The sequence below is a fragment of the Epinephelus lanceolatus genome, chromosome 4 (genome assembly GCF_041903045.1).
Source record: "Epinephelus lanceolatus isolate andai-2023 chromosome 4, ASM4190304v1, whole genome shotgun sequence".
Lineage (NCBI taxonomy): Eukaryota > Metazoa > Chordata > Actinopteri > Perciformes > Serranidae > Epinephelus > Epinephelus lanceolatus.
Window position 1 is genome coordinate 29,593,478 of NC_135737.1, and position 72,089 is coordinate 29,665,566.

General features: G+C 40.9%; 1 protein-coding gene across 1 annotated transcript; it reads right to left on the bottom strand.

The window, feature by feature from the left end:
* Positions 1–1,287: 1,287 nt before the first annotated feature.
* abhd15a (abhydrolase domain containing 15a) lies at positions 1,288–25,658 on the bottom strand. The gene is made up of 3 exons (XM_033630385.2): positions 24,569–25,658; positions 5,216–5,568; positions 1,288–2,591 (listed from the first exon to the last, which is right to left on the bottom strand). Exons 1-3 carry the CDS (start codon positions 25,115–25,117, stop codon positions 1,931–1,933), a joined length of 1,563 nt encoding a protein of 520 aa, XP_033486276.2. The 5' UTR covers positions 25,118–25,658; the 3' UTR covers positions 1,288–1,930.
* Between the last annotated feature and the right edge of the window lie 46,431 nt (positions 25,659–72,089).

The window sequence follows — 72,089 nt, forward strand, 5'->3', positions numbered from 1 at the left end:
TCACTGCTCCATCCAGCACTCACTGCTGCATCTGCGCCTTGTTTATTGTCCACACAACGAGGTAGCACGCCGACATTTTCAGGACAAAATACGACAGACTTGAGTGAGAGTCTCTCTCCATGGAATATTTAGAAATAGCGGGTTTGTGCCCCTAGTCCTTTTAAGGCAAGTGCAGCTGGCCTGAGCTCACAGGAACGACACTCAATGATGCTTTTTTTTTTTCTTCAAGTGAGGACTAGAATATATGCAGTCCACAGAATCTGGTCAAATGAATATATTTAAAATTTGAAGAGCCACTCATTACTAAAAGTCTGTGTCATCCAAGAGAGACAATAAAAACTAAAGTAATGGTCAAAGTTGTCGTATTGAAATTCGCGTCGTCGACTCATGCACTGAATAATATTACAAGTAAATGTTCTACCTTAAATGTTGCTGGTGAATTGAGTTTTTTTTATCTCAGCCTCCAGCTGCTAAAAGAGGCAGCAAAGCATCCTTTACTATAGTTTACTAATGTATGTAAGACTTGCCACGGTATGAACAGTGATTGCAAATACTGCCACAACTCAGCCCTGAGCAGAGTGACCATCTGCTATTGACCAATGAATGGGCTGCAGTGTTCACAGCTCCACCTTTTAGTACCAGATCTGTGTGCTAGGTACCCCAACAGAGGGGGGACGGAAAAAGAACGGAAAAGGTTCAATTGGTACCATCCACAGTTTTTCACATTGGAAACGGAAAAAAGCATACCAAACTTAACTGTAAGTTACCATACTACTTGGTGGAAACAGGGCTTTAGAAACTCCTCAGCTCTGATTGGTTGTTTTTGATGTGCCGGGGGAGATTTTTACAAATAGAGGCAGAGGGAGGAGGAGGAGGATTTTTTTCACAGACTGTATCGTGTATTTGTTTTTTTTTTGGAATATAGTGACAGTTTAAGCAAATACAATACAGTCGCTTTCATAAAAGTTACCAACACTAGCTTTATTGTACAAGAATAAATCCAAATAACACAATTTCAAGGGACCTGAGAAAAAAATTCACTCAACATTACGCTGCTAAGTCTTGAACGCTCCACCTTCGTGCGAAACCAGCCACCCTCACAGCTTCACCACTTTCATATCCTGAGCGGCCAGGGGAAACCTTGGAGCGCAGCGTTTAAATGACGAGATAGGAAAACTCACAAAGTGCTTCCAGTCCCCCAGCTCGTTAAAATATCATGACACAGATTTTCCTCAATTACACAAAAATTCCATCACAGAACACTTCCCAATACAGAAGACGAAAGTTTAATGATATACACAGTAAACTCTCTTTAATGTGTACAGTAACCCTGGATGAGTTCATTAAACTCATTTGACATGTAGTTCAGAGTAATTTCAGATTATCGCAGGATTTTTTTCCCCTTTCTACTTTATGCACAAGACTGTCAAGATTTTTGCTCCGCAATAAATATCCTTTCAGTGATAATAGGAGAACAGTAAGTCACTACAGTAAGTGTCAACATTACAAATATCTTGTGTAAACTGTGTAAGGTGAGGCAGATGGATTGATGGATCAACGAATGTACTATGTGTGACAGAATCTTTTAGTTTTAACAGCTGGCAGTGAAGAGATTTGCATCAGTCTGTAGAAAAATAAAAAAGCCACCCGCCTTGTTTAGTGTCAACTGATCAGCAGTTAAGCAGAACAACTGCATGCAAGCTTTTGGCCTGTCGTGATCCCTTTTCTGTCCGAGTGTTTTCTGGCTCACGTTAAGAATGTGAGAACAACACACACTTAAGCGTACTCCATGAGCTCAGTCCTTGCACTCTGCTAGTTGTGGATATCTTAACATTTCCAAACTGAGTGTGGCACAGACGGAGAACGACCTCCAAAATCTAAACAATATCAGAAAGCATCCGTGTAGTCCATTAACTTCCATTAAGCTTCCTCATCGTGTATAGGACCTCTGCCAGTTATAAATGGCGTGGATATTATGGGAACACACTGGCACTCGTTTACATGTACTGACACTGCGGTGGCGGAAAACCCTCCCTCCCGCGCCTCCTCCCAGCCCCCTCCTCCTTGCAGCGAGCTGCTTCGCCCTCTCCTCTGCAGCGAAGAAGTCTGTGGTCGCCCTGAAGAATTCCAGCAGAGCTCTGTGGCTCCAGTTGGTCCGACGGCTCTCCATCCCACTGTTTGGTGCAGCTGCAGAACCGACTGCACCGACTGCACCACCAGCACTGCCCTCGAACTGGGTGGAGAAACCACAGTGACTTCCACGTTCAGTTAGGAGGAGGAAAAAATGTGGGTTTGTCTCAAAGAGTTCCAAGGGCACCGTGGATTGGGCGTCACCACGGACTGGGTCATCCTGAGCACACACGCTCAAGACAGGAATAGCAACTTCATCCACATCTCTCAAGGGTTCGTTGCGTTCCCAGTAAGCATCCCAGGTGCCTGAAGTATTGCAGCTAATGCTGGTCCCTGCTGGTGCTGCTGGTGTGGAGCCCACTTGTCCAGTCTGACAAAATAATGCCTCTTCCAGGCCCCGCAAGGAACAGCTAGAAAACAGGGTGTCTGTCTGTATGGTCTCACCCAGCACCGTCTTGTACCTACACACACACACACACACACACACACACACACAACGAACACAAATAAACAGACAAGAGAAAACCAGTAAATCAATTTTGGAGAGCATGGGTCTCATATTCCCTCAGTGGCATTGATTTGAGAAACCTTACCTGGGTCACGATGTCTCTCAGAATCAATGACTTGACACTGAGCAGGCCATCTGTTGCTACAGTAACTTCATTGTCTCCTTAATTGTCCGTGCCTTTCCAGTAAATAGTTACTGAGTACTTGCATCTGTTTTTATTGCAATCCCTTTGTATCTCCCTGTTGGCTGGCTGGAAATTCATATTTCTTCCTTGTCTGAGTGTATTCTGTCTGAGATTTTAATGCAGTGTACTTCATGCGGCAGCCTTATGAAGCTGTGTCTTTTTTCCCTTTAATTTCTTGATGCTGTGTGAATTATTCCCTGCTGTAAACTGGAAGGAGGAGCTGCTGATCTTGCTCTGTATACCAAAACTCATTATGTTCACAATTGCTCCATGCTGCAAAAGGATATTGCAGATCTTCACCCAGAAATCTGTTGTAGACCTTTCAAAATATAGCCTCATCAAATACACTGCTCAAAAAAATAAAGGGAACACCAAAATAACACATCCCAGATCTGAATGAATGAAAAATTCTTATTAAATACTTTGTTCTTTACATAGTTGAATGTGCTGACAACAAAATCACACAAAAATTATCAATGGAAATCAAATTTATTAACCCATGGAGGTCTGGATTTGGAGTCACACTCAAAATTAAAGTGGAAAAACACACTACAGGCTGATCCAACTTTGATGTAATGTCCTTAAAACAAGTCAAAATGAGGCTCAGTAGTGTGTGTGGCCTCCACGTGCCTGTATGACCTCCCTACAACGCCTGGGCATGCTCCTGATGAGGTGGCGGATGGTCTCCTGAGGGATCTCCTCCCAGACCTGGACTAAAGCATCCGCCAACTCCTGGACAGTCTGTGGTGCAACGTGGCGTTGGTGGATGGAGCAAGACATGATGTCCCAGATGTGCTCAATTGGATTCAGGTCTGGGGAACGGGCGGGCCAGTCCATAGCATCAATGCCTTCGTCTTGCAGGAACTGCTGACACACTCCAGCCACATGAGGTCTAGCATTGTCTTGCATTAGGAGGAACCCAGGGCCAACTGCGCCAGCATATGGTCTCACAATGGGTCTGAGGATCTCATCTCAGTACCTAATGGCAGTCAGGCTACCTCTGGCGAGCACATGGAGGGCTGTGCGGCCCCCCAAAGAAATGCCACTCCACACCATTACTGACCCACTGCCAAATCGGTCATGCTGGAGGATGTTGCAGGCAGCAGAACGTTCTCCGCGGCGTCTCCAGACTCTGTCACGTCTGTCACATGTGCTCAGTGTGAACCTGCTTTCATCTGTGAAGAGCACAGGACGCCAGTGGCGAATTTGCCAATCTTGGTGTTCTCTGGCAAATGCCAAACATCCTGCACGGTGTTGGGCTGTAAGCACAACCCCCACCTGTGGATGTCGGGCCCTCATACCACCCTCATGGAGTCTGTTTCTGACCGTTTGAGCAGATGCATGCACATTTGTGGCCTGCTGGAGGTCATTTTGCAGGGCTCTGGCAGTGCTCCTCCTGTTCCTCCTTGCACAAAGGCGGGGGTAGTGGTCCTGCTGCTGGGTTGTTGCCCTCCTACGGCCTCCTCCACGTCTCCTGATGTACTGGCCTGTCTCCTGGTAGCGCCTCCATGCTCTGGACACTACGCTGACAGACACAGCAAACCTTCTTGCCACAGCTCGCATTGATGTGCCATCCTGGATGAGCTGCACTACCTGAGCCACTTGTGTGGGTTGTAGACTCCGTCTCATGCTACCGCTAGAGTGAAAGCACCGCCAGCATTCAAAAGTGACCAAAACATCAGCCAGAAAGCATAGGAACTGAGAAGTGGTCTGTGGTCACCACCTGCAGAACCACTTCTTTATTGGGGGTGTCTTGCTAATTGCCTATAATTTCCACCTGTTGTCTATTCCATTTGCACAACAGCATGTGAAATTGATTGTCAATCAGTGTTGCTTCTTAAGTGGACAGTTTGATTTCACAGAAGTGTGATTGACTTGGAGTTACATTGTGTTGTTTAAGTGTTCCCTTTATTTTTTTGAGCAGTGTATTACCAGTCGCCATTTAAGGAAAATTCTAGCTTCATGCAATGTTATTTTCACAGTTCTGTAAGCCATTGTTCTTATTGGTAAGTGCTCAAGTTAACTGCTGACACCTGGGAATGCAGCAACGTCACTGAAAAGAAAAAGATCAACTTCAAAAACCATCAGGTTAGCTAAACATATTTCTGGTTCAACTTTGACCTACCCTACTTGCTGTAGGTGTGCATGCACATATTTTCCTTGTGTAAGGAGGGAATGTTGCTGACTTCTCAGGCGTACCCATATTCGCTTTTGCCTTGATCTGCTCTCTGGCTCTCTTTTGTTTGAAATGAAGTTTTTAATGAAGAGTCTTCATTTGAAAGCCTAGAGAGTTGTGTTTATTTGAGTCTTTCTTGATATTTTGTTCTCAGGCATCATCGCCATTTTGCCCACCCATCCCTCTCTACCAAACCTATGCCAGCACGTTTCCATACCTGCTGAGACATATCTTCTGGTAGAGCACCAGCGCCCACTGCAGGGGCCAGTACAGCCCGTTCTCAAACCAGCTCTGACAGCGGAACACGGGCGACAGGCAGACGGCTGCCGTCACATAGCTGGATGATCCACACTCCCCCAGGTAAGAGAGGAGAAGGCCCGACCCGGTGCTCTCGCTCACTGCATACAGTCTTCCTGCAGGCTGTCGATGGCGGATGTAGCGCACAGCCTCGCGCAGGTCCGCAGGGTCACCGAACTGCTGCAGCTTGAGGGTGGTGAGCGGGGTGCCGTTGTGGCTGCGGCGGTTGAAAACTGCCGGAAGGTAGCCATGGGACAGTGCCGTTTCACATAACTGTAGAGACGGAGGGAGGAGAAAATAAATGAAATGCTAGCCATGTGTCTTTCAAAATGTGCGGGTGTTACAGATTGTGAGCATTACGGAAGGTTTGCTGGGGAGTTTTGTATTTAGTTTGTTGTCACCTTTAAATGAAATACAGAACCTTCACTCGTAAGATAAAATGGTAAAGGCATTCATCCATTTATGTAACATTAGAGAGCAAGGCCATGAAATGGTTGATATATGATGTACTTTACATACAGCATGCCTACATAAAGAAATCCTCTTTTTTCTCCTTCTGAATAGGCCACATGGTCGATTTAATTCAAGGACTCATTTATGTTAGATTTGTCTGCAGAGCACAGATGTAGCCTTCTGTCTGTGCTCTGCTTTCATTACATTTTTATGTGTGCATGTTTCCTGCAAGCTTCCAATACAGACAAGCAAGGCACGCCTATAGGACATATCCATCCATCCATCCATCCATCCATCCATCCATCCATCCATCTTAATCTGCTTATCCAGCACCGGGTCCCCAAGCAAAGCACCCCACATGTCCCTCTCCACAGTAATGCTTTTCAGCTCCTCCCGGGTGGACCCCAAGGTGTTCCCAGGCCAGATTAGATATGCAATCCCTCCAGTGTGTTCTGGGTCTACCCTGGGGCCACCTACAAGTGGGACAAACCTGGAACACCTCTAACAGGAGGCGCCCAGGAGGATCCTGATCAGACGCCCGAACAACCTCAACTGACCCCTTCTGATGCGAAGAAGCAGCGGCTCTACTCCGAGCTCCCTCTGGATGTCCGAGCTCCTCACCCTATCTCTAAGGCTGAGCCCAGCCACCCTTCTGAGGAAACTCATTTCGGCCACTTGTATCCACCATCTCATTCTTTTGGTCACTACCCAGAGCTCATGACCATAGGTGAGGGTTGGGACGTAGATGGAATAGTAAATCGAAAGTTTCGCCTTTCGGCTCAGCTCCCTCTTCACCACGACCATCTGGCGCGGCGCTTGCACCATCTCAGAAGTTGCACCAAACTGCTGATCCATTTTACGCTCCATACTACCCTCACTCGTTAACAAGACCCTGAGATACTTGAACTCCCTCGCTTGAGGCAGTAACTCACTGCCAACCTGGAGGGGGCAATCCAAGAACCATAACCTCTGATATGAAGGTGCTGACACTCATCCCGACTGCTTAGCACTTGGCTGCAAACCGCCCCAGTGCACGCTGGAGGTCACAGTGTGATGAAGCCAACAGAACCACATCATCTGCAAAAAGCAGAGACATAATTCTGAGGTTCCCAACCCAGACCCCTTCCTCCCCCCGCCTGCACCTTGAGATCCTGTCCATGAATATCACAACGTATATTTAATGGCCTCACAGACCACTGTCAACACCTCTGCCTCCATTAAAAGGGACAATATTACAACCTTCTCCACCGTCGCCTTGTTTGTTGTTGTCAGAAACTTTTCAGTCTGCCCTCTAGTGCTATCTAGTGGATGTATCTCTGCCAACATAAAGAAAAGCATGGAAGTATGTGGGCAGTGATGGTTGAGACGTTTGAAATGAACGATCTATTTTCGTGCCTAAAGGGAGTAAAATGAGCCTTAATGCCACAGATTGAAACAATGCCTCCTTTTATAAATCAGTTTCCGTTTTGTTCCACTAAATGTCTTTGCAGCTGTAACACGTGAAAATTGCATGGTGCTACTTTTTATTGTATGGAAAAAGAAATAAACTGTTGCTGGAGGAAGTGAGAACATAGTAAAACTACAGGATTAAATGTTGCCCCCTTTTACTGTGCGGATCAACCACTATATTCTGTACACTACAGAATAGGTTTAGCTGTCATCACTCCACTGAAAAGGAACATAGTTAAAGTCATACCATTAAACCGTATGCTGTTTTCACTTACAAGTTTACCAATTTATGTTTTGAAACAGTCCAGGAACTACCTCTTGTGAGACAGGTAGACAGTAGTAGGCTTCTTAGTAATACAGGTTTGAATTGTCAGCAAACAAGAGCTATGCATCCCAAGATACTTCCTTCACAAAGCAGTCCAAATAAGCAAACATCAGTAGCAAAACAAAGAAGCCTTCCCCTGATGATTGTTAATATCAGCTTGTCAACACTGAGGCAGTTGTCAGACAGTGTAGAGGCCAACATCATGCATAATTTTATTATCCGCGATGATGTCCATGCAGCACACAGATGCTAAGCTCAGACAATATGCAGCTCCCTGTGAACTGGGCTCTGAGCAAACTTGGCACACGAGGACAGGCTCGACTATGGAAACCTGTGATCTCATGACTCTGGCAGGTAGTCTTCCCTTTCAGTCAGCTGCAGTGTGGAGAGAATTATCACGACTCATTGTTTCTTCTCAAATGAGATATCATAATTATGTTGTTTTTGAAACAAATGTGACAGTATGAGACATCTGGCCTGAGTGAGTGAATGTAAGAAGATGCTATACAAGTGAATGAGAAGTAACGTCCTTGTCATGTTTAACAGAAATTCAAATGTGTAATCTTTTAATCAGTATTGCAAACTTGGCAACACTTAATATTGTTTTGCAGCACGTAAAAACACTCTTTTAAAGGTTTTATTAATTTTATTAAACATTTTTATGTGACTTTTATGTAGAAAATTGCGGAATAAAAGTATTGATTTCCTCAAAAAAAGGAAAGAAAAGGAAAATCTATACTTTTACTCTGTACTTATATATATAAGTAAGTACTTTTACTCTGTACTTATGTATATAAGTACAGAGTAAAAGTATAGATTTTCCTTTTCTTTTCTTTTCTTAGTAGTAACCAAATCTCTCTCTCTCTCTCTATATATATATACAGTACAGGCCAAAAGTTTGGACACACCTTCTCATTCAATGCGTTTTCTTTATTTTCATGACTATTTACATTGTAGATTCTCACTGAAGGCATCAAAACTATGAATGAACACATGTGGAGTTATGTACTTAACAAAAAAAGGTGAAATAACTGAAAACATGTTTTATATTCTAGTTTCTTCAAAATAGCCACCCTTTGCTCTGATTACTGCTTTGCACACTCTTGGCATTCTCTCCATGAGCTTCAAGAGGTAGTCACCTGAAATGGTTTTCCAACAGTCTTGAAGGAGTTCCCAGAGGTGTTTAGCACTTGTTGGCCCCTTTGCCTTCACTCTGCGGTCCAGCTCACCCCAAACCAACTCGATTGGGTTCAGGTCCGGTGACTGTGGAGGCCAGGTCATCTGCCGCAGCACTCCATCACTCTCCTTCTTGGTCAAATAGCCCTTACACAGCCTGGAGGTGTGTTTGGGGTCATTGTCCTGTTGAAAAATAAATGATCGTCCAACTAAACGCAAACCGGATGGGATGGCATGTCGCTGCAGGATGCTGTGGTAGCCATGCTGGTTCAGTGTGCCTTCAATTTTGAATAAATCCCCAACAGTGTCACCAGCAAAACACCCCCACACCATCACACCTCCTCCTCCATGCTTCACAGTGGGAACCAGGCATGTGGAATCCATCCGTTCACCTTTTCTGCGTCTCACAAAGACACAGCGGTTGGAACCAAAGATCTCAAATTTGGACTCATCAGACCAAAGCACAGATTTCCACTGGTCTAATGTCCATTCCTTGTGTTTCTTGGCCCAAACAAATCTCTTCTGCTTGTTGCCTCTCCTTAGCAGTGGTTTCCTAGCAGCTATTTGACCATGAAGGCCTGATTGGCGCAGTCTCCTCTTAACAGTTGTTCTAGAGATGGGTCTGCTGCTAGAACTCTGTGTGGCATTCATCTGGTCTCTGATCTGAGCTGCTGTTAACTTGCCATTTCTGAGGCTGGTGACTCGGATGAACTTATCCTCAGAAGCAGAGGTGACTCTTGGTCTTCCTTTCCTGGGTCGGTCCTCATGTGTGCCAGTTTCGTTGTAGCGCTTGATGGTTTTTGCGACTCCACTTGGGGACACATTTAAAGTTTTTGCAATTTTCCGGACTGACTGATCTTCATTTCTTAAAGTAATGATGACCACTCGTTTTTCTTTAGTTAGCTGATTGGTTCTTGCCATAATATGAATTTTAACAGTTGTCCAATAGGGCTGTCGGCTGTGTATTAACCTGACTTCTGCACAACACAACTGATGGTCCCAACCCCATTGATAAAGCAAGAAATTCCACTAATTAACCCTGATAAGGCACACCTGTGAAGTGGAAACCATTTCAGGTGACTACCTCTTGAAGCTCATGGAGAGAATGCCAAGAGTGTGCAAAGCAGTAATCAGAGCAAAGGGTGGCTATTTTGAAGAAACTAGAATATAAAACATGTTTTCAGTTATTTCACCTTTTTTTGTTAAGTACATAACTCCACATGTGTTCATTCATAGTTTTGATGCCTTCAGTGAGAATCTACAATGTAAATAGTCATGAAAATAAAGAAAACGCATTGAATGAGAAGGTGTGTCCAAACTTTTGGCCTGTACTGTATATATAGAGAGAGAGATTTGGTTACTGCTTCTAACAAGGCCAAACAGCATTGGTATCACGTATCTCGTTGTATCTCTGTGTTGTCAGCGAGTCTTCATATTTCCCAGTTGGGATCATCAGTTCAACATCTGCTACCAACACAGCAGCAGCAGCTAACATCCTACACCAAGCCGTTTTAACAGTCACAGTAAAACCTACGCCAACACCGAAAAGGTTTGACTCAACAGTTTAAACCCGCTAATAACTGTTAGGTAACCTTAGCCACGTTATGCTAACAATTACTTCTGTCATTGTGTGTGCGGGTGGAGACTGTCCCTGGTGTGGAGCTCACACTCCTGCAGCTGCAGTCTCCTAGCGGAGGCCGAGGCAGATGTACCGGTGACGTAAATGCAATAGAAGGGGGGAGGAGGAGTGCGACATCTAGTGGCTAATGATATCAATCACACCTTTAACAGATGTGGGAAATGCAGGAGACTGATAAGTCCTCAAAGTTTACAAACTACAGTGCATAAAACAGCAGATTTTAGTGCATTGCTCCATGAAGCATACTGTAAAACGGATGAGAATTAAAAATTACAATCACTAAATATGTATGTTTCAAATCTGTAAATTCTGCTCACCCAACAGTCTTTTCATCTTCAAAGCAAGGCTCAGACACAAGTGTTTAGCAGCATTTTCTTTAGCTTGTAAGGCTCTCAAGTATCGGCCCTCTAAATCTAATGGTTCTGCTGTTTGTTTCTCTGCATGTTTACAGTAAACTGTTGTTTAGTAGAAAACATTATAAGCCTGTAAAGGTGTTAGGGTAGGAAAGCAGAGTAAACATATGATGTCTTGTACACAGATTAGCTTATTGTCAACATCTCTTAATTTGCTAAAGCCTAAATCATTAATGATATGGTGGTTAGTGTGGGTAACATAATAGCACAGATTCTCATATGACATAATTATGTTATGTCCAAAAAGTTGAGCAGAAAAACAGAAATTCTTAAAAAGTAAAATTAGATTTAAGTAAGTCTATACCTGAGCTTTTAACTCCATAAAGTGAGAAATATAAATCTTGAAAGACTGGAAAGTCTTGATTCAGAGCAGAGGAGAAATGACAATTAAATATATGAATTACACTAAAAAGCTCCTCCTGCAGAGAAGGCCTGAAACTGAGAGACTGTTCCAGTCAAAGCTCTGAATATTACCTTTAGAATAAATTATTCAATCCAATAACATGTCTGGAAACACTGCCTTCCCTCTTCCCCTCAACATAGGAGGAGTAGAGGAGTAGAGTTCAGTTTTCTGTTTGTCATACAGAAGCCTGGGGTCAGAAACAATGGTGGTAGCCTGTGCAAATAAACTGTCAGATTTGAAATGAGCTACAGTCTGCTTATATCTGCAGTAATCCCAATGGGAGTGCAAGGAGAGCTGCAGAATCACTGCATTAAATATTTACCAGCTGAGAAAGACTGCGGTAGGATTTTTGCCACTTTCTGGATGTCTATATGAAAATGGGGTCTCCTCAGCCAGATACAATGCCCGGCAGTGTCAGTAAGCTCTGAGCAGAACTAATACACTGGAACATCATTCATTCACTCATTTATTAGCGACTTGCCTAACTCATTCTATAAATAATATTCTGCATTATAAGAGGAGTAGAGGAGCCATTTCAAATGGTTATGAATCACTTGAGTTCAGTTTAATTCCCAAAGATACTGAGAGACATGATTAGATATTTCACAATTTAAACTGCATACGAGGGGCCGGGGCTGAGAGATGAATGTTGCTGAGATTAAATTAGGTGAACTGAGTGTGAATAGATTTCGTCCTGCTCACGCTTGCCTGCTCAGGTATTAACACAGCGACACTGTGGTGATGCACTGTGTGAATCACCCACTATAACAGGCACAATGAGTGATGAGTAACAACTGCTCGGTGTTAGGAACCACACACCTTGAGGATGGCAAATAAAATTAAGGGAATAATTCACAAAATGCAAAGATATTGCAAAGCCTGTATCTGTTATATCATTTGTCACCAAAACCTAAAAACCTACTTTCTGCAGGCGAGGCAGTGAGTCATGACGAAGGAACGATATATTATGAATCCGATAAATTCACCAGCTTAGAGGGAACACATGCTGAATGCTTCCTTACTGTTTCCTAGCTTTAATTAGTAGCTACAAGCTTGACCTTTACATCTAAATCATATTTGGGAACATTAAGTCTCTGGCACTACTTTTCCTAAAATGGTATCTTGACAGTGTGAATTTAGAGATATCGGCGTCATCGCAGGAACAGTAAAAAAAAAAAAAAAAAAACGAACAGCAGCTGCTCCAGCAGTTTTTCTGCCAGAGATGATAAACTCTCAGCTCAGTGACAAATTCCTTCAGCGGGGAGTCCAGACACTGGACAGCATGCCAGCTCTCATACAAACGGTCCCTCTTATACACACACACAAGAGGCAGCATTTATTCTCCTCGCCCGCTGTCCTAAAACAATTTGCAACATCAAAAACATAAACACAAGAGAGCCTCATACTTTGGATGTTATCAGCCCATTGAATGGCTCTTATGAGCTGTCATCAGGAGCATGACTTGAAGTAGTACGGCCCAACGCTAACCTAACAATATTCTATGTATCATTTGTGTTTATTGCAAGGCAATGACCTTGATTGACTTCAGTAATTATGAAAGACAGGGGAAAGGAGGAAGCCAGGAAGTATAAACACCGACAAAGTCTGCATAGGGCACGGTGGATGGATGTGTCCAACAAACACAGGACTGCTCACGTCCAGTGTGGAACAGTTTGACCTAAAATACATCAGCTAACTTAGCATACTTAGTACATAATTTAACAACGTCCTGATTTTAACCTTTGTTCAGAGTCTTTTGGGAGTTTATAAACTATACGTATTTTGAAAGTTTAGAGTGTGACAAATCCCCAAAACCAATGTTTCCACTTTTCCATTTTTTTTCCGTCTCTGTGGCAGCCATTTTGGACTTTTAAAGTGCTCTCACCCATAACCTATTTTTAGCTGGATCCCTCATGATAAATCAAATTAGTTCTGAGTTTAGTAGTTAATTGCATAATTTGTTTCAAGCCAAGGAAACACATGAGACCATTTCTGATGCATTAAAAATACATTTTTGATGCTGCACCTGCCTAACACCTGTGTTGTATTAGGGAAATAATTGCTGGCTAACTTGTTAATGTATCTGTTATTACTACATTTGGCAACTAACTAAGTAGCGTTAGCAGATGGCCTCAGGAAAACAACAGGAAAGATTACCTGAGTGGCTAGTGGTAACCACTTAGCAGTTGTCAGTTGAGAACTCGCTTGACAGCTAAGACATAGGCATGGACAGACAGCGTCATTCAGCAAGGTGACTCTTTCTATTGTTCTGACAGAGCAGAAGACTCTGGCAAGAGAAAGGGAGGAGGTGTGTGTTTAATGATAAGTAAGGACTGGTGTGACAATATTAATGTGAGGTGCTGTCCTGTTCCTGCTCGCCCTGCGCCACAAGGAGAATAAAAACCCTGGATCACTGCCATACGCCATTCAGGGGTGGTTGCAGAGCAGCACTGCCATACGGGAGGAGCGACCATGTGGCTGTCTTGTTGGGGTTGAGATATGTAAACATACATACGCATCCCCCAGTGACGTGAGAGATGGAGCCAATGCAGAGGATAGAGCATGTTCCAGGACACCGCTGTCTATGACATCAATGAATTTATTGAGTCTGTGGTGGATTTAACTGGTGGAACAACAGAAGCAACTGCACCCAAATCTACTGTTAAATCATTCTACAACCAGAAACCATGGATTAACAGAGCCATCAAGGATGCTATAAACAAACATGCTGCAGCCAGTCTGTACACATGGATGATTATAAACCTAACCGAGTGGTTTTGGCGCCTATACCCTGACGCAACTGAGAGCTGAAGTAGCTGAAGCCTAACACAACTAAAACCAGCCATTTCACAAAGTTGGATATCCACCTTCTGGCCCACTGGTAGCTGCAGTCTGCCCCATCTGAAGCATTATAATGGTTGTAATAACAACTGATAACATCCATTTAATGGGCAGATATCATTTGAAAGCAGTGTTTCAACAACATTCCCTTCAAAACATATTGAATCGGGGGATTTACCTCTGTGAGACCACCTCTAATAAACCTCAGCAGCTCCATTGCGACATGTTGCCACAAATCAAGTTAAATTAAGGATGTTATTCGATTAGAAGCCTTTTAGAGGCAACAAAGCATCTCGCTACAACGCTCTGCCCTCTATCCAGGTCAATAGTTTCCCTAAATACTCTTCAACAGGCCTGTGGTACATGTCCAGGGAATGGATTTGCTCATGTGAGTTGGATATGTGCAGTAGTGAAACCAGCTTTTAAGAAATAAGAGAGAATTTTGTGGGATAATTTGATGTTTAAATGCATGTGGCAACATTATACTGCTGTATGCTACACTATAGGCTCACCCAGCTTCATATAGATCTCTAATAATTTTACTGCTCTGCAAATAAACTGTACAGGAAAGTTAGTGATGGTTCAAACTAATGATAAAAATCCAAAATGTTACTGTACTTGTTATACAATGAAAACCATCTTTATAGTTAATTGGTTGGCAGTTTTTCAGACCAACTAATTGTATGAGCCGTAAAAGGACAAAGCAGAATCTGTTTGTGTTTTGATCTTTTGCATCACAGCAGACAAACAGCAGGGATTAAAAAAAAATCTTTCATACATCATAGCCACACTGCTGGAGACGAGTGTTAAATTAAAAAAAAATAATCCTGACATCCTAAATATAGAGTGTTTTAAAGTCTTACAAAAATGATGGATTTTTTGCAGTTGAACAATAGTTTATTCCTCTGGCTCAGTTTCAAAGTGATAAACATTACAGGTGTACATTCAAAGGGCAGAGTAGTTATTAATAATTGAGGATACAAGCCACAGCGAAAATATCAAAAACTGAAGTCTCGACCTTTTTTCAGCTGACGGCCGCTGCTGTTCCATAATTATGGAGGCTTTGTCATGGAGGCTTTGTTGGTCTAATTGTTACATTATATTTAATTATATATAATTTTTATTGAGAATTGCAGTAGTTATAGGGCATTAAGAACATTAATAGCCCCACCCAGCCCCTCTCACAACCTGTAACTACAGGAGAGACGGTGGTAAAAGCCTAAAAGAAAGAAAATAAAAATATATATATATTTTTTTGTGACCAAATTTTTATTGTTTGTTTCTTTTTGTTTTCATCATGAAGGAAACACCACAACTGAAAAATACAGTATTGACAATACATGCCATATCCACATCTGTACTTGAAGGTATCCACAAATACATTAAGCATATAGTGTATTTACGTAAATTAGATGACTAGAAATACAAAAATAAATTTGAGCGATACTCAAAATGTTTATATACCTTCACTTATCCTCCTATAATCCAAACAATCCGAACCATCTTTGAAAACTAAAGGGGACAGAGCATTGGCTGTCGGGGCCCCGAGGCTCTGGAACAATTTGTCCGAGGAAATCAGGTCGGCCGAGTCAGTGATCTCTTTTAAGTCTCTTCTTAAAACACACTTTTATCTGAGTGCATTTCCTGATTTTATTTGAGCTTCAAGTTCACTTAACTGTCTTTTATTTCCTCAATTTTTATACACCAAAGTGTTTTTTATCAGTTCTTTAAAGGGGATAGATATAGGATTCATACTTCCCGGCCAGTAGGTGCCGCACTCACACTCGCCCGCTCTCGTTCCACTCTTCAATTCTACAGTTTGCCACATAACCAAATCAAAATATTGACATATTTTGTGCCCATAAACATTTCTAAAACAATTATTTCTCTACTGTAATTTTTTTAATTTTTTATTTTTTTTCAGAAAAATATAGACTTTAATTCTACACCTTTCTAGACGTTCTGTGGATGTATTATTTTTGAAAAAATATTTGTTCTGATGAAACAGCTATACATATGACCTTTAAGAGATTGATAAATTTGATTTAATTTAATTTAATTTTTTTTTAGTTTATATTATTTAACAGGGACAGTGTACAGCTACTTAGCTTAGTCCCTGGACAGGAAGCATTGAATAATTTCTCTGCTGAAGACACTATTATATAAAAAACACAATTACAAAATAGAACATATTCATAACACAAAGGCTTCAGCAATAACAACAGCAAGACAACACAACATCAAGTCACCGCAATAGCACCAACAGCAACAACAATACAACTACAAGACTTAGACACCACACAGCAACAATTCATTATTACTATTATCTTGTTGTAAATTTTAAAATGAGCACCTGCTACTTTGCTGGCAGGTAAAAAAAAATTGATACCTTGCCATTAAAGCAAAGGCAAAACCAGCGTCTCCCATGAGTCACAGACGGAAGTGCTGCCAAATACTGATGCATGGGTTGAATATCCCAGGTAGGGCAAGGCACTGATATTGGAAAAAGTGTGGGGACATATTTGCATATTGCTGAACGTCTGGGGGGAAATTTCCTCTGAATTTCTGTGTGTCGACTACACACACTCCCTACACTTTTTGAATGGTGCAGCAGGACAATTATGGGATACAAAACCTGTGCTCTTCACCCAATATATACATAAAGTCTCTGTCTACAGACTGGCCCAGTGTGTTGACACCAAACTGGAAAATTCCCTGTAAAGAGTTGACATCATTGCAAGTTTTTGATCAACAGCAAACTTAGCAGCTGTATTTTGGTATTAAAGTGGGAAGGATTCACCAAATAATTGATTATTTGTCCGCTATTAAATTAATTGCCCACTAATTTTGATAATTGGAAAGTCAAAATTCTCAGATTCCAACTTGTTAAATGTGATTTTTTTCTGGTTTCTTTACTGCGTCATGACACTAAACTGAATATATTTGTGTTGTGGACAAACATTTGAAGACGACAGTTTATAGACCAAACAACTGATTGATCAATCAAGAAAATAACTGACAATGAAAATAACCATGAGTTGCAGCCTGAGTTGGTAAGTCTATGTCCTGTATCCGTATTGGGCCTTGTGCTTTGTACTGCTGGTAATATTTCTGTGATTAAGAAATTTACAGCACCAGGACTCATTAAGTATTACCGCTACTATTACCTCGCTCACTGATCTAATCGTGACTGTTAATGGTAAAACTTTCCAACTTTCACTGCATGAGTGCAAAGCTATAAGCTATTATCCCATCCCGCAAGGAATCTGGAAAATCCTAAAGCTGCTCTCCCTGCGGCCGTCAGAAAGTGAAAACGAATGCTCTGAAAAACAATTATTGAAGTGTTGAACGGTAAATTACACATAATGACCGGATTACATAATGCCTCACACAGTATCTATAAGGAATGAAACTTGCCCAAAGCATACTGAATATAACGTTTAACTAGGTCACAGAATTATGGTACAACTGCTCACGAATTTATCTGCCCTGTCAGGAAAGTGTGACGTGTTTAAATCATACGAAGCAGGGCGGCTGTAACAGCTGGACGTCTGCCTCCGGGAACATTTATAGCTTTTCAACACACTGCTCCTAACAGTCAAACGGGCCGCTGCATATGGGGCTCATTCCCACATGTCTTTACACATCTTCGGTATATTAAACCGACCTCTTTGTGTGACCTCTTTGTGAAGTTTAGGATAAATATGGGTTAAAACTGAGTTTGTTGATGGTTGAGATCATACGATTTAATTATTTCACGATGGTGGAGCCTTTGTTGTCTACGTAAACTTGCCTGGACTCGAGAGTTAAGATGAATGCAGTGATAGTTTCAAGGAATACTTTGTTATTAAGGGAAATGTGACCTTTATTCCAATACTTTTTTAATGACAATGCATGTGTTTGGGTAGCACTGAGCATACCACTGGAGGAATTGGACTTGGATTACAATGCATGAGTTGTGAAAAAATTTGTAAATGTATGTTTTCAGATAGTTTTGCTGTTGTTGAACGTGGTCCCCTGTCAATCAGTAATTTGATATGTTTGCCATTTTCCGCACAGGCATGTGAGAAAAACAGCTTTCTTCATAAATTGAACATGGTCTGACTAAATGACATGGATGGACTGTAATGGAGTATGTTTATTTCAGTATTGTAGGCCTACTTGTGTATTTTTTTTTGAGTATCTGCACTTATTTGGGCATAAGTTTTTTGGAAAACTTATGACTTTTACTCTTTTTTTTAAGACAAATATTGTACTGTTGACTCCTCCGCAGTTCTATGAAAGTAAATGGAGGAATTTTCTTTTCTTTTCTGTAATGCAATAGGCCATACTTTGTGTTTGTCACAGAAAAAAACACCAGTCTGTAATGTACTGTCAGTCTGTCAATCTTGCCTGTCAGTCGAGTTAAAAGGGCTTGCTGCTGGGTGTTAAATCAAAATACAAATGAAAACAGCTGTCCTTTTGTCGATTCAGTTGTGTTTCAATAGGCTTTGGACATGTTCGACAAGCTTTTTATCCTGCAGGTTCTACAAGTAAGTCAGTGCATCCAGGAGGTATTTTCAGAGCAGTGCTGTTCTGTAAATGCATTGTGGCAACAATGCAGTGATGCTGACATTAAAAAGAAAATGTTCTTTTGAATACTTAGGTATTTTTAAAAGCAAGCTCTCCTTACGCGCTGTATTCACAAAGCCTCCTAGTGACAAAATTCTAAGAAAATTCTTAGAATTGTGACATTTTCTTAGAATTTCCTCTTAACCCTTAGATGCATAAGTGGGGTCAAAAATGACCCCAGGGGTTGTTTTTCTTCAATATCTATGGAATTAAAAGTTTTTATCATTTAATATTCCAGGTATTCCTCATAAAACATGTTTCTGACATGAGGCCATTTGCTTTTTAAAAAAAAAATTATATACATTTTAAGAAATTGTTGTTTATGTATCACTACCCCACTCTTCCATAAGTGGGGTCCAAAATGACCCCAAGCATTTCCTATGTCGCACTTACACATCTAATGCCAGCAGTCTCACCACCCAGGAGGATTTTTACACAGCAACATACATGTTAGTATTATATTCGTTTTATATCTTGGAATACATATGACGGTATAAAATATGAACTATATGAACTTATTTTCCACATCCATGACTTTTGTGTGATAAAGTCTAGTATTATTGTCATCAAATTAGCCTACTTTGTAGTTAGCTAACACTAGCTAACTAAGTTAGCTAGTGTTAGCTAACTACAGTATAGGTACTAGTTGGCTAACTACTATGTAATGTTAGTACTGTAATGTTAGCTAGCTAACATTACTGCATTTGTTGTGTATAGATAAGCAGCCTTACTATGATATTTATAGCTTCCTTGTAATAAAATCTAACCATTATTGTGTGTGTGTGTGTGTGTGTGTGTGTGCGCGCGTGCGCACATGTTAGGTAGCCTATTGTGCTATTATTGATTATTCAATGATGTCATTAGTAAGTGTGTGTGTGTGTGTGTGTGTGTGTGTGTGTGTGGTTAGCTAGCTTAGTAAACTAGCTAACATTACTGCATTTGTTGTGTAGAGATAAGCAGACTTACTATGATATTTATAGCTTGCTTGTAATAAAATCTGACCCTTTAGGTAGCCTATTATACTATTCTTGATTATTCAATGATGTCATTGGTTGTTAAAATGTTAATAAAAAGTGATAAATGAACATGTCAAACATGAAATCATTCTTTTGTTGACCAAAATTTAATACAAATCATCATCTTTAACCAAAATGAAAGAAGTTGCTTAAGTTTATCACATAAAACGCATTGATTCTAATTGGGGTCATTTTTGACCCCACTTATGGAAGAGTGTAGGTATTGGTAGGTCATGCATCTAAGGGTTAAAGCTACTCTTACCTTTCTTGTATTTCACACAGCACTTAGAAAAAATTTGAACATCCACAACTCCCGCCTCCCTCCAAAGTCCCATCCCCCTCCTCCTGCAACTCCACCTCCCTCCAAAGGCCTACTCCCCCCTCCTCCATTACGTCTATGATAGACGTAGGTGTTGGCAAGGTAACGTTAGATACACGGAAGAGGAAAGCGAGTGTAACGTTACAACCAAGACAGTCAAACGCAACCCCGGAGTTTTAAAACTCAACCAGAGTCAGTGATGACTGATGAGTTTTAGAATAAGGTTACAGTGCTAACGTTAGATAGTAGCATTAAAATTACTAGTAAGTGGAAACACACAAGGAAGATAATGTTAATGTCTCAGAGGCTACGCTACAGTAGGCTAACGTTATGTTACGTGAGCGGTTACGTCAGGTCTCCATGTGGGAAGACAGACAGGATGTCCGACCAATCATTGCATTTGGTCCGAATGCAATGATTGCTCAGAGTTTTCTTAGAACCATATGAGAATGGTATAATTATGAGATTTTATTTCTGGTGGAATTCACTGACATTTCAGTGTGCCATCAGCTCATTAATAGCATTTTAACCTAAACAAAGAAAAGTGTAAAATTTCCAGAAAGGTAAGTGTTGCTTTAAAGTTAAGACTAGGTGCTTGTAAAGATAACAGTTATTCACAGAGCATCTTCGCCCTTAAAAGAGCTCCTAAGGTGAGAAACTGTGAGGAGTAGGGAGGAGGACTTTTAAGAGGCTTAAGATTTTCTCCAAACACGGGATGACAGTGAGTAAATGAAAAGCTACAGATCAGATTGTGCAGGGATAATATTTGTGATCAATGTCATTAGAGGTACGAACACATTTCTCACCCAAAGCAATAACGCTATAACGCCATAAATAAAATGATCACAACACTAAGATATTTGGAAAACTGGAAAAATAGAACAGTGCAGCAGTGATGAGTTGCTCTGAGAACTTTCCTAAATCACTCCTAAGCTAGGACTCCTTACTAAAAGTTTTTGGCCTGAGTTAGGAGCTCTCTGAGAGTATTCTCCGAATGTTTGTGAATAATAACTCAAGTAAAAATTTAACTGAACAGTTTACATTTATACTGCAGAAATATTTAACTTCACTATCTACTTTGACTCAAGTAAGAGTTGTAAACTTTCTTGACCACTGCTAACTGATTTACAAACAGTCGTTTTGTGGGTGAAGTAATCCTATTGACTGGCATCAATATCCTTTTATTCCAATTTATACTGTACCCTGAAAATGTACTAGATAAATTAATTTTCACGTGACCTAACCTGCACACTACACTTGGAAAGGATAAGATACATCTTAAAGGGCAGACTCCCACAATATATCACAGTTCTTGTTATAGTTCTTGTCATTGTCTGTAGGTATTTTAATGTTATCACTGGTACTGGATTCATACTACTTTTAATGTATTTGTTGTGTTGTGTTGTGTCTTGTCTGTAACTTTTTATGCTGCTGCTGTTTTGGCCAGGTCCTTTCATATCACACCTTGAACAAATTAGAGTTCCTGAGTTGTTACCCATTCTCCCACAATATCCCATCCTGAGTACTAGTTAATGAGTGAGACGTGAGACAAGGGTGATGGGTAAGGGAACAAATGGGGTTAAGGAACTCTTGTATCTAGACAGTCATTTTATTTTTGTCCCCCCCCCCCCCCCTTTATTTACTTTATGCATATTTAATACACCTATATTTTGTCTAATTTACATGTACATGCTCACGTTTTCCTGCATCTGTGGACTTATTATCTCAAATCTCATTTCTGTAAAATGAATAGAGGGACGACACCACAGTATGATATATGTAATGTCATCTTTGGCTCAGTGACTTGGTGAATAAGCACCAGGGAGAACAAAACAGAGATCAATGGAAATGTGTGTTTGCTAAATGTGTTCAATGATACCATTAGTGATGTAATTCAATGCACAGTGATTTAACTAATGAGCCACTGTAATGAATGTAAGTATTTCTTTTTTGGATGAGCACATTTCAAACTCTGACCCAAATATGAAACCATTGCAAAGACTGTAACAACTGTTACTAGCTACTGTATCAGACCTTACCTATGCCATTATTTTAATGGATATGACTCATGCCAGGCCACATGAAACAAAGGAGCATAAGACAAACTGAGAGTAAAAATATGAATGATTCAGGAGGAGATGGCTCATTCATAAATTCATGAGTTCCTGAAATGTGCCGTGTAAAAGAGAAGGGCACAGGGACCACAAGCCCACACACACACCACACACTCCAAAAACAATCCACTCTTTCCTTCACTGTTTCTTCTCTGTGTCAAATATATAGACCCACATGTGTGTGTGTGTGTGTGTGTGTGTGTGTGTGTGTGTGTGTGTGTGTGTGTGTGTGCGCGCCGACAAACAAGAGCTCTTTTTATCTTTCTGTCTGTCTCTCTCCTGCTCACACACACACACACACGCATACACACACTAGGTTATACACACCAGTGACGGGAACAATCATAATTGGTGTATATCCCTGGTGGTGCCTCAGCTTCCAGCCCTCCCAAGCGTAACTGGCTGACAGCATCACAAATACTCTCTACTCTGATGATGGCCCAAAAAAAGGATGAGGCACAGATCTGAGTGTGACACTTACTTTTCATCTCTGCATCAAAGTGCTTTTCTCACAGTAAAGCTTTAAGTCACCACATTTTTATACTGTTTTACACCGTCTCCTTCTATTTCTGTTCCTCTGTCATTAGTTTTCACTTCCTCTCATCCTCTGACATCCTCTATCCTTTGTTGTTTTTTAGTTCAACAGAAGAAGTTATTCAGAATAACGTCCAACACATTTGGTTTTGTTCGAGTGTTGAGTTCTTGCAGAGTTGTTATATGTGACACGGAGCTGACAGGAAGCCTGTGACGGATTTGCACACAGAGCTAACAGTATGAAATGAAATGAGCTAGCGCCATGCCAGGTGCCCGGAGTGGTGCGAGAGCCAACAGGCAGTCATGTGGAGCAGCGCTGCACTTCCCCAGGCCCCTCAAGTCAAGCGATGCTTTGTAATCCCTCACTCAATTACCTCAGTCAGTGTATTGAAAGAGCAGTTGAAAGACTGGTGCTACCTCTGCATCTGCTCTTTTTACCCCTCCGCTCTTTTCTTCCAACCGAGCTTGCCATGGCTTAAGCTCAAGTGGATCCCTGTGCCAAAATGGCCATTGTTGATTTGCATTGACATCTTCCCACATCTTTGTTAAAATGACTCAATGTCTGACTTCTCTTTTGACTTGCTGAAAAACTAGTTTCTGTATATGTCTTACAATTTTCTACATTCTACCATCTGAATTTGAAAAATTATTTGCTCTCATTTAGCTATGGACAAGCTCACTTCTGCTTCTTTTAAATGTAGAAATGCTACTGTTATATATACATATATATATATATATATATATATATATATATATATATATATATATATATATATATGTATATATATACACTGAATGATAGGACACAATGCACTCTCATGCATCTATTCTCCTCATGTTGACTCATGCTGTAAAACAGAACAGAGACGAAGAGTGGCTACTTTGTTCATGACACTATTTAAAGGAGCACTTCACCCACAAAATGACCATTTGTAAGGCAGTTAGTCATGCTGTGTTCCCTTGAATTCATGAAGAAACTTTGTGTTTCTTGCATGTCTCCACGGAAAACGGCAAACATAAAGTTTGATTGGGGACCACATTTAACAACAACACACTCTCTCACACACACACAACTTGTGCAGTGTAATCCAAGTCTAATTTATCCAGTCGTATGCTCAGTACTTCCCAAACACATTCCTGAAAAAAAAAACTTAAATATTGGAGTCTGGCTTTGAAGAGATCATAGTTTCACTTCAGTTTTAAATCGTAAGGTTTCAATGAAAATGCATGTGTTTGGGAAGTACTGAGCATACGACTGGATAAATTAGATTTGGATTATTCTGCACGAGTTGTGTGTGAGCTTGCAAATGGATGCTGTGATGTAGTTTGGCTGTTGTTAAATGTGGTCTCCAGTCAATCCGTAAATCAATATGTCCATTATATGCATTAGCGTTTGAGTTCCACTGATGTGGCTTTCCCTGATGTGTGCCTGTGTGAGTTGTGTCTCTAAATGTGTGAGCTGTGTACCTGACCGTTATGTTGCCTCTCATGTGTGTGTTTTTAGCATTTTATTCCTCCTGTACAGCACTTTGGTCCATGTGAGTTGTTTTTAAATATGAGTTGAGAATATAACATGGCATGACTAATTGATTTACTAATGATCATTTTGTGGGTGACGTTTTCCTTTAAGATGCATTAGACGCTGATGTGTACATTCTGACTTTTGTCAATGAAATGGATACAAATGAGTTTCTGTAGATATGTGGTGATTCAGAAACAGTATTCAGAGGGTGTTAGTGTCTGCAGACACGTTGGAAACTGCTGTTTCCAACCATTAACTGGTTATCAGCTTTGTGGAATATTTGAAGTTTATTTCATTATATGATTTTTACTTAACTTTGTATTATGAACATCATCTTGATCTTTTATGTGTTCAGTTTCTGCAAAAAATGTAATTTATCTGTAGTTATTTAAGTTTTGTCATCTCTATTATAGGATCATTTTTTAGTGTAAAGTCTGTGAAAGAAGCCAAAAACGCACCTTTAACACATTCCTGGTGATCTTCCCAAAAGAGTTTGGGATGATGAGCAGGACAGGACTGGTGGAGTGACTCGAGGTCCGCCGTCGCTTCTGGTAGGATGGCACTGCCCAGTCCAAGGCCACCAGCCCATCATCACTGAGCTGCAGGTTGTCCCGCACAAACTGCACCGGGCTGTCGTACGGCCAGCACGCCTCGTACACGCTCTGGAGCAACGCGCTGGCTCGCCACGTCCACCCGACACACGGGGAGTAATTACTGAAAGTCCTGCAGTGTTTGAGGAGATAGTTGGCCAGCGCGGACGGTTTGCAGATTAGAGCCACGGTGCGTGCTTTCCCATCGGTCCTGCCACCCGCACAGGCCGTCTGGGCACCATCGCTCCCCTCTCGCTCTGAGGCGCACCTCCCGGTTTTATCCTTCGTTGCCGGGTGTGAAATCCCCAGTCCCTGAAGCAAAGCATCCCACTGGCTCTCGGTGCCAAAATATTTGGAGCCCGGCCAGATTAAGACCACCAGGATCACAATGCACAGAGCCACAAGCCATTCCAGCATTGGTACGGTTGGGGGGAGCAAACTGAGCACAACACGAGCGCTTGCCGCACCTTATTCTGGATCTCAAGTCAATTAATATACATTTACATTATAGTAAAAAGTCAATAGAAGCGCGCTCAGCCTCACAGTGTGCCGATCCTTTGTCCCGAATCGATGCTCAGCTCGCCAGTGAAGTTTGGTGCCAAAGCGCACCAGTCCCTCGTCGTTGGAGGCGTGCTGTCTCACTTACGCAGCGTTTCTGTCCTCCCAGCTCGTTCAGAGCCCGATTTCATGTTTCCATTTCCGTAGGCACTTATTTAACTAACGAGGAGATTCCTTTCATGCACCCAGTGCCAACTGGTTCAATACCCGAGCATGTGCAGGACCGCGCTCGACCGGTGCTTCAACCCAACAGCTGGGAGCGCAAGAAATGTCTGTGAGCGACGCGCCGCTAAGGCTGGAAACGCCTCCCATCATGTCCAGCCTCCCTCAGAGTGAGCAGGTACTCTGAGGCGTGAACATCTCTGCCGTTATCAGCCTCCCCCTTAAATTACTACCAGTTCACCCAGTGCAAGGATGTCTCAAGAAGACTATCTCTGTATCTGTGTCAGGGCTCCCACATCCCTCTTTCTTTGTCTGACAGAGACAGACAGAGTAACCTGTCATTAGAGGTGTAGCTACTGCTCATGATCATTATCACATCTGAGTGAATTCCTTTCGAATACATCTTGCAATATATGTCCATACTGTGACACTGCAGTCACACACAGAGAACACAGATTAATAAAGAGTGAAATCTGGATTCAGTAAGGATCAATAACCTGCTATGAGATGAGGGGCTTCTGTGGTGGGGACCATGTAAAGTGATGGAACCTGCTCAGCAGGTTTCTGTTGTGCAACAACTCCAGGTTGACTTCAGTGTCTCAGTTTTGTAACTGTAAATCGAAGGAAAGGGGGAAAATAGGCCAGTGTTCTTAGGACATGCTGATTGAGATGCACAGTGCGCCTGCAGATATTCACTTTGATTCAAGCCTCTATCATTTTATGTAACGCGATAACCTCCTCTCTGACATTTTCCTCTTCCCTCCAAAAACTATCTGTGAAATTCAAACAGATAAAAATGGTTCATTCAGTAAAGACTGGAGGAAGGAACTAGAGAGAGGGAACATTTTAATTGTAAATCAGATGTGTTGGAGGATATAGGGCAAATAGAGATTATCATCTACAATGGAGTCTCCTTTTCATCGGTGTAAGGACAAGATGTTTGAACAGCAGGCGAAAATACCATTTTGATTTTTGGCCCATTGAAACAAGATTACGTTGAAAAGATATACATCAGCTTACCTTGTTTTGTTTTTAAATGTGTTGCTGCATTCTGTTTGAATTGAGATTTAATTTTTTTCAATCAGTGCAAAAGTGATCGTCTTTTTCTAAGCATACTTAATATCAGGCTTTTCTTAAGTTTTCTAGACTTTAAATCATTTTGCTTATAGGCCTACATGCTTTTGCCAGCACTAATTGTAAAGCTCCTTTTTGTTTCTGCAAACATGACTCCAGTAACATCTTGTTTAGTGGTTTTCTGTTATGCAGAAAGTCTTACACCTTGGAAATAATAAATACCTGAACATGGAGAAAATAATGTTCTTAAGTATGATATTCCAAACAAGCCTCATATAACCATAATAAAGGTGTCACACAGTAACTGTAAGCTACAATATGTTGAGAGAAGAGGGTTGAAATGTGGTGAGATTTCAAACTGTGCAGATCTATGCACATATCACAGATTTTTATTGTTTAAATGTGGTTTAGCAAATTATTAGTGACTCCCCTAATAACCAGAGACAGTTTATGTGCACAGTTGTTGGCTCAGTTATTTGTATTAATTGCAAAATAAAATAGAATATGATATATAAGGAGAAATGAGAAGAATAAATAAATTAATTAATCAATGAGTTAAACAATCAAGTTATAAAATAATACATATTAAAACAGATAGTTGCTAGTTTTAGGCTATATTGCTGCATGTCATCCCCCCCCCCTCTCTCTCCCCCCTTCACACTTAGCTGTCCTGTCCATTAAAGGCAAAAAATACCCAAAAAAAATCTCTAAAAAAAAAAAAAAAAAAAAAAAAATGTTTTGAGTCATTGTTTAAAACTGTCCACTGGGTTAGGGTTAGCCAGCAAGTCTAATATTTAAAGGCAGGGTGTTCCATATTTTTGTGGCGTAGGAGCTAAAAGAAGCATTCCCTTAAGTTTTTGTACTGACATTAAGAACAGTTAAATGAGCAGCTGTGGGTTCCTGGGGGGACATAAGGTGATAGGGAGTCTGTGGTACAGGAGGGGCGAGGCCATTAAAAGCCTGAATAACTAATAGAAGGATTTTAAAATCAATTCTAAGAGATATTGGGAGCCAGTGCAGGTTACGTATATGGTCTCTCGTTTTAGTTTTTGTTAAAACTCCGACAGCAATGTTCTTAATTGTCTGTAATTTTGCAGTGGCAGTTTAGTAGGCCAGTGTATATGGTGTCACAACACATTCTCACTCCGCCCTTGTCACATATTGATGTTTGCTCATGGACTTTCCACGTGCACATATCGCGTGCAAGGTACCCTGGGTGTGTTGGTTGTTGACGCCAAGACGCCATGTCGAGGTCTGCCTGTTACATGCATTGTCTTCTTTCAAAATACACTTCCGTTTTCACAGGAAATTTAAAGTTTACGTACAGTCTCTTTCAAAATAAAAGCACAACATCAGTACAACACTGCAAATTGACTTTTTTCCCCCTTCAACAACAAACACACATGGTTTATTTTAGGCAACAAACACCTGTGGTTAGGTTTCGGCAACAAAAGCACTTGGTTAGGTTAAGGAAAAAAGAACAGGGTTTGGCTTTAGAATCTTACGGGACGCAAACACCACTCTCTTGGGTGACAATCAGTGTTTGTTGGACCCATCCACCATCCCTCCCACCTGCCCCAGTCAGACTTTAATCACCTTAACTTCCCTCCATGTCCTGCCATGTTTCCCCCTGATGCCGCCGGGCGCTGTTAAACTATAACGGCAACCGGCCCCGTGTCATGCCGACGTTAAAAGACGCCTTTTTCGTTGGTTTCTAAAGCAGCAAGTCACTGCCCAAGTGGCGGATTTCGACGACTTCGGAGTGAGACCGGACTCGGCGTTACAATAGTCAAGACTAGCATGAACAAGCTTCTCAGCATCTTGCTGGCTCAGTAGAGGTCGTACCTTAGCTATATTGCGTAAATGATAAAATGCAGTTTTGGTTAATGAATTAAAATGAGCTTTAAATTAAAATAATAATATGTTAGACTTGTGTTGCAATTTTCAAAGTCCTCAGACTTTACATAAGGCAGCTTATGCACAGGGCCCAGAATTTGTTGCTACACCCCTGCTTTTAATTACTGCACTGTAAGCTTCTCATGCTGAGGCTCAACAAATGGCCACAGGTTGAAACCATGTTTGTTATTGCACATTCAGAGATCCATGGAATATTTAATTGACATCTTAATCACTCACAAACACACTTTAGTGCCACCACTACTTATGTAACACTGATAGATTTCATGGAAAGCTGTAGCTGTGCTATCTGTTTTCGAGGAACATGTTGTTTTGGACACTCATTTAAATCAGTGGCAGCATAACAAAGTGCTGTAGCCCGCTGAACATAAATGGATGGCAGTTGGGAACCAGCGGTGTGTGCGAGCGAGAGAAAACAACCCCAAACGGAAAGTGACAAGACAGTAGATCACTGTGTGTTTGTTCCAATTTCCAGTGCCATGCCATTCCTGCGGATTAGCCAATGGAAAATGAAAAACAAATGGTAAAATGGGAGATGCCAGGCAGAGAATAAAGACAAATGAGTGGTTGGAAGGATCTTGTTATCACCTCAAAGACACGTTGAATGCCAGAGCAGAACAGCTTACAGCTGGTGCATCACTGAACCGGGTGGGGGGAAGTTGTATTATGTTAATTTACCCAGTATGCATTTCCAGATACTGCTCATGAGACACTTCCCATTTGTGTGTGATAACCATCTTAGTTGTTGCAGCCCTACGGGAAGATAATCTCTCACTGTGTAATTGTAGAAGCTCTGTGGAGGTCTATTAAAACAGTCTGATAATTCACTTTAATAAGACATCTGTACACTTAATTCCTAGGAATGTTATTTATGTAATGTTGATTTAATGCCTTTCAAGCAAAACTTGCATCAAAGTACTAGAGTCCTAGAAGACATTTTTTTTTTCCAACGGTCCTTAAAATAACAATATATTTAATGATAATTTCTGTTATTCTTGTATGACAGTCAAATATTTTTTAGAGGCAGTTAGCCTGAGCTGTAGGTGGAGCTGGATTTTCTTTCTTAGCAATTGTCATATTGGCCTTGACATGATTACATTTTAGCCAAGGCAAGAGATAAATGACTGAGCCGCCAAGAGGAGCACAACCTGTTTGAATCGTTTGGTGAAATCATCTCATATTTTCAGTTTGAAACTGACTTATGGTTGTATTTTTTTGGAAATCAATCAAAGACCCCAAATTGTATTTGAGAAAATCTTGAAAATAACCAGGAGCACATTACAAACACATTAAAATGATCATATTTTGATTAAAGCCACTTCTTTTTATGTAAATACTTTGTGTCTATGTAGTCATCTATCTGTTGAATCAGTAAACACATCATGCTGTACGTGTCAGCGAAAATGCAAGGTTATATTTATCTCAAGCATTTTTTTGTGTCGTAAAATAAAATGTGTCACCCATATTGATCGCAGTTCAATATCACATGCTACTGATCTAATGCATAATGGATTAGAAATGTCTAAAGTAATTTTTTGCCATTATCTGCTAAATAAAGTCTGAGGAATAGTTAAAGGAAGCGTTCATGCCAAAACACCTTCCATGTTTCCTTAAAGGTCACAAGAGTTAAAGTGATAGTTCACCCAACAAATAACAGTTCACTTAATATCTACTCCCACCTGTGCTCATGTGAGGATGGGAGAAGATCTCCAGTTCACAAAACACTCAACAATTGAAATGAATGGTGAACAGTTTTAAGAAGTAAAAAAAAAAGAACACAAAAAACCACAGTATGTCTCCATAGTGCTTGCATGGTGTAATCCAAGTGTCCGTAAGCCATTTACACCATGTTTTTAGCCTAAATGTCAACTGTAGCCTTTCAGACTGGAGCTGCGTGCATGTTTGCAAGTACACACCTGAAGTGACTATACATGTGGCGGTAGTCTGTGGAAATTTACCGTTCGTTCACGCTTCTCTTGGTTGGCGCATCCAGGAAAAGCACATACTCAAACCATCTTTTTAAATATTTGCACCACTGAAAGAAGCTACAACTGTTTCTCGTCAGATGAAAGACCTAAAGTGTCATTTTAAATTCGACAAAGGCACGTGTTGCTCACTGAAAATCCAGCCGATCTCTCTCTCTTGTGTGAGTTGCTTCCAGGTAGCATATAAACACAGTTGTGCAGGTATTTAGAGATCTCGTTGATCTTGTGTCGTGCTGTTGCTTGTGAACTCGCTTCACGTGTGCGCTCGCGAACATGTACTGTATGCGGCTCCGGTCTGAGGCTACAATTGACATTTAGGCTAAAAACATGGTGTAAATGGCGTTTTTTTCAGGTCATATTTTAATGTTGCAGCTCATGGATACTTGGATTACACCACACGAGGAGCATGGAGACATTTTGCCTTGTTGACAGATGATAAGTAAGAAAATGGTCAACAAGGCAACTTGAAGTTTGGGACCACATAGAAGTGACTAGGTTAGATAAGGTTGGGACTGACTGGGATGTGTACGTAGCATGATATATCTCAGGGTGACTTGGTCAGAGACCCTGGAAAATGTCCAAAGGTTATCTCAAGACAAATAACAGGCACTGTTCTGTGTTTGAAGACCCTGACTCTCATCTTTCCGTTTATTGACAACAAAGAATTGGTTGGTGGGACAAATAGATGGTAGAAATTATAGAGGCTAGTCATATTGGTGACCCTAGTGGGCGACTTTTAGGCTGGTCAATCAGTATTTAAGATAACCAATCTAAAGTAGGGGTGATATTTTGTGGAACATGCAGACCATGTCAGTATTTGGTATTGTGAGAACATCACGTTTGCCAAATTACATGCATTTACCCATGAAGTGAGTGAGAAGACAAACAGATAACGTACATATCTTCCAGAGTAGACGAGGAGTCTTTGTATTCACTGTATTTAAGCAGACTCATAAATGACTGCAAAACTATCCCCTTGGTGCAAGAAAAATATGAACAGTCTAACCCAGTAACGTTCCCGGTCATTGACCCCAAATGACAGACTCTGACACACGCAAACACACACACACACACACACTCACCTAATCCACAATCAAACATTGTGCTGCGACATGCAGAATCTGGAGTCTTTCCCCAGGAGTGCTGACAGTATAGGAAAAGCACTGGGGCGAAAATGAAGACGTAGCCTAGAGGTTGCACTTTCTCTCACTAGATATTTAATGAACGAAGTCTCCTAGCTGCGATTCTGCTGAAATTTACACATCTTCACCGGGGCAGCGTAGGTACAATCACTATGAAGAAGCCAGGACAGCCATGGAGATGTTTCACTGGAGTGCATTATTATATCTAGTGTATGTTTTTATTTTAAAGCGGTAACATTTAGGAAAACATGCAACATTCACTTACTTGTTGAGAGTCAGATCAAATCATTGATACCACTGTATGAAAGTCTTCAAGTTAGCGTAGCTTAGCATGAAGACCGAAAACAATACAAGTTAGCTAGCCTGACTGTCTCACCATCAGTTTGGCTCTTGAAAGTGGTGGGGAGAACTTAATCTGGGTGTTAGCATTTTTCAGATAGCTTACAAGATGATTTGAGTCAGATATGATCAACTTGTTTTTTCTCCTTCCATGGCAGCAAAACACTTGAATGTGCCTTTAGAAACTCTCTGAACTCACTAAACATTTTTAAGGCTGACCAACTCTAAAAGACATACCTTCAATTGAATTAACGTGATTGCAGAGCAACACAAATGCTACAAACAACCCAAAATGTGTTAAGTAGTGAGGTTAAGGAGCACTAGTAGGCAAGGTAAGCTGTTTCTGCTGTTTCTAGTCTTCATGCTAAGCTGCTAACTGGCTGATGCTACATATCAAGTTTCAACCAAATATTTGTGGTATAAACATGAGACTGTCATCATTCTTCTCATCTTACAGCCTTTCAATTACAAGTCTGTATGTTTTGTCCGAAGTTGTGGCACATATAAAAGTAAAAATGACCTCGAAAGTTTTTGGAGCAGGTTCAATTTTCTTTGTTTCTTTGCGTGTGTCAAAAGCAGCGAGACAAAGAGCACATGATAAATATGGACTTATGCTCTGTTCACACTACGAGCAACAATACAACAGCGTAACGAGCTACATTATCGCTGAGTAGCTGTCTAAGTGTTGCTCAAGTGCTCATTAACGTAGTTCTATCTCACACAGCCTCTGCATTTGCTTATAGAACTATGGTTACAATATTGTAACCTTCATTACATTGTCACAGGCTTGTGTGTGCCTGCTACTTTTTAACTGGACATAAAAATATCTATGCTGATGATCAATGTCTGAACACCGTTTTAACATTACATCTCGCCATCCCATTGCATCCCCATGTGCAACCCAATGCACAGAAAGCTAGCGTAGCGTCAGCTAACTAAGCTAAACAACACAGCACCACAGCTAAAAACATAAACATGTGATTGGTTGACACTTCACTGCGCCTTTGGAGTGCTGAAAAAAAAAGGCCAGCTCAACTTTTGCCCGTCCATAGCAACAAGCGTCAGGTATCAGTTTTTAGCTTCGTGTCCCCGGCTTCCATTGAAAATTAATTGGAGCCTGTTGCTGTGTCACCTTTAGTGTGAGCACAACAACAGTGAGCAAGTTTTCCAAAATGTCTGACTGTTTCTTAAAGTCAGTCAGCTGTATAACATCAGCAAACTGCATTTTATTGTGACTTTTGTTGCAATTAAGAGACACAGTGAGACAAGAGGCTTTATTCAAGTTACTAAAGGGGAGCAGGAGAAAAGAGGAGAGAAAAAAACAAGATGACAAGAAGACAGAGCACCCTGTGCAGCCTCATGACTCATTTTATGCGTTTAAATCTAATTTGTGGGCCCAACCAAATATCTCCCTCCACATTTACATCTAGTTGCCTCCTAGCGGGATGCAAACCAGCTGTGGTCATCTTGAGGGAATTGACAGTCGATTTAATATTGGGATTCTTCAGTCTGACCCCATTATGTCTCAGTTGAGCTCTGCTCCTCTGTCTCCGTCCTCTCCAGGCTCAGCTCCTCATGCTCGGTCTCCATGGCATGGCCACAGCCTTTAACGACTGGGTCACAGCTTCAGACTGATTACTGTAATTCAGGGGAACTCAAACGACATCTTGGCTCAGACGTGGTTTTCCTTTTTTTGAATTTCTGTTTGATTGTTCTAGGGTTAAACTTCACCAGCATCCCACCTAAGCCATTATTAAAAGCTGTTAACGCAGGTCACCTCTCACCTAACCGCTGTAGCTCCAACCATACGCAGAGGTCATGTTTAGGTTGGCTTTGACTTTTCAAACACTGACATCTATTTATGTAGTGTTGCAGTACATGTCCTCCCCCTGAACCCTGACTCTGACGTAGGTCCTGCTGTTGACTGACTCATACCCATGATCGAACAGATGTGTCCACATCTCTGGGTGAATATTTGATGGGCTGCAGTGTGTGAGGAATGGTGGACAAACAGAAACAAAATCCAATATAATGTCTCCATTTTCACACACTTGCTTTGATAAAATCAATAAATCACATATGAATTCAGAGCACAAACATTGTCCTCCACAAGTTTCATGGAGAGTAAAATATATGAGCTTAACTGTGGATGCTTTTTTAAAATCATTTGCAACCCATCCAGCCACAGTGCTGCTCTGTCACCGTCTTGCATATGTCAGTACATGACCACATCCTCTGTAGCGGCCTTCCTGCCCTATTTCAACTTCCTGTAACTTGAAAATTAACATTTCAGCTGAGGCAAAAAACCTACCAGCAGCTCTCTAAGCTATCAAGATAAAGACAGGACATGGATCATTTAAGAGTGAGGTTTGCCATGGGTGTTTATCATATGTGGTCTGTGATGGCATTACTTGATATCCTGTCTGAAATATTTGCAGGGCAAAAGCAGCAGAAGCAAACACCCATTCAACCGCAATATGCCAACCTCCTCAGTTCGTCAACCGGAAGGCTAATCGGGGACTTATTTTCAGACATATTCATTCTCCAAGACTGGGAGATAAAACAGATGAGAGACACTGTTGATTGAGGAACAAAGAGATGCTGAGGCATAAAGTTAAATAAGGAAGGGAGGGAAGAGGAGGGATAGAGGGTTAAAATAAAACAGAATGATAAAAGAGACACAAAGAGGCAAGAGAAGGCGGACCATACACAGAGAGATATATTGAGGTGGGACAGAAATATGCAGAATTATGCAGATGTGCCCTGACTGCTTTTTTTGCCTCTTGACCTTCTTCTCAGCAGAGACAAGTAAGTTGCCTCTTGGAAAACAGATTAAATGGAGATTAGCAAATCTTGGATGTCAGTAAAACAGTATTTTCTCCTGCTTTTTTCCCATGGTGTCTTTTTCTTAAATAAACCATCAGAAGGGCACACAAGGCCACACTGTGGAAAAGCACATTAATTTTATCAAACATTAATTTTACACTGATGCTGCTATATTTTATGAATGAATCCCAATGGCTCACTGACTTGGAAGGTTTAAATGCTGTCCTTAAAGGCCCCCAAAACCTGTTTTTTAAATCAGCTTCTAATAGAAAAAAAATCAACTGAGAAAAAGACTCCCAATCAGGAAACATAGACAAAAACACACTCCATACAAAAAACTACAACAACAAAAATGTTATACCAGTGTACCCCAAGGTTCAGTTTTAGGCCCTCTCTTATTCAGTATTTATATTAATGATCTACCTTCCATTTGTCCAGAATTTGGTATTCAAATGTATGTAGACGACATGATCATCTGTATACATGCATCTTTACTACAGGCGCTATGGAGAAAAATTGGATGACTTATTAATTCTTTTCTTTTTTTAGAGGAAGCAATTCCCCTCCTCTTGAAATTTTTCTAAAACCACAGAGGGTACAGGGTGTTCAGCTGGTTAAATACTCAGGTGTGATTTATGATAGCAGTCTAACCTTCAAGAAACAAATGACAAACTTTATAAATACTATATAACTTTATAAATAAAGCAAACCTTGCTCATTTTAGATTTCTGAAAAATTTTCATTGATTGATTGAAAACTGTACATGCACTGAATGATATTGTCACATTTTTCATACCTTGGTACAACCTGGTCTCAGAGAAATACTACATTAATGCAACCCCTTTATAATTTGTATAAGTAAACACTGAAAAACATGGATAATAAGCATAACTCTCATTGTTGTAATGATCCAGTGTAAGGGATTTAGAGGCATCTACTGGCAGAAATGGTATAGAATATTCATCACTGTGTTTTCATTAGTTTATAATCACCAGATAAAAAGAATCATTGTGTCTTTGCTACCTTAGAAAGAGCTGTTTATATCTACATATGGAGCAGGTTCTCTTCGATAGAGTCTGGCATGTTGTTTCTAAAGTGGCCTACAATGGACAAACCAGACACTGGCTCCAGATCAGGCCACACACATTAGGAAGTTTCAGTTCTTCACCTTCGCTGGTAGATGTAGTGTTCTTCTCTTTTTTGTTTCAGGATAGTTGTTATTTCTTGTCTTGTTTCTTAGTTTTTTGTACATTGTTTAATTGTGTCCGTTTTTATTTTTACAGTGTGTAACGTCTTGCATTGCATTCCCTAGGCTAATTTATACAATGTAAAATGCCATAAATTTATGCTAATAATGTTAGCATTTTATATTTGTTAAGAAAACATGTTTAGTATAAGACAGTTGTTTTGTCATTGAACCCTGTGAGTTGAAATGGAGACAAATTTTGTAATGTTACCTTTGTTAAATGTTGCTTTTGTCCCTTGCTTCATATGATAGAGGAAAAGTCCAGTAGCCTGCGAGTTATAGTGAAGCCGATTTGTGTACTTGTGTTAGAAATTGTCTCTATTAAGCCATGTTTTAAGTGTGTTTTGGTGCATTTTGAATCAACTAAAGTTTACAGCACTTTACAGAAACCCTGACGCAGACTAGTGTTCTGGAGGAGTAACTGCAGAGTGACACAGACACACTGACACACAAGTTTAAATCTCACTTTAGGTTTAGGCGACAAAACTACTTTGTTGTGATAGGTTGAGAAGATGGGTATTAGTAAAAACCACTCTGCATGATGCAAACGTTGCTATGGATGTTGTTTGTTGGTCTCGAGCATCGGTCTCCTGGGTCAAAGTTCAGTGTTTACTGGAACCATCCACCGACGCTACCGCCCACCCTGAGTGGACTTTCATGCTCTTAAAACTATCCGTTGCTCTGCACGTTGAGTAATGATGCGGATGGGTTTACATTGGAGTTGGTTGAAAGCCCATTGTGGGACACTAAGTAGTGTCCCAGATACTGCCCAAACGTTGATTGTGACACCCTGGCAGTGAGACCAGGCAGGAAAAAAAATCAGGGATGTGCTGCAGGGAACTGAATGATCTCAAAAAATATCAAATGTCTGCTAATGCAGGGTCCCTGGCTCAGCTTTAGTAAAAAGAGAACAAGTCAAAATATGTTGGGTTCCAACTAAGCGGCAGAACTGGGTGTTTTGACAGAGACATCGGAGAGTGGGAGTAGGCTGATGAGGTTAAACAGTACTGGACCCTTAAAGGAAGTCACTGTGAAAACAGGGCAAGATTTTTTAAATTCTAAACTATGTTTTTTCAAAAGGACGCAATTTTACAGACTCAGTAGATATAGTGAAAACCAGAGATCGTTTGACTTCTATTCAGCTTTACTGTAGAATCCACATAGTCCATAGTCTCATTTAAGCTTTAGTTCTCCAACCTCTTTAACATCTGCACTGTGACGATGTGCACATGTGACATTTGAGAAACTGAGATAACAAATCACATCAATAAGTGTGCCAAGGATGCCGTCACCCCCTGGATTGAACTGCAGAGGACATTTCTTTTCCATTAACAGTATTTCTAGGTGTGGAAAAGTGCCAGCTCAGATATTGTGTTTTCACTGTGACCTCAGGGGCCATCAGCGCAGAATACTAAGCACAGAGAAAACTGTTTGAACACCTGCAAAAGAGCTGTCAGTCAAGCGGATGATTTAAAACACTGTGTTGGAGTGGGCATGATGCTGCAAGGCATTCAGCTAGATGATTGTTTCAGTCTACACTGTGACTGCTAATGTCAACAGATATCTGAGTGACCTGTCATACGCATCAAAACTTGAAATGAAATATGCCTTGGATTACAGGCTTTTTATTGTTTGACTTACAGTATTATTTTGTATGAAACTGCCTTTTAAATTTAGGATGCCATCATAAACAGTGCTCTTCATTTTTTTTGTTTTTTTTTGTGTAGTATTGCACTGGAGCTGTAGTATTGTTTCTACAGTAATCAGCACTTGTTTTGCTCAAACTAGTGGTGTGAATGAGGACATGGTGTCAGTTTGGGTGAGCTTGGGTCAGTTACTCTCTCAGGGATCCTTTATGTGAGGAGAGCCTCATCAGCTCATGATGCCTCTTTTGCCCATAGTATAAATAAACACTGCCAGATTTCCATAGAGGATCAGTCAGTTGAAACATAACAAAAGGGTGTTGTCTGAAACTTTAAAAGTGAACCAGCATAGACATATCATTACCTTTTAAGCTGATAGTTAACATTATCATTCATGCAGTAGGTGACTTGTTAATTTTTAACAGGGGGGATGGCCCCAACCCCCCACCCACCATAACATCAGACCCATACAAATATAGAGAGTCAACGTATCCTCATACAACGGTTCATATGGTGTCTTATGAATTAGTGCCCCACAAATGATGTTCCTTACAAACTCAGTAAGTCATCTAGGTTAGGCTTAGGCAAGTAAAGTTACTTTGGTTAGGTCTTGGAAAAGAAACATGGTGATGACGTACCTTAAAATGACTCAGAATTCATACCATTTTCCTGCATTTTGTGACCCATTCACCATCCCAACCTGCCTCCTCACGTCTTCCCTCTTTACTCCCATTAGTTATGTGATCTCATCCTTCCCAAATATGTGGGTAATCACACAAATTACTGGTTCATGATTACATAGTTTATAAATTAATTTCGATGCATTACTTTACATAGTTTTACAGACAGTGCATGAGAACTGGCTGGCTGAGAAGCATCAAGTGAGAAGGTTTGCAAAGTATGCAATTGATCTGTGAGTTTCCAAGGCCACTAAACCAATGCCATAAAGGCTAGAGATGCTGTGACAGTTACAATACAAATTGATTTATTCATTCATTTTCTGTAACTGCTTAGCCTGTTAGGGGTCGTGGAGGGGCTGGAGCCTATCCCAGCTGATATTGGGTGAGAGGCAGGGTACACTCTTGACAGATTGCCACACTATCACAGGGCTGACACATAGAGACAGACAACCATTCACACTCACATTCACACCTATGGCTAAGTTAGAATCACAGGTCAACCTAGCCTACCTCAATAATATATTGGTTATAGGACCACATCTGGGTCCAGACCCGGACCACGGTGCACCTTTTAGTGACCTCAAGGGGGGATGGGGAGGGATGGCTGGTTAAAAAAGGGGAAGTATACTGTAGGATATTTTACCAACAGAGGGGACGGCATCCCGCTCATTCCCTCTCAAATCACCCACTGCATACATTTAGAGTTGTTTTAAGTTTCACCTGATGAATGAAGTCCAATATTGACTCTCTTTTAGCTCATCATTAGCTAGTCACTATCTGTGTCTGTCTGTAGTTTGGATTCAGGTAGTGTTTTGCGGGCTGCGAGCCCAGTCTCACTCGGAAGTCGTCAAAATTTTTGAGCAGTGACTTGCGGCGTCACAAATCAACAAAAAAAGGCGTTCTTTAACGTCTGCATGATACGCAGTCGTTTGCCGTTATAGTTAAATGGCCCCTGTTGGCATCAGGGGGAAACGCGGCAGGACAAGGACGAAAGTTGTGGTGGTAAAAGTCGTAGTGTTGCATGCAGGAGGGGTGGTGGATGGATCCCATGACCACTGACTTTCACCCGAGAGATCGGAATTCGTGTCCTGTACGATTCTGAAGCCAAACCTTGTTCTTTTTTCCTAAACCCAACCGCGTCTTTGTTGTTGAAGGAAAACCAAACATAAATTCGCATTGTTTTACGGACAACAAAGCAGAAGTGTATCTTGAAAGACGACAACTGGACACGGTGTCCCAGAACATGAACAACCAATGCACCCAAGGTACCTTGCACATCCTACGTGGACGTGGTAAGTCCATGACCAAGCATGTCAATATGTGACGAGGTCGGAATGAGAATGTGTTGAGGCTGTGGCCAAAAACAGGGCTATGAGAGTGGTGAGTATAAATCAAATCAGAAAAGTTGCGGGGCCGGACAGATAAACATTGTGCTGAAACCCACTATGAAAGCTCTGCAAAGCCGAAGGGAGACTTAGGTTACCATTCTCTGTAAGTTCATCGATTCGAATGACCCCTCTCACATTGTCATACTGTCATTTGATACCCTGTTATCAGAAAAATAATGGTTAAAGCACGCAAGTATACATTTAAAAGTAACTATCTTTGTGTCTGCTACTAAGGTTTAAAAGAATCGCAGAAAGAAGCACCAAACATGTCAGTTTAATGGCGTATAACTGTGCCAACATAGGGCACAGTGAGTAGGTATTTATTGACATTTACAGTGTTTATAGATGTTTTATTGACACAACGGCATCATGGCACTGACTGCGTAGAGATGTTTTGTTCTCACAGTCGACTTCATGTTCCCAGGCCTGCAGAGTCCATCTGTTCTTTCCCCTCTGCAGTTCTTCTTATCACTTGTCTCATTCATTGAAGCACATTTTTGTCTGGCTTCTTCATGACGTCAGCTCCATTGAAGGTTACTCTAATCAACCCCGGTCAATCCCATGGGAGTGGCGATGCCATTTTTCCAGGAAGCTGACTAGTGAGGGGAGCATTCAGATCGGACCTGAACTCAGTGTGCCGGTTGCTATGGCGATCTACCTTGCTTCAAAGGGAGCCACCTGTGCCACAGTGCAAATCATCTTGACCATGCATTTACCTCACTTATCCCAACATGAAGCATTGTAGTATACCTCTCAGGTGTAACACAGGTTGTTTTGATAATAATGTACCACTGCAGATAATGTCAAGGTCAAGATCAAAGCTGATCTTTACCCTGCTTACAGATGGCTGTGGGTGAGATTTGTAACAGTAAACATAGAGAGTAGAATCCTCATTAAATCTCCCATATCTTTTGTTGCTGCAGCATATATGTAGTTAACAGTATGAAGGCAAATCCCATATGTTTATGCTGGAGCTCATCCAATTACAGCTGAGGCACTGTGCTAAATCCAAGCTGCTTTGTGTATCTGTTTTCATGGATGGTCACTCTCTATGAGCCACATAGCTGAGCAAGTTCCCTTTGAGGGGGCAGGGTTCTGTTTACATGTGTTTGTATATGTTGTGTGTGCATGTATGTACATGTGTGTGTGCTCTTTGTACCAGCGCTGAATATACAGTAAACAGAACACGACCCATCAGCGAAGTGTGTAGGCGGAAGGAGCCTGACAATGAAGAAGGGCATGCGGGATCAGCAACTTGGTAAAAGGTTGCCTGAATCTGCTGATACATTCTGCAGACAATATAAATCATGATACTGGAGGACTTGTAGATAATATTTTGGCAATATGAGTTTCAAGCTAAGGGCATAAGTATTTCCATAACTGGAAACTGGTGATCTCAGAACAACACAACTCAGCGCCATCAGGGCTCTTTCACGAAGCCTGAGCACTGTAAAATCATGCAACACATAATTTACTAATGCAAATATTTTACACTTAAAAGTACATGGATATCAGTGGCAATTTGTTTATTGATTTAGCAAGTTTCCAAACTCCAACTCCAAAATTGTGCTGCTGCTAGAGGCCAATTTTGAGCTGGGACACACTGCATCTTTTACCACCTAGAAAAACTGAGATGGGGCCTTGGACGTTTCTCTCTCTGCTAAATCTGTGCCAACTTTCAAGGGGCCCCGAGACAGATTGCGCCTGACATTGCTAAGTGACTATAACCAGCACCATGTCATAGCCTACTTACCAGAAATCCTGAGTTTGACACTGATCTTCTTCCAGGCGTGTGTAATATGGCTGAAATATTGTCAGTGGTAAAGATGTAAAGCTCTCGGTAATGCTGCACTAGAACGATGAACCCCTCCTCCATATTTATCATAGACTGATATTTACAGATGAAAGGAAACATATCTGCCAGTTGTGATTGGTTGTTTGTTGTTACTGCCTGTCAAAAGTTGAACTTTGTTTATCTCAGTACACAGATGCCCTGCCCTGAAAACTAAGGTGTTTAAGACTACTTGCAGGCTGTGAGGGCGGCACACTCCCTGTTGAGCACACCCTCCATGCGACATTAACAACTATGGATGTTAGGGCTCAAAAATGTGGAAGGTCCATCTGTCAACTCCTGTATGTTAGCTAAGCCTGAGGAGATGTTAAAGCTTTATAGGGTTGAACATTGTAAAACTTCAATCAGTAACCCAAGTCAATGTTTGCCTAAATCACTGAACTCAACAGGCTAATGTATGGGATAGGCCTTCAGTTACTTTTACACCAAACTGTTGTTCAGCAAAGATGGGGTATACAGACACAACACCATTTCATCCTATTAAAACAATATTCATAACTTTTTTGAAAAAGCCCTTTTGTTCTATTGATTGGTGGACCCTTGCAGACTAAAGAAATGTGAATATCTTAGCTGGTAACTGAGGAATGGACACATATTCTGACTATATGACAGCTACAGAGGAAGGGAGTCATTACTGAATGAATTAGGGCCTGTCCCAATACGCCCCCTTAGCCCTACCCCTTGGCCCTACCCCTACATTTGCACGTTCCTGCAAGGGGTAGGGGTGTCCCAATTCCTTTTTGCGTGTAGGGGTAGGGGGCATAACGAGGGGTAGTGGGTATGAAACTAGCCCTTCGGAGCGAGGGATTTCAGATACTGACTTGCCAGTGAGGGGTAGACGTTGCCATGGCTACCACTGAGCAAGAGACGGAGAAAAAAGTTCGCACATAGCTAACGTTACTGTCGTCAGGTTGCTTGTTAGCTAGCTAGCTAGCTTGCACTATCTGGCGTCTGTCATCTGTCCTGTTCAGCAAAATTTTCAGATTTTTCACATTACGATAACACACCAGGTCGTATAACTATGCTAGCTAGCTAGCAGAAATCCCCTGTTGTCCGTCGTTCACCAAACGAAGCATGATGAATACAGCAAACGCGATAGGTAGGATGAGCTCAACCGGAGACTCCATTGTAGATGCTGGTCGGAAATGTAGATGGCTCGCAGCTTCCTGTTTAAAATAGTTACGTATGCGTGAATGTGACGTAGTGAGTGGTGTCCCAATTCCTAGGGAAAGATTTCAACCCCTACCCCTCGTTGCTTCATTTCGAGGGCCAAGGGGTAGTGGGCAATGGCTCGGGGCAGGGCCAAGGGTTAAGGGTAGTGGACAAGGGGGGTTTTGGGATTGGGCCTAAGTCTTCTTTGGTGCTCATGGTTTCAGTAAAATGAACTGAACCAAGCTAACGATGTGTAGCATCTCCATATTGACAGAAGTTTAAACGTTGATATTTGTATGTGTGATCTAAATATGTAGGTAGTCAGCAATCTGGCTTTATACATCCGAAGAACTTCTATAAGAATGAACTGCTTGCCAACCAGACCAGGTGTCTCATTGAGACAGGCCTTTATTTGTAAAATGTGTAGCCACACCAGGCTAGTATAAGGGACTGGGCATTTAGTTAGGACTAGGCTTTTAATTTAAGTTTTACAATATATTCCAGTAGACCCTGGGCCATATTTGCCATCTATTAGTTCTCTAGCAAGCTCAGTTTTCTTCTCAGTATATTGCATACCACAGTCCCATAGTCTCTCTTCCACACTCACACACACACAAAGACACATACACACGCATGCCACATCACTCTCAAGTTAATTAAAGAGCTTTCACCTGGCTGCTTCTGCAGTGAGACGCGTGAAATGGTGAGATCTTTACAGATCTGTCAGTCAGCGGAGGTTGGCAGTCAATCTTCCTCTAGCTCCACTGAGGGGGAAGTCAGTGCACATTATCATTATTGCAATGACTGAACTGTGATCTTAGATGAGGAGGAGCTCACATGACACATGTAGCAGGATTTTCCTTCAGATTCTCCCAACATGTAGCTTTATACTTTCCAACGTAAGATCCACCAGTTAAATGATCATTGTGGGCGAAAAATTACATTTGCACAACCGCCCTTTCAAAATCGTACTTTATAGGATGCTGTGTTTAACAGTATACGTCACACTGAGGGTTATTTGCACTTGTCTCTTTCCTAATGGTCAGGGCATTGCACCCTGCTCAAATATGAATCTCCACGCCTCTTGTATATTTCAGAAGAGTCTGCAAGTGAGGAACATTTTCTCGTCCCGAAGGCTCTCTGTTAAAAGATTTATATCAGTCCCCTGCTGTCACCAGATGAAGCAACAAAATGCTTTTTGAACATGTTAGCTTATGTCTCTATGAGTTTCAATTTTCGTGCATTTGTTATTTTATTTTGGATTTAGTTTGGAGTATTTCTTATCCTTTTTATGCTAATGGACCTTTGACCTTCTGTAGAAGTCCTTGACCCTCCTAAAATTTACAATCTTTAATTGGACTATGACCACTCTCGCTGACCGTCACCCTGCATGAAAGCTGCCATTTAATGATTTAATAATAGCCTGCTTCCTGTGCAAACACAGTGCCCAGATAACAGTATGTGGCAGACGCTGAAGGTCAATGAAGGACACGATAAGAGCATGTGTCTTTCCAGCAACCTGATGGTATTTTACTCAGTCCAACATTCGTCCATTAGTCAGATGTTATTTGTGCCCAGATACCTTTTAGTTCCCACTTTCAAACATCAAAACTCTCTGAACACCGCAGGAAAAACTGAGTCACGTTTTTGTTTCGCTTTGTTTTGACGACTGTATCTGTGATACTTTATCATCATGATCCTGCTTAATTTTCCCTTCTTGTTCTTCCCACCGGAGCTTTAACCCCTCCCAAACATTTGTTTCACTCTTTCAACTCCAGTCAGACGCACAATGATGACAGTTTTTGATGTACTCTTGAAATAGCACCAGTGACATCAACGATGAATGGCAGGAAGGAAGTCCTAACATGAAGGGATAAAAGCACATAGAAAATGGCCTTTAACAGAATCTCAGACAACAATAGAGCCTCACAGTCCCATCGCGTCCCAACAATAATGTGATAAAGAAAAGTAACAATAAAAGCCCAAAGCCACTTTGCAGCAGATGGAGGAGCAAACAGAAACCTCCAGTGTCGACCTGATTCACAGCAGAGATTTCAAGAGTAGGAAAAATTGCTTTTCTCTGTTCTTTTAAAAGGACTTTTATGTTCTCTTATGTTTACTTTATGTTATCTGTACTGACAGGTCTCACCGCGCAGAGCTGCATTAATACAAAACAAAAATAATCCTTTGAGATGTTACCTAATAATCCTGTTGGATTAATGGCATATGTCCTTTTAGAGTGTGAGAACGTATGAACAGTAAAATAACAACTGAGTATAATGTCACAAACCTTTCCCATAATTTGATTTTCAAAGATAAAATAAAATCTCTAACCCTTTGGCCATTACTTTATTACTGGCATGGGAATTCTTCTAGCTGCTCAGGAGTTTCATTGTAGATAAACATTTTTCCACACTAAATGTCAGCATCATTTTCTCAGTGGTAGAAGAGGCATTTGGATATTTTGCTTAAAGTAAAAAGCAAAGCAGTACCTCAAAGTAAAAACACTTGTCTACAAATAACAGTCCTGCATTCATAATTTTACTTTAAAGAGCAGTGTGTCGGATTTATTGGCATCGAACAGTGAGAACTGCAGATTGCAACCAGCTGAAACTTCTCCCATGTGCCAAGCATGAACTCCTGGTTACGATTACTTCAGTGTACCAGGAACTGAATTATCTGAAGAGGTCTCTTCCTCTCCAAACAAACAGATCAGGTAATTTAAACCTGTAAAATCACAGAATGAAGCAGTTTTACATTACAAATCAGTGTTTCCCCAACACTGTTTGGTTCATTGAAGGGCTGCTAGCCCCGCACCTGCTAATGTACACTTCCCTTTTTTCACTGATAACTTAAGATCCATGTTCATGAGGTTTTTATCGGTGGCCGAATTATCCACAGAGGTCTCATTCTACCCAAAACAATCAGATCGGGTGATTCAAACTAGTAAAAACACAAAATAAAGCAGTTTCACGTTACAAATCAGTGTTTCTCCAACACCGTTTGGTTCATTGAAGGGCTGCAAGCTCAGCACCTGCTAATGTGTGCTCACCTTTTCTCCTCTAATAACCTAAGATCCAGATGTGACCATGAGGTTTTTACCGGTAGATGAATTATCTGAAGAGGTCTCTTCCTCTCCAAACAAATGGTTCAACTAAATAAAGCAGTTTTTTTTTGGTTAGAAATCTCTATTTTTCTGACACTGCTCATCACAAAGGTGACTATGTAGAGCCAGTGTTTGGTTTGTACATTCTGGGCTACTGTAGAAACATGGGGGGTGAAACATGGCAGTCTTTGTGGATGAGGACGCCCTCCCTATGTAGATATAAACGGCTCATTCTAGGTATCAAAAACAACTCTTATTTTTAGGTGGTTATACATGAAAGAAAACATACTTATTATATTATGTTCAATTTCTTCCAATTTATCCCCCCAAATCCTTTAAGTAGATTGACTGATTGATTGATTTGTTTATTTCAGTGTCATGCACATAATTGTACCCAGCCCACATGGGCTTACAAGACACTAAACAATATCAATACAAACATTCAAAGATGGCCCCAAAGTCTTTTCATGAAGATATTCCACAGACTCATGCCAAGAGAATTTCAATATATACAATATATAATAATAAATAAGTAAGCTTTTCAAAAAATATACAAATCAATAATAGAAGATCGTAGTATTACATAGGATACAGTGTTTTCTGTCTTTATATCCATGCTAGCAGTAGTAAAGGTACTATCAGCAATGCCCTTAATGTACTTGTGAGACAGCAGAATGCCACCTCCATTAAAATGCATCATTTTCACAGGCTGATTATGTGTTTTGTTTGAAAATGTTGGGCTTTAAAGTAACTAGAAAATACAGCAGTCAGATAGTGGATTAAAAAGAATAATAAAGGCCAGTAAATGTCTGTAAAGTTGCATTAAATTGACTTTACTATTGTGCCGTACTTCGCTTAATACACTTTCACAGCACATTCCACCACTGCATGTATGAATTTAAAATGTTTTTAATATCATTATTATTGTGTAAATTTGAACAGTCTTTCTGCACACACAGCAACTTTGCGATATTTAAGTAACGACACACATCTTTAAACCTTCCAAAGGGGTTTGTTATATCTGAACTTCTTATCCTCACATTTCATTTTTATGCCAACAAATTACAGCATCTGTCATAGAGGTCTATTTGTTTTTCCCACATGGATTCACACGCAACTGAAGGTCTTAAAATCATTGTGTCGTTGTGGATACAAACACACAAGGACAAACACACAGTCATGAGGGTTGGCGCTGCCCTTCTTGGCACCCTGCCTTAGTAAACAATATTTCCTGAGATCTGTACAATGCAAATTCTGTCTATCCCTCTCTGTTTTTCACACACACACACACACACACACACACACACATCCTGCCTCTGAATGTGCTGTTTGCATCACTTAGCACCCATTAAAACTTTAGCCTGTTGTAAGCTGTGAATAAATACACACAGATCACACAAATCAGTGCAGGTCAGAGCGGGAATTAAGTCCTTGTTGTGATAATGAGATGGTTTATTTTACGCCAGAGGGATAAATATTGTGGGATTTCTGAGAAGCAGAGATTCGAGCACTGCAGTTCTGATATGTAAACAGACCACATGCCCAAATACACTGAGAAGATAATCCTTCCATGTGTGTATGATATGAGATGAAGTACTGTACTTGTGGTTGCTTGTACAATTCAGAACAACCGGTAACTCAAAGCTTCTGATGCTGCGTCCTCTATTGCATGTGGATAAGCAAGTATCCTGCATGGTGGGTGTTTACAGCATTACCCTGCTGCCTGCTTTGATGTAATTTTGGAAATGCTGGCATGGAAAAATAGCACATCAAGGTTTTGTCAAAATCGGGTCAGCTATTGTGCGTGACAGACGGATGGATGGACACAGTGTGTTTGTGTTTGACCGAGACTCGCAATAGAGACTAGTCAGGACAATACTTCTTACTTTGCAGACATTTACAAGGCCAACTGTGATGTGACGAGTGAAACGGAGAGACAGAGAAGCCTTATTTGGACTTTAACATCCACTGTTCACCTCAAGGAGACGGCACCAAATATTCCCAATGGGTCTGATCGTCTTCACTTGCAGGGAAGCTAGTCAAGGCTAAAGCTATAAATAATGAAGGGCTACAAACAACTGTCACATTAAGCACCCAATTTATTGGAGTGTTCTGGGTTATACAGTGTATCAGAAACAGATTCGGTGCTCAGGCAAACTTACATTCTTGCTTAACTGACCTTGTGCCATATTTTCGGACAATGAAGACTCTCTTCACAGTGTTTACTATTATAACTACATAATCTTGAGGCACAGATAAGACAGTCAAAATGAAAGACCTGGTCTATGTTAGTGGGAGGCTGATTTTGGTTGACATTTTCTTATCATTTCTGGGAGAGTAAACGTTGCCACCCACATGCAGGGTGAGCTTGAATAGTAAGTTTCTACTCAAAGAACCATGTGAAATGTCAGGCCATTCTCATGTACTCGTCTACCTACGCAAACAAATGCATCCACATAATCATGAGCAAATAATTCTTGTATAATCCAGGTAATCCGGAAGGCTACGTCACCTAACTATTGCGCTGACAATAGTGAAGAAGGACGTAGTCTATGTAAAGAGGCAGGTTGGGATGGGTCACAAACACAGAACTTTCCTACAAGGGCCGATGTTGTGAACCACATAAAACAAAGTGAACTTTGAGTGTTAGGGTACATTGTCACCATGTTTTTTTTTCCTTATCCTAACCAATGTAACTTTATTTGCATAAACCTAAAGACGCCCAACGATGTCTCTTTTCCTAAACCAAACCAAAATAATTCTATTAGCTTAAAGGCAGATTTTTAGTTGTGTGTCAGCTCTATGCAGAGCCTACACCATAGCCTACATATGTGGCCTATGCTGTGGTGAGCATTTATATTTGTGTGGTGGTGTGTCTGTGTCACTCTGCAGTTACACCCCCAAAAGACTAGTCTGCGGTGGGGCTTCTGTGAAATACTGTAAAGTTTAGTTGATTCAAAATATCTGAATTTGTCTTTTGCTGGACATATATTCCCCACAAATACATCATGCTAATGTTATTAGCACAAGCCTATGGCATTTTACATTGTATAAATTAGCCTAGCAGCTTGTGGAGATGTCTTCCTCTCATATGGAACCAGGGACAACAGCAACATTTATTAAAGGTATTGTTACAAAATTTGGATTTGGCTACTCTGTAGTTCACGGCGTAGGAACGGTGTCGATTTGATGCAGAAGTATAACTCCTGCTTGTAACTAACCTACATAACTTTACGTTAAGTGCGTAACTCATTCATGGTGCACTAATTTGTTAGATATCATACAAACCATTGTATTTGCGTAAGATATCGTACAAACTGCTGGATAGAGGATACATTGGAAAGATTTTAACTGTCACAAGAGGACAAACAATGATGGTATAACAGAAAAAACAACAGCAGCAGCATTTTTTAGATTTTAAGCAAAAAACAAAAACAAAAAACAAAACTTGTCACCTTATTTCCCTAAGCATACTGTGAGTATATTCTATTGAAAATCTTTGTTTTATTAATTTATTTTTCATGTAGAATTCATAGAGTAATTTAATTAAAAGTCCAGTGTCTATTGGCAGAAATGGTATATACTACTACTAACTATGTTTTCACTATTATAATCACCTGAAAATAAGAATTGTTGACTTTCCATTACCTTAAAATGAGACGTTTATACCTACATGCTAAGTTGGTTCCCTTCCGCAGATTCCACCATGTTCTACAGTAGCTTTGAATGGACAAATCAAACACTGGCTCTAGATAGATACATTCATGTATTCCTGTTTTTGCGTCGGACAGCATAGGTCCCCTACATGCTTGGCGCATGGGAGAAGTTTCAGTTTGGCAACCTCACTGCTAGATGCCACTAAATCTCACAGGCTAGACCTCTAATGGCTAAATTGGCTACAAGAAGCACATGTGGGGAATAAGCTAAATTTGTAGTTGTGAAGTGCAACAGTAGCAAAGAAGATTCACTCAGTAAGCAAACTGACTCAGCAATGTTAGTCTTACGCAGCAAACATTAACCAGCATAAGCTACTGGTCATACCAGACCAAGTAAGGCTAGAGCAGGAAATGTGCGTGCATAGAGCTGAGCAGGAGGTGTTGTTTTGTGTGGTTATAAATTCAGGTTTTAATTTGTGCGATGATGTAAGAATGAATTGTTTCTTCTTTTAAACAACACATAGTCTTTGTAGCTTTAATGCAGAAGCTCTCTATCCCTAACAAATGACATTAGAGGACTTCTACATCAGGCTGATGTACTTTTTAATATCTTAGAGAGAGTGAGATGGCTGACAAGATCAACTGTCCCAAAATAGAAAATGAAGCAGCAGTGCAGCCGCAGTGTGTGTGTGTGTGTGTGTGTGTGTGTGTGTGTGTGTGTGTGTGTGTGTGTTTGTGTGTGCGTATGAGAGAGAGAGAGAGAAAGTGCAAAAGAGAAACACTAAGCTCACGAGAGACCGAGAGAACATTCATCTAAATTAAAAGACCTAGACCCTGGAAACCTCATACATATTACCACCACAGTGACACCTGCTGTAAAACTCATATTCATAGACTTATGCTCCAAACACTTAGATACAATGCAGAGACAGCTGTTCATTAATATGCTGTAGCTCACTGTGTACGGAGACCCCAACAAATGCACACACACACATTTATTAGGGTGCAGATGATGAACTGCTAATTACCTCTGAAAAACAAGCTTATTCCGCAGAGCTAGAATGTCAGATTTTAAGGCCACCTATATGTGACTAACAACAATGTGTGACCTTAATGTTGAATGTGTCTGTGTAACGAACAAGGACGTACTGTATACACAAATAGCACTCTGAATGGTTTCAAGGAAGAACCACTTCTTCGCCAAAATATTTGAGACTCTCACATTCCACCCCTAAAACACAGAGCAGCTAAGTGTTTCTAATGGCTGCCAGAAGCTGCTTTCAGACACACACACACACACACACACACACACACACACACACACACACACACTGCTATTGCATTTTTAGATCCTGTTACCCCACATATGGAAATTGATCAGCAAAATAACTTCCTTATATATTTACATACTTGTCACATAAAGACATGCACACCATTCTGCCACAAATGTTATTTACTCTTTCAGCCACAATCCCAAGCTTGTATTTGGACACAGTGGCTCTAGGCATGATGGGAAACATAAAAAACCCTATTAGGGGCATCACTTCCATATCATTTTGCAGTCAATAACCCGACACCCATTTACCGATAACTAACATGATAAAGAACTCAAAATGAAATGCCCTTCCTTTTAGTCCAGCACTCAGTGATTCAGTGAGCATTAGCACCACGCTTCAAAGCACTATCCATTCAGAGGCGGGAACATTTTAATGTTTCGTGATGTAAATGTGCTGCCTTTTATTTCATTTTCTGTTGGCTTTGCTAACAGACAGACAGCCAGCTACCCATGATAACATGTGGACACAGTGGCCCCACTCAGTGTCCGGTCTCCTCTGTTTAGTTAATGTAAGCCTTGGCCGCTCTGCATTGGGCGCCATCCAGGTTGCAGGGGAGCTCGCTCATTTGGCGATTACAACTCCCAAAACATGGTAGCCACCATGGCTGTATAAAAAGACCTGGATACAGCATTGGAGGTGGTACCCCGTTTAATCCTATGAAAGTTGCTTAGTGGCGCATGAGGCCAAATTTGTTCAACTCCAGCGACCTCCGGTTTAGTGCTCAGCTAACTTGAATGGGGATAACATGATTTTATCTTGTGGTTCTTCTAGCCTTTCCGAATGTTATTGCATTGGATAGATCAAATCCGGCTAGTGAAATGAGTCATTTTATGGAGGTTGTGACACTCAAAAAAATATCCACTGATTTACGGATGTCTATTTCACCGTGTAAGTCAATGAAGAAAAAGTCTTTTGGGGCCTAATAGCACTACAAAAATTGGCATCAAAGCCCTGTGCACTTCCTGGGGAGGGTCTCCTTTCATATAGTCTTGGTGGGTAAGCGGTTTCATTTTGAGACACAAAACCCCTTTAACATTGTTGACTCTGTTAGCACCACTGGCCGTGCTGACACTGCTCATGGTGCTAACAAAACTTACAGTGGCAACATACTTCACAAAGCTAAAGCGGTTTTATGGCTCAAAATTGACCAGTTTATTCACTAGGGAGACCTTAGGGGAGACTGGAGGGTAGGCACAATGATTCTACGGTAACGCTGTTGGGTCAGGGCAGCCTTACGTCGGCTTTCCACTGGATGCGTGTCCGTTGCAGAACGGCAGCGCTAGTTATCCGCTGCGTGCTCCGCCGTCCGTCAATACCCACCGGCTGCATTTGCTGTGCGGTGCAGCTCCGCTGGAAGACATCTCGGTGCACTGCCATGATTAATATCTCCTCGTCCATGGTGTTCACGGGGTGAAATGACGTCTGAAAACCTCTGACCTGTTGACTTCAGGCCTGCCTCTGCCCATTATGTAGTTTTTAAGGTGTAGTGCAGGGAAATATGATCCGCCGTGAACACTATGTACTTTATTTTGAAAATTAACCGGATGTTTTATTGTGTTTCTGTGCACGACTTCCTGCCCCGCACGATCTGCTCTGTGCTGAATTGCTGCGTTGTGCTCCGGCGTCCGGCAAAAATAGAAGTCCTGCGTATCTGTTGCGGAGGGCTCCAGAGTGCCGGAGCTGAGACAGAGCCGGAACGCAGCACAGCCGCAGCTGGTGGAAACACACACATTGACTAGAATGGAATCCTATCGGCTCCGCTGCTGTGCCGGAGCGCAGACGTAACCAACACGCATCTGGTGGAAATTGGCCTTTACTAGTGGTTATCACCGAATGAATGGCACCGCTAGCTAGCTCCCACCAGGCCCAGTTGGTGTACAATGCAGTTAATCGAAGAAGAACAAAATTAAGACCGACATGCCTAACTCGTCAAAAATATTCTCGACTAACTGTGATATCCCTAAACCTTATTCATGAACAACCTCAGGAAAGTCCACACACTCAAACACACACTGTACAGTGCATATATAATTCATATCAGCTATGTGATATAGGCCTATTTATCTAGTGTTTTCCTTCCATAACAGCAGAATAAATACTGATTCTATGATACAGCAAATCCTAAATTGGTTTGTATCAAGTTATCTTGGAATCCTACAGACAGCATAACATCATTACTGGTACGCTCTGTTGCCCATTTAGTGGGGCAGACACAGATCTAATCGAGAGTGAAATGCCACATGGGAGGATCTTTGTGCAGAGCTTAGAATAGGTGGCTCTCCTAATGGTGACTGCACAATGTCACAGTCTTATTATTCAGGTTCCTTTTTATTTAATTTACTCACTGATATCTAAAGACCAAAACAAAAGGTCTCTCTTCAGTCCTTAAAACAATCCTGTCAGCAAATCAAACCTCTCCTCCCTGGGCTGAAGCTGAATCAAACCTGTCGTTAGGTCGTGACACAGAGGTCAAGGTAATGAACTGGAAAGGGGCTACAGTTCACTAAGAGCTCTATCCGCCATGGGCAATGGCCCGACATCCTCTCCAAGGCAGCATCTCTGAACAGCATGATAAGGGCTCCATAATTAGGAAGATAGATAGGTATAGTATGGGCTGTGGATTGTAAAACTAATGGACTCACTAAACTGACATCCATTAACAGGCTTTCTGAGGGCTGATGTCAGTGATGCACCATGGCAAAAACATACTCTCCCTCTTATACACTGCATCTGTAGCCAGTGGGAGGAGCAACATGGACTATACTGAATATACAAGCCACAAATGACTAAATTAAAGTTTTGTCTTGTTCCTTGTTATAATTCAGCCAACCACCTTTTTTTCTTTAAGGAACTCATTTCCACATTAAATATGTCTAAGTCAGAGGTGTCTGTAGTGCATCAGCAACATCCTAGGACTGTTGCATATATAGCAGCTTTCTTGTAGAGGGCCAGTTTGGTGTTCGCAGTGCTGAATGATGTCTTCAAGGTATACTGTTCAGGACTTTCCTTTAAAACTGGACTGATTCATAAGTAGTGTCTCTAAGTCATCACTTTTGATTCACTCTGAATGTGTGGTGGTGTATTTTTCCGCAGACACTTCTTTTTTTTTATTATTATTATTATTATTATTATTATTTCCCACGTTCGGGATAGTTATGGGCATGTACCCCCACAGCGCTCAGGTTAGGTGGGAGCTTTTAACGAAGGTAGCAATCAGGTGCCAGACTGTAAGCAGCAAGCAACCAGCTGGAGACACAGCGCTGGTAAAATGCAAATATAGCAATCAAGAGTGAATCTGGTGTTGGCTTTTACTTTCACTTTTGCTGATGAGCTGCTTCAAAACAGTAACTGACAATCATGCATAGTATATCTTTAAAGTTCTCTTTTGCAGTGAAACATGGTTTAAAGGTACAGTTCAACCCTAAATCAAAAATACTTATACAATACTTAAATAATATTTTTCCTTTTTCCTGTAGTGGTATATTGTTTTGGTGTGAGTTGCTGGGTATTGGAGATATTATCCGTAGAGATGTCTGCCTTCTTTTAAATATAATGGAGCAAGATGTTACTCGGCTTGTTGTGCTCAAAGCAGCGAGAAAAAAGGGAAGAAAGAAAAATACATTTGAAAAACTCAATAGTAATTCCACTTTCCATAAATCATGACCCAGTTACTCAAGATGTTGGGAGCACTGAGCTATTTAACGTCACAGCTCAGCCAAGGCAACACATTCTCAGTCCAACCCTGTCACATATTGACGTTTTGGTCATGGACCTTCCACATCCACATACGACGTGCAAGGTACCCTGGGTGCATTGGTTGTTGACGTTCTGGGACACCGTGTCAAGTTCTGCCTGTTACACGCATTGTATCAACCAACGCACGTGGTTGGGTTTATGCAACAAAAACACAAGTTGGTGAAAGTTGGTGTTTGTTGGACCCATCCACCACCACACTCTGCCCCATTTAACCGTGTCCTATTTCCCCCTGATGCCGTCGGGCACTCTTAAACTACAACGGCAACCACCTGTGTATCATGCTGACGTTAAAGTACCCCATTTTTGTTGGTTTCTGATGCTGCAAGTCACTGCCCAAGCGCTGGATTTCGACGACTTCTGAGTGAGACCGGGCTCGCAGTGGAGGATGCCATTAATGTTTTCATGTCATGCTGTCAAGAGCATGAGCCTCTTGTCCATGAGTAGATGCACACTTCCTTCTGTGCTGTTATACGGTTGGGCATGTAGTTCAGTAGAAAGAAAAAATAGTTCCTACATGAAACTGTTTACTACATGGTCTGCGGATTATCATGATTTCTGGAAAGAGACATGGAGTGCCATCTAGTTCCATTATATTGGAGAGAAGACAGACATCTCTATAGCTCCAACAGTCAGCAACTCACACCAAAACAATCTAGATTGTAAAACAGCACTACAGGAAAGAGGGAAAATATGTATTTTTGACTTAAGGGTTAATTGTCCTTTTAAAGCAGCAGAATTTGAGACTTTTTAGACCTCGTTACTGTACCTATTTCAGTTGTAGTGTGTTTCACAGTTGTTGAGGAAACTCTCTACTTGCTTTGAATACAGTACAGCAGAGAAAGGACACATAGGAATACAGGGGATGTTTCATGAAACAATAGAGATGGACTGACCCTGAAAAAGAACACTTTCCCCACACCCACACTGTTGCTCAATATGGACAAAACCCTGAACCAAGACAGCCCTTTAGTGTAAAATACAGTCCCAAACAGAGCAAAAGTCTCACACACTTGTAGACAGAGGTGGGGACATTAAGCAGCCTCTGTGTACATCTGCCAGCAGCAACAGCTAAACCCTGAATTTACTGAAACAGGAAGAGAGGGACAGCTGGAAGAACTAGAAACAAAACAGGCAGAAAGGCCAACATGTTAGTCCACGTAGACACAGTTGAAGCACAGTGGCAGTGAGTCTGCTGGCTGATGTGAAATGACAGGCTGTTTACCGAGGCAAGAGAGGGCAAAGGGAAAGCAATGGGGAGCACTTTGGCCCTCCATCAGGGTGGCTGCTGGAGCTTTTAAGAGCCTGAATGAGGGGTGGCGTAACTTCATTAGTGTCCCTGGGCAGCAGTGAGAGCAGGTGGGGAACTCTGAGGGACTCGAGGGAGGATCCCATCTGCAGCCAAACAAGCAATTAGACATACTGAGTCTCTGCCACCTGCCATGGCTGTGACGAATGAAAGGTGGATGAAGATTGCCTTGTAATTATGACGACTATCTAGGCCATCAATCTAGGTGTGTGTGGTGTGACGATCGTCATGTTTGCACTTTGTGTGTGTGTGTGTGTGTGTATTTGTGTGTGACGGATTTAAACACTCGTGTGTGTTAGAGTGGCACATCAAATTGCTGTCTGCAACAGGGGGAGAGTGACAGTAAAGAGGGCACTTAATGATCTGGACCATGTGAACATACAAACACAGAGAGGGAGTTAACTGTGTGAAATGGAAAGTTGGAAAGGTTACCTATTTGTTGCCATAACAACAGTTTAATTAAGGTCTTGCTGCTAAAAGCTACTCAAAAGTACGAGTTTCCATTTGAACACAGATGACAAGATTAATTTCCTTAGTTTTTACAGAGATGATAATGTTCAGGTTGCATACTTGAAAGATCATTCTCTAAATGTCAGCTGGATCATCACTAAGCCCATCAAGCGTTTTTGGTACATTCTCAGAAGTATGGTTACCATCTGTGAAATAGCTGGCCTCAGAGGTGCAGTAAAAAACAATGTTGATTTTTCTTTCTTTCTTCAGCTCAAGAACCACATCAATCAACCCCATTACAGTTTTTCTCATTTGCTTGAACACATCTGTGCATTTAGAAGTTCAAAGTCTCTGCCAACATGACACATTTTGTTTTCAAATCGCTCCAACACTCACAAAACATTAAAGACATGCAACAAAAGCAATTTTTTCATCAATCAACACAAGTTGTGATCAAATTAATATATTCTTTTTATCAATCACACAACGGTGTTATGTCCCAGGGAACCTAGACATAACATGCTGCGACTCCACCCTTCCCACTCCCAAGAAATGCCAGTTACAATATTTCAGTTTTTCAGCAAAACAGCAAGTTTCTGTTGGCTTCAGAGGTGAGCAATGCCCAAAACAAGAAAAAAACATTCACGGTCCCTGAAATTTTTGAACAAAAAACAAATGTGAAACAAAAGAAGTTTTTAACCTAAACTCCTACCATTTCAAACAAGAGAAAAGAACATGGCAAAGCCAAACAGAAAGGGCCACTCACTCTTACTAAAACCTGCCTTAACTGCTATATTTACAGTGTCCAACAAAAGAATACACAAAAACCTATTAGACAAAAGGAAACTCACCACCCAAAACTAGTCACATTTCCTTCCTAGATAACAAAGTAATCAAGAGCCCACAATATTTAACACATCCAAAGTTTTTGTCGACAGGTTCTAACACAAACAATCTTACAGAGTCAATGTTCTGGCTTTGTTGGAGGTGGAAGAGTGGAGAAGAGGGGGGAGCTTCTTTCAGCTGGTGGTTTAAAAATACAACTGTGTAGTAATTTGTTTTATATGCCTGTGCCCTTTGCTGATACTTCACGTAGTTACAGGATGTACCAAAAAGGGAAATGAGCACCTCACAGCATGAGTTGTATTCTTTTCTCAAACAGTTTTTTTCCTCAAGAAAACAAACCCTCTTGCTTTTTTCAAGTTTTCTTCATTCATATTATTCTTGTTTGCAGGTCTTATCGTGCCCATCAACTGTCTTTAACATGTGAGGGGGCGATCACACCTACAAGGAGCGCTAGAAATGAGACTGCAGTAAAACAATTGATTCCCTATGATACGGCGCATCTGACTAGTTTGTAGACACTGAAAGTTGAAATAATCTCAACTTTTGGGCGTCAGGCGCCAGTAGCACCATTTCGTCATCGTCGTAGTTGCCCAATCAAATCCATGGAATCAAGCAAGAGGCGGGCTTTGCTATCACATCAACTTCATTCATGTTTTGTTGTTGAGAGTAGCGGAGGTAAATTGTGTAAACACAATGGCAATGCAGTGCGATGACTAACAGTTCATCCTGACTGTTTATAATTACAAGGAGCTATACAATACCTCAATACCTCAGTATAACAATAAGCACCAGAGAGCACATGCTTGGAGCTGTGTGAGCAGCCAAGTGAATTTGTCTGGTGAGTACAATGGGCCTCATTCACAAACAGTGCGTACGCACAAATCTGTGCTTAAACTGTGCGTACGATCGTTTGACGCACAAATCCGGGATTCATCAATATTTTCTTACCCGAATTTGTTCTTACTCTGCGAACAAATTTAGAACTGCCTCAGACCATGCGTACGCACAAATGAGGAAGACCGAACTGACTTAGAAAATACAAACATACCTTTTAAGTACATGCAGAGTCTATAAAACCACATTCATGAAAGAGATTTAATTAACATTTTTTAAAATAATTAATTTACTAATATATTGGCCAAATGGATTAAATTACCATGAAATTGACACACGTTCACCCTCATCATTGTGACAATTAAAATATTAACAATAACATGAACAGAAAAACTATCACTCCATCAGCGTGCAGATGATCAGTAATGCCGACTGCCATATCCTTAAGGCTGTGGCCCGCTGGCCAGGAGGCACCCACGACTCATTTATTTTGCAAAACAGTACAGGGGGAATGCCTTTGGAGGCAGGGGCTGTGAGAAGTGGATGGCTTGTTGGTGAGCATCTTTTGTTCTAGTCTTTTATTTCAATTGTTTTAAGTTAGTATTTTCAGTAAGTCTCTATTCCGTTAATGTTAAAATGTTATATTGTTTGGGTGACCGGGCATATGGCCTTAAAACATGGCTGATGACACCATACGCAAACCCTGAAACCCCTCAAGAGGTGCACTATAATAACATACATGCCCACATGCGCGCCGTAGAGTGCACTTTTAGCGTGCTTAAGGGCCGTTGGATGTGTTTGGATCAGATACGGCCGGTGGCAAACTACTTTATACCCCTGAGAAGGTGTGCAAGATCAGCCTGGCATGCTGTGTCCTCCACAATCTTACAATGACCCATGGCATTCCTGTATGACCCGGCGCCATCGCTTCTAACAAACTGTGAAATTTACTACTTCTCTCCTCGCGTAACCGCTTCCTTCATTCATGAATCAACTCTAGGCAAGCGGTTTCCTTATATGGAGAAATGGGGGCGTGGTAGTATGCTGACCGCGGGCATGTGCCTGTCAATTCTGATTTACTAACATACGCACGGTGGTGAGAACTAAATTGGCCGGTACGCACGTGTCATGAATCCGACGGTGATTTTGCGCAAGTACTTGTTTTTTGCGGAGAGTAAGAACATTTCTGCGCAGATATTAGTGAATGAGGCCCAATGTCATTAAACGTTACTATGACGATAAACGTGCTAATGTTAGCTAGCTAGGTTAGGTTAGGTTACCCCCGCTCTTCAGGCGCTTCTTGTAAGGAGCGCTCATTGAAAGGGCGTTTCAGGCATTTCAAGCGTCTTTGAAGCGTCCGCGTTTCTAGCGCCACCTGCAGGTGTGATCATAAGCACCTAGACTAGACAAATTCAGACATGGTGCATCTACTGTGTATATTATTTCTTCACCAAAGAACATCAATAAAAGAATCACCCAAACTCTGAAATACTCACAAAGTTTTATATTGTACTGGACCAGATTTGTTCAGATCATTCTTTTTAGCTGGACTTCAACAAATCAAGCTTTGCGTTAGTTCACGCAGGACATGGAAGTCATACGCCCCAGCTGTAATCAGCTGACAGCCAGCTGATTGGATCATTGTTTCTTATCAGTCACACACCAATCACAGCCCATTCCCACATAAGGAGGTCCATTTAAACATGACCTCCTACTCACTGATCCCTGCTATACACCAGTGCTGCCACACACTACTGCTGTTGCTGCTGGGGAAGCTTTACCTCCTCCACCCCAGCCTCCATCTTCCTAATTCAGAGTCCCAACATGGCTCTAAGGTTGAATGGTATTTTATGTCTTGCTTGGGCTCACTCTTGTATACCAGAGGGGTTTTCTGCATTACGCTCCCTGTTTTGACATAGTATGCTGCTTGTCTAATCCAAGAAGCACCTCAAGAGCGGAGCCCTCAGCGCCAAACACGACTGTATTTCTATTTGTTGCAATAAATCCTGACTGAACCATATGCTAGGTTTTGACATGGTCTTATTTCCATACTTTTCAAAATCAGAAATTCTGAATAGTTGGGCTCCTGTGCCATGGCTTCTTCCTCTTGTTACATGCCTTCTTTGATCCATGCTTACAAATAGCAGCACAGAAGTGGCATCTTATATTTCTGATTGAAGAGTTGCGCAAAGAAGTTTCATATAGGTGCATTAGAGATGCATAATCATGCATGGAATTCCAACAGTTGTTAATAGATGTTTTCATTATGTTTGATACAGTTAGTCAAGTAGAGTTTTAGATCTTTCTGTGAGATCTGTGATAACTGGTGTGAAAAAAATGTGTGAAACCAATGCAAAGGTGTTAACACATGCAAGATGCTGCAATATGAAGGTGATGATGATGATCATGTGGATCCCAGTCTCTTTAAGCAGGTCTTAGCAATTGAGAATAACTGTAACTGTGCACCTCCACTCACTCTTCTTAAACTATTCAAAGGAAACTTCAGCAGAAAGTCTATTTTTGTCTTCAGCTCAGATCCACTTAAAAATTTAGAATAAAAGCAGAGGTGTTATAGACGTGCAGCAGACAGAGGGCTCTTAAGATCTTTTAAAAACTGTTGGCAGGAACCACAGACCTGTTTTTTGTTTTTGTTTTCCTTTGGGGGGGCGGGGAGTTGGCATCATGAAGGACACAAACAATCTCTGGTAGCTGCTCTCTATGATTTAATGAAGAAAGCTCAGGAGCATTTAATGACACATTTTAGACACACTTGAACACAGAATGAAAGATGTTCATAATGACAACAATTACCAAATGATTCAGGATTTGTTTTCTGGGCTCGCTGTCACCCTTCAGTGTGTTTTGCCCTGTAGCACCATCTAGTGGATAAATATTGTCATAGTAGCTCATCTGCTGGTTCTCTAAGTAAATTATAATCAGTGAAGTGTTAAGTGAAGTGGTTGCAGTTATAGTTTTCTACTTTTCATTATTTTTTTTAATTTTTATTTAGTTTTTAATTTTTGTGTTCATTTCCAGAATGAGGGTATTTCAATATTTTTTGTATGTTTAATTTTTTTATTCTAGTTTTCATTTAGTTTTTATTAATTTCAGTATTAGTTTATTACCTTTAGTTGTTTTTTTATTTATCATATGTGAGTTTTTATCAGAAAAAATTTGACTTGACAGACTAAAGCAAAACAGATTTTCTGTATATTTTCATTTTATTTTAGTTAGTTTCGTAAAAATGAATGAATGAATGAATGACTGTATTTAAGACAAAAATAAAAATAGAAAAAACAACAAAACATCAACAGACATGCTCGAAAAGAAGTAGGAAGAAGTGTACACGTATATAATTCTACCCCCTTCTCAGTATTTTTAAAAAAGAAATTATCAGCAACTATCCCAAACTTATTTACAACCATTAATATAGATAAATAAACAACAGTCTTAGACATTAACTATACAGTATAACCATCTCAAAATAAACCAACCCATCAGCACAACCTATCTTCGTCTGCTCTATAATTGTGCTTCCCTTTAACTCCTCATCTAATCCATTCCATAAATCAATCACAAAACAATTTTTGAATATTGCCTGGAAGTAGATTATTTCTTGCTTTGTACATTATTTGTACTGTTTTAAATTTAATCAAGTCCCAGAATTTCAATGCACAGCACACAATATTGTTTCAGCTACTTTTCAGTCTATTTTTGAGTTTATTAAATTGTTTTTTGTTCAGGTATATACTGTGACACTTTTTCATAGGTTGTTAACATTAGGGCGTTAAGATACCATAGGAAACGCAACAAAAAAACATCAAAAAGTGGCATATTTTCACAATTTTGTCCTTTTTATCAGTAATTACAGATAAATAGAACAATCACCTGGTTTGCCAGTTCATTTAAAGGTCTTAATTACTTACAAATCATTTAGAAAAGACAAACCATTAAGACTGAAACAACCCTATAAGTGGTGATTATGTGCATTAGTCCTGTACCATGTATGGGCTGTGTGCTTTGAGAATGGTGAAAGATTAATGCAGTGACATTTTCATAGGTTAGATGTACACTGACCTGAGAAAATGTCACTGCGTGCTCGGGTGAATCTTTGAGTGTAGGCAACACTGAAATAAAAGTGTGGGAATAAAAAGAGATTGAAAAGAAGATTGTCCCTAATCACCTGTAAAAGTCACTCAGAGACTTATTTTCTCTCATTATATTTTTGAGGACCTGATCGTAACATTTACCTTACCTAATCTGGGCTACTGAAACACTTAGTCTTGTAGGTTTGAGTAAAGGCAAATGAGCCTAATACCATCACTGACTGATACATTGGTTTTATTGGTTATATTCGATATATTCATTACTGTTACTGTGGGTGAGGCAGCAACTGGATGTTTGCTTGAAAACAAACAAATTAAAATAACAAAGAACGAATACACATGAGAGTTGACCTCTGCATGACAGAGATGTACTGTAGCATACTGCATTCCTTGTGCCCTTTATTCTTTCTATTGAGCGCGGCACACTGTTTCCTTTTTCCTCTGTTTTTATCTTTATTATCATTATTATTCCTCCACACTACCTGCACATGCTTTCACCTAGAAACTTTATTCACATTTCACCATGTTTAGCTTTTAATCTGACTCCCCCCCATTATTTCTCCCCCAGAATGTAAACTCTACACGGTGGAGAAACTGTCCATGGTACACAGATATCTGGTACCAACAGTGCCATCATGTGGACAGTGATGAGGCACTCAAAATGTTGGCTTAAAATTTTCTGAGAGACTCTTCTACTTCATTAGAAGCATCCTCTCCCACCTTTGTGCAGCAACTTTTATCTTTGTGGCTTATTACCGGTATGTTGTTTTATGTATCCAAAGATTGGCCTTCACCTCCAGTTTTAAAGGGAAACTTCAGTATTTTTTCAACCTGGTCCTATTTTTTTTAGGTTTTGTGTCTACGTGACGAATAGACACAACAAGTTTTGAAACTGGTTCAGTATTGACAGATACTGCTGCATCCAGCAGCTGCTAAAACAGGTTGTAATGTAATCCCAAGGGGCAATTGTGCATTGTCAATGTATGTCTATTAACAATGCATGTTTTTGCCACTGACAGGCTCAGATTGCTATTGGAAGTGTCTTGCAAATATTACAGAAAGACTCAGCTGTTGGTGTGATTGTTATTGAGACCAAGTCTCTCTCAAGTCTCTTTGGAAATCCTGCGAGAGGTGACTTGTTGCAGGAAAACAACACCGGAAACATTAGTGAGAGATGGAGAGAGAAGTGCTGGGAAGAGTTTATGATGGAGAACAGAAAGTGTAGCTTTGTGTTATCTAAAAGCAGGGCTGAATATTTTGTAGATATTGACGATGTAGGAAAGTCCACAAGGTTTCAGAACAAGACTTATCCTTGAGCGAGACTTGGTCACACACAAACAACAAACAGACAGAATCAGTTAAAGGTAATGAAAAACATTTAATTTCTTCACATAATCTTTTTAGTAAGGTTGTCAGACACTTGAAATAACAATCTGAGCCTGCCAGTGATAAAAAAAATATTGTTTCCATTATTTACTTAGACACAAAAACATGAGGAAACAGGGTCCAGGTTAAAAATACCGAATTTTCCCTTTAACCAATACCAAAGACCATTAAAAGATGGAGTGTATTTTAAATTCAAACAGTAGTGACTAACATGTTATCTGTGATTCTATGAATAATGCCCCTCGTATTCCTGGTTGGTTGAATAAAAAAGGAGCAAGGCGGCGAGCTTGCCACTCATCTATACAGGGTATCCTATCAACTGATTGCATAAACTAAAAGTAGCATTATTTACATGGTAATTAAATTGCTCTGGTTACATGGAGGCATTTTTATACAAGTAGTTGTGCCAGATGGAAACACAGTATTCTAAAAAAAAGTCACAGTATCTTCCTCATGTGAATAATCAATATGAAATTGAGTACATAATGAGATTTCTTGATCTATTTAAAAGAAAGAGTCTCCATCCCTAGTTTGCATATAAGCTTCAGTTTGCAGGCAAGTGCTCCCTCATGCATGCCCTCATCTCGTGCCATGAAAACATTTACTCACATGTGCATGAATGCTAAAATAGATCCACATGCAATGCACCTCTCGTGTAACTTCCAACATTTACACACGCAAATGCACCAGCACTCCCCACTACACACCCGCTCAATATCAGTGGTAAACCATGTGAAAACCCATTGAAGCAAAATAACGCGGTCTTCCTCATCACAGTCTGAACAAAATAGGACACTGAGTCAGACCATGTGATATGTATGCACTCTGCAGGATAATATGAAATTAAAACGTTGGATCAAACCATCAGATGCAGCACTTAGAAACCTTTGAATCTTTTCTGAATCATTCACTTTTATTAGCACGGAGCACAATGCATTTAAAGATGGATCCGCTGCATTTGATTGGCAATAATATTAAGATGTCCTTTAGTATACAAACATGGCTCCCCTGTTATCAAGGGGCCCAGTGTTTCTTGAAAACACTGCCTGCGCTGTCACACGCAGTCTGAACGACTTGATCAATATGTTTTTGCCTGCGGGCCTGCCGTTAGCATGTTGTCAACTGAATGATTGGCCATTCCTGAGACACAAGGGAAAACCAAGCTGCAGTTCCTGAAGTCGAACTGAAACAACTAGCAGCTACCACCACAACTGTACACACTAAATTCTTCTGTCCATTTTAACTGCACAGATGAAATACATGTCTCAATAATGCGCTGTATACAGCTGTACAGACTGAAGTAGATTAAATATGTCAATGGCTGTATTTCTTTTCAACTATCTGTTTATTAAGTTTTCAACATTATACAAAAAGAAAAGAACATATGGAATACCAAATGCATGAATGTTTACTAAAGTCGAGCCTTTTCTTTAAAATAAATACCTACATGCAGACAAGCTGTATTAAAGCAATTGAAAAGCTATAACACACACTCTCAGACACATAAATAGGAACACACAAACAGCAACAATAAAAAAACATGATAGTAATAATAATAGTAAATGAAAAAGAGAAAGGCAAAGAAAAGTTATGATAATAAACATCATTTACATTGGGGGTTCTTGTGACAGACACCGATACAAGTCCTTCATCACAAACTGTGTGATACATTTGCTTTGTATACAACAGGTTTAGGTAAGTTCTAATGCAGAGGTTGTGATTATGCTTCCTCTATTATGTCCAGCATTCAAGATAAATCTTAGCCCCTAAGATATCTTACAAATGGGCCCCATATACAGTACATTGAAAGAATTCTTGTTTATCTTTGATTGTATATGTAATTTTTTCCAAAGCAAAACACATAGACATTTCCTTAAAGGGACAGTGCGCCCAAAAATGAAAATTCAGCCATTATCTACTCACCCATATGCCGAAGGAGGCTCAGGTGAAGTTTTAGAGTCCTCACATCCCTTGCGGAGATCCCAGGGGAGAGGGGGTAGCAAAGCAACTCCACCGAATGCAGGCTGACGGCGCCCCAGATTCAAACGTCTAAAAACAACACATAATTGAAACCACAAAGTATCTGCATACTGCTCCTCCGTAGTGATCCAAGTGTCCTGAAGCCCCGACATAAAAAGTTGTTTGGAAAAACGTCATATCGGCGTATGGGTGAGTAGATAATGGCTAAATTTTCATTTTTGGGTGCACTATCCCTTTAAGCTGGTGCCCAACACTTGGGATCCGTCCCAATACTCACACTTCCCTTAAAATCCCCACTTAATTTGAAGGGCCGTACCATGCCCACTTACGAACCCATCTCAACTGAGGGGATGATTGAATTTCCCAGGATGCATTGCCAAACAGCTGCAACACTGCATGAAAATGTTTTGGGTTTTTTTGTTTTGTTTTTAATCGACATACCTGAAACAAATCGACCAGGAGAAGAAGACGGTGAAGGCGTCTTCTATTTGCTGCGTTTCTTCTCCCTTGATTTGTTAGACGAAGAAGGATGAAGACAGCCAGCGACATAGGCAATACAACCACTGGAGCCGGCATTTTGGAAATGAGTGCAACAAGTCTACATCGACACTACCCTTTCGTCGATGAGGGGAATCTATCTGGCGAGTGCACTTGAAACCAAGGGGTAAGGTTAAGGGTAGTCTCGCCACCAGACAATCAGAGATCTCCGCCTTCTGATAGTCTGGGGACACTCCGTTCTAAAGTGTGTTGAACACACCGGAGAAAACGGCCGGCAACAAAGCAACGCCCCTTGAATTTTTTAAAAGGACACGCCCTCCCGGAAATGTGCGCTCCCCCTTTTCTCGTCCGAGCTTGAAAATATATGCAGAGAGATTTAACTCCGTTTTATCAAACGTGTGCTCAGTCCACAAGATTGTGGAAATGAAGGACTTACAGCGACTTTGTTTAAAACTTTTAACGTAGGACAAAAGCCATTTTGTACCGCTACACGTGTTTCTAGTCGGACTATGTTTATGAGCACAAGAGTTCAGTGAGTCACCGAAGGACCGCCCTGCAGATTTACTATTGGTTCTGCAACGTAGGAAGTTTTTTTTAAACTCTGAAATTGTATCCACCCATCTAAACACAAAATCAGGGAGAAAGTCATCAGTCTTTAGTTAAGCAAAGCGTCTGAAGACTGACTTGTGAGTCTAGGTTAAGGGAAGAGAATTGGGATTGATCTCCTATTCAAAAGAAAATTCAAGTTTTCTGAAAGAAATAAAATATTCTATTTTTTACTAATGTTAAATTTAAGAATCCTGTGCTGACATCATGGATTTACGTACCCAGGTTGTGAAAATGTAGTTTGAATCTGATGCAGAAATAAAGCTAATATTGCAGGCTACATCCCATTTCATAGTTGGGCCAAGTGGACGTAGGCAGATCATGAGGCAGTGGGCCCCTGGACACAGACATTTTGTTGTTGTTTTGTGTCTCTTTGTGCTCATTTTGAGTCTCTGTAGTTTTAGTACTTCTAGTAGTCTGTCTCTTTGCAGCTGTTTTGCATCTTATTTGTTTTGTGTCTCTTTGTTGTCACTTTGAGTCTCTCTCAGGTCAGTATGTGTCTCTTTGAGTGACATTTTGCAGGAGAAGACCAGGGGGGCCCCTGACTCTTTGGCCCCTGGGCCTGTGTATTCATTCATCCATGCAGATGGAGGATGACAGATTTAATAATCTCCCAAATCTGTGCCTTTTTTTGTCCTATAAAGTTTTAGGGGCTTTAATCCAGTGTATGTATACTCCAGTTTGATTATTTCAGATTTAATCTCATCATTGGATCATGTTTCCTTAAGGACTTTTTAATAAAATGATCCCAGGAGGATCGTTCCATCAGAGCAGGTTATTTTTATAAAAGTTGTTTTGCTGTAAACCCATTTTATTGACCACTTTAATGGTCCCTCTAGATATTGACCAGGTGGACGGAGAATCAGAGATGCAATAGTGATGAATCACTAAGTATCGTCTAAGATGCTAAACACCCATAACCACACACACACACACACACACACACACACACACACACACACACACACACACTCAGATTTATGGACTTATGGACATACTCTCCTTTGTGATGAGAACTGTGATATAAATAAGAACTGAACACAAGCACACACACACACACACACACACACACACACATGAAGACACACACATTAGGTCCTGCTGTATAGAGCTCTATTCCTGTTTCTGACAGCTCCACGCATCACTGGCTGGTTTTGTCTGAGCCAATCAGCAAATGGCTCACTGGGTGTTTCGTTTTACTGCAGTGGGAGTTAAGAGGAGCAGGGCAGAAACAAACGACTGAAAAGGAATATAGAAATGCTCGAAGGTGTGTGGGAGTGGAGGGAGAGAGATCGGACCACTTACTACAGTGACGTGAATTTGTTAACTGTACGTCAAACAGGAGAGCGGTGTCACAGTGGACGGACCAATGAGAAGCAGAGAAATGGGGCCACTTATGACATCAATGCTGGCATGGGATGAGAGTTGCCTGCATGAGGGAGCTTTCCAATGAGTAGACAGACGGAGTGAGCATACAGTGATACTCCAGTCATCAGCAATACAAAAACACAACCCACACGCTCTCTGCTTTTTAATCCATATTTGGCTCATTTTGCACAAGCCAAGCATCTTTTTTTCATTCACGCTTACGTGTACATACAGAACATGGATGCACATATTGAAAAAACATACACAGATGGTGAATCCTGCAAAACATTACACACTGTGGATGTAACATGTCTGCTCTGTTCTTGGCAGAATCCCTCATATAAAAATGTAAACTATATCCAATACAGTACACAGTCATATGCATCTATTTTGCATTTAAATACACAGGGTTTTTTCATTCATATTTAGTCATATACAAAACATTTCTATATTGGTTATTCCTCAGTATCCAAAGGAAGTGAAGTAATGTATGGATAATGAACAGTGAACCACAATGAAGCAGCTAAAAACCACTTATACCCCTTTTCAACAGTCATGGGCTGGCTTCGCTTGGTTTGGGCCGTCATCCCAGCACAGCAGGGATTTGCATTTCTATTACAACAGGGCTACCTTCCTCAAGGTGTGTCTTTTACTGATGACGGCTGGTCTTGAGTGATGACGTTTAAAAGCAGTGCTGAGCCATGGCTAAAGTTCCGATCCTCAGCAGGGCAGGTAAAAGAAGTTTACCTGTTAGAGGTGAGCTGTTTGCAGAGGTGCAGTAAGAGCCTGTTGTCTGCAGCTCTTTATCTAACACACAACCTTTAATACGGTGGAGAGCGAGCATGAAACAGTAAAATAAAGCAGTTATCTGAAGTAAAAACAGGACGCAGGAGAGAAACTAAACTCTGAACCACAGAGATTCAGTCAGAAACTACAAAAGTCCTGAGAGATAAACAGGACACACTTTTAAAAACACCTTTCTCTCTGGTCTCCTCCAGACAGAGGTGAATAGATTCTCACAACACATATGTTTGTTTTGTGGGGAGAAGGGGGGTTGTCGGGGATTGGCTGTGGTCATGGCTACCTGTTTGAGGGCAGACTGTCCAGCTTTTGGACCTACTTCTGTGAAGGTCCATCTCCAGCGTGGCTTGGCATGACGCGTCTAAACTAGCAGTGGAAACGCAAATTGCAGTGGCATGGCTTTACAACACATTTTCACTCCAACCTCGTCACATACTGACGTTTGGTTTCCACGCCCACATACAACGAACAAGGTACCCAGAGTGCGTTGGTTGTTGATGTTCTGGGACACCGTGTCAAGTTCTGCCTGTTACATTCATTGTCTTCTTTCAAAATACACTTCTGTTTTCACAGGACATTTACCATTTACATAAAGTCTCTTTCAAAATAAATGTACTATGTCGGTATAACGCTGCAAATTGACATTTTTTTGTCCTTCAACAACACACACATGGTTGGGTTTAGGCAACATAAACATGGTTAGGTTTCGGAAAAAAGAACAGGGTTTGACTTTAGAACCTTACAGGACACAAACACTGCTTTCTTGGGTGAAAGTCGTGGCTTGTTGGACCCATCCACCACTCCCACCCGCCCCACTCAGACTTTCACCACCTCAACTTTCGTACTTGTCCTACTGCGTTTCCATACCTGTCAAGTTTTGGATTTGAAAATAAGGGAAATTTTTCGGCGCCCGCTGCGAAACTGATACCAGTGAAAGTATCACGGTTCTGAGTAGTATCACGATACCACGGCAAAAATGAGGCAGATGTGCCTTTTGTCATTTATAGAAACCTCACTACTCACTACCTCATTTCTATAATACATCACTGATATTTCAATGGAATAAATTATTTATTGACTTATTCATACTTCAAAAACAGCATCAATCAGTGATTAACATAGGGGGGATCAAAATAAAATAAAAAATTAAAATAAAAATCAACCAGCCACCCTCCTCCCCTGACAAGTAAAGAACAGTCCCTCCATAAGTAAAGAACAGTCCCTAAAGTGTGGTGAGGTTTGTGGGCCATTACCTGCCACAAGAGAGAAATGTGAACGGCTTGTTTCTCCTCTGACACGCCACATACCTGTGTGCTGCCACGGCTCAGTTGTCCAGGTACTACTGGGCAATCATGACACCAACGAAAGAGGAAATTAGTGGACCTGGAGTCTGACTTCTCTGTCGCCAGTAAGTTGTTATCTTGCGCCACAGAGCACTATAAGCCTCCGCCGTATTCCTGTCTGTGACCCCCGTTCAACCGACAACCGCCAGGATTCGCATTTCCTTTCTGCTGCTGGTTGAAAAGTGATAATAGGGGCGCCCCAGCGCCCACTCCACTAACTTGACATGGAAATGAGCGGTAGTCTAGAAAACTAGCGAGTTTTTGTTTTGTTTTGTTTTTATGGAGGACGCTCGTGCGCCCTCACATAGATTGCGCCCTGGGCGGTCACCCACATTGCCCATAGCAAAACCCATCCCTGGGTGTACAGGAAATCTAAAATAACCACTTGTCAACCAGACCCGCTGTCGACACTAACCTCGCGACAACTGCCACCCAGGCTACTGCAGGTGGCAGTTGTCGCGAGGCTAGTGACAGAGTTCAGTTTAGAGAGGCAGAGGAATGTTTTGGGGTTTTTTTTAATTATATTATAATACGGGAGATTTACGGGAAAATACTAATACGGGAGGATGGCGGGAAAGAGGGGTAAAATACAGTAGTTTCCCGGCCAAAACGGGAGACTTGACAGCTATGTGCGTTTCCCACTGACGCTGCCAGTTGCGATTAAACTATAACGGCAACTGGCCATGTATCATGCTGATATTAAAGGACGAAGTTGTCACTGCCCAAACGCCGGATTTTGACGACTTCGGAGTGAGACCGGGCTCGGTTTTACTCGGCGCTGCCAAGAGTGACAATGGAAAAAGGGTATTATTTAAGGTTGTGGAAAGATAGTGGTCATGGTTAAATAATTAATAGATAATGATAATAATCATATTTTAATTATAAGCTATAATCCTTAAGAGTCTAACAAAAAGAAACCCCAGTTTTAATCCATTATTTGTATTCACTTTAAAGTAGTTTTTATTGTTAGTAATGCGGTCTGACATAACTGTTATGTCAGACGCTGACATGATGTTATGTTTAACTAATATTGGAATTTTTTAATGCATATTCCTGCATTGATGTTCAAGTGACTGTTTCTCCTGTTGAAGTGCATTATCATAATAAACCACTGTAATAAACTTTACTGCTGTTTCATCAGAACAGCTAATCTAATGGTCTAAGCTTGTAATGCACACTAACAGAACATGTTAGATTCTTCTGTACATGTGCACATACAGATAGATGTAAAAAACACAAATGTGGACCCAATGCATGTTTGTGAAATAGGCACAAATACACATGTGCACACACACACACACATGCACACGAAGGACTACGGAGGAATCCAGGTAGCCAGATCAGGTTTCTTTCCTCAACAAAGAACTCTCTTTCTGTGTCTCTCTCTTTCTCTTACACACACACACACACACACACACACACACACACACACACACACACACACACATACACACGCACGAGTGGCACTGCGGCAGCCTCTGCTGCTTGTGCCATCCATATTCCACAGTCATGTTACTCATCAAAAGCAGAGCAGAACAGAGACTTGGTTGTAGGAAGAGATCTACTATGTAGTTAAATACAGACCAAAGCAGCGACCATCTTGTTTTACAACAATTACATTTTGTTTCGCAGCTTTTTTACATGAAAAAAAAAACCCCAGTGGATTTAATCTGCAAACAGCATTTAAAAAATATTGTTTTAGTGGAGAGGCAAGATTTTTTTATTTTTTTTTCTTGGCAGGCTTTAGCCCCCCCCCCTTAATGACCCCGGAGCCCTACGTATGTGTGCAAGTCTGTTTGCAATGCAAATCAGCAGGCATAAACGTGTGCACATGCACCATTCATGAATATTGATGGATGCCTGCACACAGTGTGTGTAGTATGTATTTTAATGCTAACTGTATGGCAAAACAGTGTGTCTTTTTATGGTTAAAACTTGTATCTGTATGGTCAAATATGTTATTAAACCTCAACCTTAACCATAAAATCAACAGTACTAACATCCTATTATCATAACAGTGGAAAGATTCTGGCAAACACAGCTGCC

Excerpts from the sequence above, each read along its gene's own strand:
- abhd15a (XM_033630385.2), bottom strand. The coding sequence starts at position 25,117 with ATGCTGGAATGGCTTGTGGCTCTGTGCATTGTGATCCTGGTGGTCTTA. Across the intron at positions 5,569-24,568 it reads TCACCAGGAATGTGTTAAAG|TTATGTGAAACGGCACTGTC; the intron begins GTGCGTTTTTGG and ends CCGTCTCTACAG. Across the intron at positions 2,592-5,215 it reads CAGAAGATATGTCTCAGCAG|GTACAAGACGGTGCTGGGTG; the intron begins GTATGGAAACGT and ends GTGTGTGTGTAG.